Consider the following 72,089-nt stretch of genomic DNA (forward strand, 5'->3'; position numbering starts at 1 on the left):
CCGTGCTGTAAACATCTATGATTGTATGATTCAGTTGAGAAACAATGATTATTCAAAGTTACAAAGCTATAATCAGCTAGGTAACTTCAGCAAAAAGCAATGTATTTAAAAACCACACACAACTAACAAGGAGAACTGTAAACTGAATGGGTTAAAATCTGAAAAATTTGTAATCTACAAAATGACAAATTCGCCTTCAAGCATGATACAACTAACAGGGGAGTGTGAATGGCAAGACTGGTACAAAAGTACTGCCAAGATAGATTTTTAAAAACGTTTTAACAGCCTCAAGAAAACATTTACTACCTGCAGGAACCCTCACTGTTCCCTTTCTGGGCCTCCAAGGATGGGTGTCATGTCAGGACCATAAATCATGTCATTAACAGGATCCTTACAATGTGAGTTAGCAGCCCTAAATGGCTGCGGTGAGATTAATTTGCATTAACAGAATACATCCAGCAATTACATGACATACAATTAAGTTCAATGGGGAGGCTCACGGAGAGGTTGCAATTTTTCGCTTTTGTCAATGGTGGAGCGGCGTAAATCGGCCAGCAATCAGTGGAGAGTGGGAACTTGTGGTATATCTGTGTTTCATCACAAGTCACTAGATTTTTTACAAACTAAACTTGCCGTTATTTTTCCCACAATTTCTGAGCCCACTATATTGGATTCTGTTGACTTTAGTTCCCTCAACTCCGAGGGACCGCCTAAGAAGAAAAAGAGTTTCTGGGGCTCAGTATGTGTTAGTGGAAATAAGGTAACTTTTTTTTCCTTTCTGCATTGCATGGTTGTTTTCTTCTACTGACAGAAGTGCACAATCTATGGAAATAAAATGCAAGATACTTGGCAGAGTAATCATTGACGTCTGCCTGAAAAGGGGACAGAAAACAAATCAAGTCAGGTCAAATTGCTTTTCTTTTGACGCAATAAGGATCAACCATGTGAAAGGTTAAGGTAGGACTGAAAACACTGAATCAGTCATCTTGACTTACTCATAAGTGATGCTAGAATTCTAAATATATATATATATATATATATATATAAAGTTTTGCAAACATGTCTTCATTTTTATTAATGAGAGCTAAATTATAATTATGACGTTATTATCTTTTGAGTTCCAGAAAGCAAACTAAATTCTCTTTTGGATGGAAGAAACTAAGTTAGAAGTGAACTGAGTCAGTAAATTAGCAAAATAATAGCAAACTTGCCAGCAAGCCTACACTTGGAGACCCAGCGTATAACTCAGATATTCCTATTGCAAATTTCCTTACTTAGTATGAATGAAGATAAGATTCGAGGCTGATGTAACAGATATAGACTCCCGGCGGGCAGCCTTGTCCACCTAAGTGCATGTTGGGAAATTGCACTGTGCTGACATGATTTCCGGTCCTTTAACATTAATTGGCTTGGTTATTACAACTGCTGTACCAGTGGAGGTTAAACTCTTTATTATCAATTCAAATCATACACTCATCATATGTAATCAATATAAGTCATTCACATTTACTGACAGATTACAAAAAGTTGCTTATGAAAAAAAAAGCTTTTGTCCTGTGTCAAATAGGGAAATAAAACTTCTGTATTTTACTTAAATCAATAATGAAACAACTAGAGTTACAGTGGAAGCTGATATTCTTTGAGCAAACTTCAAGATGACGAGAATGCAACTGCCTATGAGAATGGAAGAAATTATTTGATGAGCCATAGTGCAGTTGCTTGGTTCTAGATGCTAATCAAATAATTGTTTTCTTCAAAGACTAACTTACAAGGCATCTTAGCATGTGCTAAAAAAAAAAGATCCTTGGGTGCTGTTTCTTTAGATAAAGTCCAGAAGTCACCACAACCACTGGCCATTATTTCTGCCGCAGGTTTCAAGGCCAGCAGGGCCAGCTTCGGGGGATGGTTCTGTACCTGTGCAATATCAAGCAATGTGATCTGAACCTGGAAATCCAGATGGGTTCAGGTGGATTCCACTTCAGGTGTAGTCCATCCAACTTACATCCAGGTAGGGTGGGGGAATCAAAGTTCACAAGTCTGAAGAGTTACTCTAACACTCTGCAGACAAAGCCACATTTGGAATATTAGGGAATAAGTGCCACTCCTGTGTGCCAGTGGTGAATATGAGTGACAAGCATGAGGGGAGTAGAGAGTAGAGGACATTGGTGAAAGAGATTATACACTAGTGGCATGCTGCCCTATATATTTTTAATGGGCAACACTAGGAGAGCAAGAGGCTACTGTTGCATCAATGCACAGGCCTCATTAGAGGTCAATGACAGAGCCCAGTATTTAGCTTTTGGTTGTGTCTATAGCATGACATCTTTGATGTGTGTCTGTGAGAAACAACACAGAAGAATCAGAGCCAGGAGAAATATGTTCATGGTCTTCTCCAAGCTTTGTGTCCAGTTGTTTGGGAAGTGCTTCTTTTACCTTTTTTTTGCTTTTCGGTTTCCTTTAACTGCATTTATTCAAGAATATTGGGTGTTTTTCTTTTTGCATTTCAGTTTATTTTAATCTTTTAAACATTTTTTTTCCTTTCACCACTGACCAGGCAGGGATATCTCACTGTGATTTAAAAACAGCCCTCTCTGGAATTTCCCTTGTCTTCTGGGAGCTAGAGATTAAGGTGGATTTGCAGAGGTGGGTAGAAGCTGGTTGTCAGGCCATGCTGGAGCCCCTTGGGCAGGTCAGAAGGGATGTGCCTTTGTCACTGATGCTCAACATGGAATGCTTTCACCAGGTTGGGATTGAACCATCGAGGTGCCATCCTGCTGTTGCTTTGGAGAAGGTGGCAGCACATTAGGGATGCACAATCTGCATGCCAAAGTGGGAATCTGTAATAGAAGTATGCATCATGCTGCTGGGTTGGCAGTGTGGCAAGATGTTCAATTGGAAGTTGCATCTCAAATGTAGAAGATATTTGTATTAAATATTTCTAGGAACATCTTACATATCAGCTAACTTGTTAAAAAAAAATGGAAGGTGTATAGAAATTCGTCTCGGGCAATGGTGCAAAGCGGCCAATATCGGATCAGCTGCCCATTATACACAGAGCCTGATATTTAATTCCATTGACTGAAATGGTACATAGCATCAGACGCCACATGTAAAGGGCAACCAATCCGATACCGCCCGATTTGCACCACCCTCCCGAGACAAATTTCTATCCCGGGATGCTTTTACTCTAAGATCTGACTGGATCAAATAATTGTCCGCTGTTTATATCTCCGTCACTGCCATTGTGTTGCAAAGGTACAATAAATCTGAATTTCCACTGCAGGTATAAACTGGTTATACAACACTATTTCTGAGGTGTTAAGATTTCAAAGCAGATTGTTAAAATAGCACATGTTGGAAATTCTATATGGGCACATGAACCGATGTGCTAAAAATGAAAAATGGGCATGTGAAGCCCAAAGAAAATATTTGAGAAGACTTATTTAGGGAAACCAAAAATTTCTATACAGGACCAGATTTCTGGGAGAGAAGAGGGGGAGAAAGGACCAAGGAGAACATAGAGGTGTGTAATCCTTCCTGGTATAAAGCACTTGGATTTCCCAAGTAACAAAATCCAATTAAGACCCAGTACTCATATATATCTATTGATCAAAACCACTGGTAGATGTTCAACTCAAGTAAATATGAAGGTGGACTTTAAAGAGTGAATCTAATTGAGGATTTAGATGGCATACTACAACATCAGGATGATGCTTTAGCAATATTCATGTCAGCTAGAGATTGGATAACTGTAATAGTCTGATAATCTCGATTATATGAGTTGTTAAAGATTTGTTTCATGATAGTCCTTTTGATATTGTGGGCTACTGTTGAGGTATGTAGGATTGTACAGGATGGGAGACTGTGATGCAAGATGTCATAAGGTCTCAGTTTATGATATAAAACAAGACTGCAAAGAAAGATGGTTGTGGTTGTTGGAGGTCAACCATCACAGCCCCAGGAGTTCCTCAGGGCAATGTCCTAGGTCCAACTATCTTCAGCTGCTTCATCAATTACCTTCCATTCACAACTCCCAAGATAATGAAGCAGTCCATGGCCGCAGCAAGACCTGGACATCATTCAGACTTGGGTTGATAATGGCAAGTTACATTCGCGTCACACAAGTGCCAGGCAAAGACTATCTCCAACAAGAGAACGTCGAGGAGGCGGGAGCTCGGAGCAGCGCGAGTCCGGGGTCGGCGAGAGGCCTATAAAGGCCAGCGGGAGTCGAGCAGTTCGAGCAGTCAGTCGAGGAGGCGGGAGCTCGGAGCAGCGCGAGTCCGGGGTCGGCGAGAGGCGTACCGGTGCAGCTACAGGGAGAAGGCAAAGATACAAAGGTGACGTCACAGCCTAGGGGGTAAGTGATTGGCTGGTGATTGGTGAGTAGTTTTTCTTTTTCTTCTTATATTGGTCAGTAACTTTTAACATTGTTATTACCAGTTTAAGTGTATCTAAGGGTTAAGACATGGCAGGAGAGCTCGGTCGGGTGTTATGCTCCTCCTGTACCATGTGGGAACTCAGGGACGCTTCCGGTGTCCCTGACGACTACATGTGCGGGAAGTGTGTCCACCTCCAGCTCCTGACGGCCCGCGTTGCGGAGTTGGAGCTGAAAGTGGATTCACTCTGGAGCATCCACGATGCTGAGAATGACGTGAGTATCACGTGTAGTGAGTTGGTCTTACCGCAGGGAAAGGGTCCACAGCCAGATAGGGAATGGAAGACCAGCAGGAAGAGTAGTGCAAGGAAGGTAGTGCAGGGGTCCCCTGTGGTCATCCCCCTGCAAAACAGATACACCGCTTTGGGTACTGTTGAGGGGAATGACTCATCAGGGGAGGGCAGCAGCAGCCAAGTTCATGGCACCGTGGCTGGCTCTGCTGCACAGGAGGGCAAGAAAAAGAGTGGGAGAGCAATAGTGATAGGGGATTCAATTGTGAGGGGAATAGATAGGCGTTTCTGCGGCCGCAACCGAGACTCCAGGATGGTATGTTGCCTCCCTGGTGCAAGGGTCAAGGATGTCTCGGAGCGGGTGCAGGACATTCTGAAATGGGAGGGAGAACAGCCAGTTGTCGTGGTGCACATTGGTACCAACGACATAGGCAAAAAAAGGGATGAGGTCCTACGAAACGAATTTAAGGAGCTAGGAGCTAAATTAAAAAGTAGGACCTCAAAAGTAGTAATCTCGGGATTGCTACCAGTGCCACGTGATAGTCAGAGTAGGAATCGCAGGATAGCGCAGATGAATACGTGGCTTGAGCAGTGGTGCAGCAGGGAGGGATTCAAATTCCTGGGGCATTGGGACCGGTTCTGGGGGAGGTGGGACCAGTACAAACCGGACGGTCTGCACCTGGGCAGGACTGGAACCAATGTCCTAGGGGGAGTGTTTGCTAGTGCTGTTGGGGAGGATTTAAACTAATATGGCAGGGGGATGGGAACCAATGCAGGGAGACAGAGGGAAACAAAAAGGAGACAAAAGCAAAAGACAGAAAGGAGATGAGGAAAAGTGGAGGGCAGAGAAACCCAAGGCAAAAAACAAAAAGGGCCACTGTACAGCAAAATTCTAAAAGGACAAAGGGTGTTAATAAAACAAGCCTGAAGGCTTTGTGTCTTAATGCAAGGAGTATCCGCAATAAGGTGGATGAATTAATTGTGCAAATAGATGTTAACAAATATGATGTGATTGGGATTACGGAGACGTGGCTCCAGGATGATCAGGGCTGGGAACTCAACATTCAGGGGTATTCAACATTCAGGAAGGATAGAATAAAAGGAAAAGGAGGTGGGGTAGCATTGCTGGTTAAAGAGGAGATTAATGCAATAGTTAGGAAAGACATTAGCTTGGATGATGTGGAATCTATATGGGTAGAGCTGCAGAACACCAAAGGGCAAAAAACGTTAGTAGGAGTTGTGTACAGACCTCCAAACAGTAATAGGGATGTTGGGGAGGGCATTAAACAGGAAATTAGGGGTGCATGCAATAAAGGTGTAGCAGTTATAATGGGTGACTTTAATATGCACATAGATTGGGCTAGCCAAACTGGAAGCAATACGGTGGAGGAGGATTTCCTGGAGTGCATAAGGGATGGTTTTCTAGACCAATATGTTGAGGAACCAACTAGGGGGGAGGCCATCTTAGACTGGGTGTTGTGTAATGAGAGAGGATTAATTAGCAATCTCATTGTGCGAGGCCCCTTGGGGAAGAGTGACCATAATATGGTGGAATTCTGCATTAGGATGGAGAATGAAACAGTAATTTCAGAGACCATGGTCCAGAACTTAAAGAAGGGTAACTTTGAAGGTATGAGGCGTGAATTGGCTAGGATAGATTGGCGAATGATACTTAGGGGGTTGACTGTGGATGGGCAATGGCAGACATTTAGAGACCGCATGGATGAAGTACAACAATTGTACATTCCTGTCTGGCGTAAAAATAAAAAGGGAAAGGTGGCTCAACCGTGGCTATCTAGGGAAATCAGGGATAGTATTAAAGCCAAGGAAGTGGCATACAAATTGGCCAGAAATAGCAGCGAACCTGGGGACTGGGAGAAATTTAGAACTCAGCAGAGGAGGACAAAGGGTTTGATTAGGACAGGGAAAATGGAGTACGAGAAGAAGCTTGCAGGGAACATTAAGGCGGATTGCAAAATTTTCTATAGGTATGTAAAGAGAAAAAGGTTGGTGAAGACAAACGTAGGTCCACTGCAGTCAGAATCAGGGGAAGTCATAACGGGGAACAAAGAAATGGCGGACCAATTGAACAAGTACTTTGGTTCGGTATTCACTAAGGAGGATACAAACAACCTTCCGGATACAAAAGGGGTCAGAGGGTCTAGTAAGGAGGGGGAACTGAGGGAAATCTTTATTAGTCGGGAAATTGTGTTGGGGAAATTGATGGGATTGAAGGCCGAAAAATCCCCAGGGCCTGATGGATTGCATCCTAGAGTACTTAAGGAGGTGGCCTTGGAAATAGCGGATGCATTGACAGTCATTTTCCAACATTCCATTGACTCTGGATCAGTTCCTATGGAGTGGAGGGTAGCCAATGTAACCCCACTTTTTAAAAAAGGAGGGAGAGAGAAAACAGGGAATTATAGACCGGTCAGCCTGACCTCAGTAGTGGGTAAAATGATGGAATCAATTATTAAGGATGTCATAGCAGTGCATCTGGAAAATGGTGACATGATAGGTCCAAGTCAGCATGGATTTGTGAAAGGGAAATCATGCTTGACAAATCTTCTGGAATTTTTTGAGGATGTTTCCAGTAAAGTGGACAAAGGAGAACCAGTTGATGTGGTATATTTGGACTTTCAGAAGGCTTTCGACAAGGTCCCACACAAGAGATTAATGTGCAAAGTTAAAGCACATGGGATTGGGGGTAGTGTGCTGATGTGGATTGAGAACTGGTTGTCAGACAGGAAGCAAAGAGTAGGAGTAAACGGGTACTTTTCAGAATGGCAGGCAGTGACTAGTGGAGTGCCGCAAGGTTCTGTGCTGGGGCCCCAGCTGTTTACATTGTACATTAATGATTTAGACGAGGGGATTAAATGCAGTATCTCCAAATTTGCAGATGATACTAAGTTGGGTGGCAGTGTGAGCTGCAAGGAGGATGCTATTAGGCTGCAGAGTGACTTGGATAGGTTAGGTGAGTGGGCAAATGCATGGCAGATGAAGTATAATGTGGATAAATGTGAGGTTATCCACTTTGGTGGTAAAAACAGAGAGACAGACTATTATCTGAATGGTGACAGATTAGGAAAAGGGAAGGTGCAACGAGACCTGGGTGTCATGGTACATCAGTCATTGAAGGTTGGCATGCAGATACAGCAGGCGGTTAAGAAAGCAAATGGCATGTTGGCCTTCATAGCGAGGGGATTTGAATACAGGGGCAGGGAGGTGTTGCTACAGTTGTACAGGGCCTTGGTGAGGCCACACCTGGAGTATTGTGTACAGTTTTGGTCTCCTAACTTGAGGAAGGACATTCTTGCTATTGAGGGAGTGCAGCGAAGGTTCACCAGACTGATTCCCGGGATGGCGGGACTGACCTATCAAGAAAGATTGGATCAACTGGGCTTGTATTCACTGGAGTTCAGAAGAATGAGAGGGGATCTCATAGAAACGTTTAAAATTCTGACGGGTTTAGACAGGTTAGATGCAGAAAGAATGTTCCCAATGTTGGGGAAGTCCAGAACCAGGGGTCACAGTCTGAGGATAAGGGGTAAGCCATTTAGGACCGAGATGAGGAGAAACTTCTTCACCCAGAGAGTGGTGAACCTGTGGAATTCTCTACCACAGAAAGTAGTTGAGGCCAATTCACTAAATATATTCAAAAGGGAGTTAGATGAAGTCCTTACTACTCGGGGGATCAAGGGGTATGGCGAGAAAGCAGGAAGGGGGTACTGAAGTTTCATGTTCAGCCATGAACTCATTGAATGGCGGTGCAGGCTAGAAGGGCCGAATGGCCTACTCCTGCACCTATTTTCTATGTTTCTATGTTTCTAACCACTACCCCTTGATATTCAACGGCATTACCATCAGTGAATCCTCCACCATCAACATTCTGGGGGTCACCATTGACCATAAACTCAACTGGACCAACCACATAAATACTGTGGCTACAAGAGCAGTCAGAGGCTGGGTATTCTGCAGCGAGTGTCTCATCTCATGACTGCCCAAAACCTTTCCGCCATCTACAAGGCACAAGTCAGGAGTGTGATGGAATACTCTCCACTTGCCTGGATGAGTGCAGCTCAAACAACACTCAAGAAGCTCGACACCTTCCAGGACAAAGCAGCCCACTTGATCCCCACCCCATCCACCACCTTAAACATGCATCGTGGCTACAGTGTGTACCATCTACAAGATGCACTACAGCAACTCACCAAGGCTTCTTCAATATCATCTTCCAAACCCTCGACATCTACCATCTCAAAGGACAAGGACAGCAGGCACATGGGAACACCACCACCTCCAAGTTCCCCTCCAAGTTACACACCATCCTGACTTGGAAACGTATCGTCGTTCCTTCATCGTTGCTGGGTCAAATTCCTGGAACTCCCTCCCTAACGGCCCTGTAGGAGCACCTTCACCACAAGGACTGCAGCGGTTCAAGAAGGCAGCTCACCACCACCTTCTCAAGGACAATTAGGGTTGGGCAATAAATGCTGGCCTTGCCCACGATGCCCACATCCCATGAACGATTAAAAACATTTCCTCTCTGCATTATGTGTAACTGGTTTATAAAGCATGAGTTTACAGTCTTGTTACATATAGCGCAGAAGAAATCTTTCCTAGAGGAATATTGGCCTGTGTTGAATGACCTTGCAGAATAATAAGGATCCTGAAATACACAAGAATTCACCACCCTTCATTCAATGTTGCAAACTCCTTTCACCCTCACCAAGTGATTATGGAATGTTACCAGAGAAAGTTCTGCCTACCGACGAGAATTAATTTGCAATGACTGGCAGACAAATTAATAAATTCTCGCTGAGCTATTCTCATTAGTAGTAAAACGTGAGGTGTTGAGACCCCAACCTGCGAGAAACCATCAGCGGCAGGTCGGGGCCATAAAAGGAGCAGCGAGCGGCGGCCATGGGCAGCGTGGAGGCATGCCACTACTAGGTACAGCGCGAGCTGGTGCAGGAGGGCGACGGCTGTGAAGACTGACATCAGCAAGGTCCAGGTCGGTGATTGGAGCGTGGGCAGGTGCAACAGAAGCAGTGAGGTCGGGGCAAAAAAGCTGTGAGAGACTGTGGAGGGATGTGATCGGTGCCATGGGGAGGCGTGAGTTCGGGGCCAGGGGCCCAGGGGCAGCATGGGCCAGCCCACACTGCAATATGTGTGTGTACTAGGTCCGTGCAGCAGAGCAGTCTCCAGTTGTCTTGGGTAATCCTTACCATTGGACCAAGACCTAGCTCTGTCAAGCCCGTGTGGTGGCTGGTGTGAAATGGACACCACACGTGAAAAAAATCCACGCACAGGCATCTTCCACCCTTCAGGATGTAGTTCGGGTTCGTCGTTCGAAACACCTGTGAACGCATCCTTTTTTTGGGCATGGAAGCAAGTCATCTTCCTATGATGATGATGATGATGAAAATGTGATTAATTATAAACTGGTCTTAGTCCACTGTTCACTTGTCAGTTTGACTCAGTAAACAAATAGCAGAGTTTTAGTTAGTGGAATAATACACTGAGCATTTAAAGTATCTGGGGGTCTGGGAATAGGCTGTCAAGAGATAATTTTGTAAAAGGCAGAAATGTTTATGTAACTACAGCATTTATCATGGGCGACTTTAATCTACATATAGATTGGGCTAACCAAACTGGTAGCAATACGTTGGAGGAGGAATTCCTGGAGTGTAAGTGGGATGGTTTTCTGGACCAATATATCAAGGAATCAATCAGAGGGCTGGCCATCCTAGACTGGGTGGTGTGTAACGAGAAAGGACTAATTAGCAATCTTGTTTTACGAGGCCCTTTGGGGAAGATGACCATAATATGGTAGGATTCTTTATTAAGATGGAGAGTGACACAGTTAATTCAGAGACTAGGGTCCTGAACTTGGGTAAAGGTAACTTCGGTGGTATGAGACGTGAATTGGCTAGAATAGACTGGCGAATGATACTTGAAGGGCTGACGGTGGATAGGCAATGGCAGACATTTAAATATCACATGGATGAACTTCAACAATTGTGCATCCCTGTCTGGAGTAAAAATAAAACGGGGAAGGTGGCTCAATCATGGCTAACAAGGGAAATTAGGGATAGTGTTAAATTCAAGGAAAAGGCATATAAATTGGCTCAGAAAAAAGCAGCAAACCTGAGGACTGGGAGAATTTTATAATACAGCAGAGGAGAACAAAGGGTTTAATTAGGAGGGGGGAAATAAAGTATGAGAGGAAGCTTGCTGGGAACATAAAAACTGACTGCCAAAGCTTCTATAGATATGTGAAGGGAAAGAGATTAGTGAAGACAAATGTAGGTCCCTTGCAGTCAGAATCAGGTGAATCTATAATGGGGAACAGAGAAATGGCAGACCAATTGAACAAATACTTTGGTTCTGTCTTCATGAAGGAAGACACGAATAACCTTCTGGAAATACTAGTGGATGGAGGATCTAGCGAGAAGGAGGAACTGAAGGAAATCCTTATTAGTCTGGAAATTGTTTTAGGGAAATTGATGGGATTGCAGGTCGATAAATCCCCAGTGCCTGATAGTCTGCATCCCAGAGTACTTATGGAAGTGGCCCTAGAAATAGTGGATGCATTGAGAGTCATTTTCCAACAGTCTATCAACTCTGGATCAGTTCCTATGGACTGGAGGGTAGCTAATGTAATACTACTTTTTTTAAAAGGAGGGAGAGAGAAAACGGGGAATTATAGACAGGTTAGCCTGAAATCGGTAGTGGGGAAAATGTTGGAATCAATTATTAAAGATGAAATAGCAGCGCATTTGGAAAGCAGTGACAGGATCGTCCAATCAGCATGGATTTATGAAAGGGAAATCATGCTTGACAAATCTTCTAGAATTTTTTGAGGATGTAACTAGTCGAGTGGACAAGGGAGAACCAGTGGATGTGGTGTATTTGGACTTTCAAAAAGCTTTTGACAAGGTCCCACATGAGAGATTCTTGTGCCAAATTAAAGCACATGGTATTGGGGGTAATGTATTGATGTGGATAGAGAACTGGTTGGCAGATTGGGAGCAGAGAGTCTGGATAAATGGGTTGTTTTCAGAATGGCAGGCAGTGACTAATGGGGTGCCACAGGGCTCAATGCTGGGACCCCAGCTATTTACAATATACATCAATGATTTAGACGAAAGAATTGAATGTAATATCTCCAAATTTGCAGACAACACTAAGCTGGGTTGTGGTGTGAGCTGTGAGTAGGAAGCTAAGAGGCTGCAGGGTGATTGGACAGGTTAGGTGAGTGGGCAAATGCATGGCAGATGCAGTATAATGTGGATAAATGTGAGGTTATCCACTTTGGTGGCAAAAACATGAAGGCAGAATATTATCTGAATGGCGGCAGATTAAGAAAAGGGGAGGTGCAACGAGACCTGGGTGTCATGGTACATCAGTCATTGAAAGTTGGCATGCAGGTACAGCAGGCGGTGAAGGCGGCAAATGGCATGTTGGCCTTCATAGCTAGGGGATTTGAGTATAGGAACAGGGAGGTCTTACTGCAGTTGTACAGGGCCTTGGTGAGGCCTCACCTGGAATATTGTGTTCAGTTTTGGTCTCCTAATCTGAGGAAGGATATTCTTGCTATTGAGGGAGTGCAACGAAGGTTCACCAGACTGATTCCCGGGATGGCAGGACTGACATATGAGGAGAGACTGGATCGACTGGGCCTGTATTCACTGGAGTTTAGAAGGATGAGAGGGGATCTCATCGAAACATATAAAATTCTGACGGGACTGGACAGGTTAGATGCAGGAAGAATGTTCCTGATGTTGGGGAAGTCCAGAACCAGGGGTCACAGTCTAAGGATAAGGGGTAAGCCATTTAGGACCAAGATGAGGAGAAACTTCTTCACTCAGCGAATTGTGAACCTGTGGAAATCTCTACCGCAGAGAGTTGTTGATGCAGTTCGTTAGATATATTCAAGAGGGAGTTAGATGTGGCTCTTACGGCTAAAGGGGTCAAGGGGTATGGAGAGGAAGCAGGAAAGGGGTACTGAGGCCATGATCTTATTGAATGGTGGTGCAGGCTCGAGAGGCCGAGTGGCCTGCTCCTGCACCTATTTTCTATGTTTCTATGTTTCTACTTATCTGATTGACATTCTAACAATTAGGTTTAATTAACCAAAGACTGGGCCAAAAAATTGAAGCCTCATGACATTGAGGGGGTGAAATTGCCCTGTGCCCCCATTGGGGGCGCTAAACTTCGGGGCCGCTAAACTTTGGGGCCAGGACTTTTAACGACCGGCGCGGAAATCCTGCCCCGCCGCTGAAATGGGCTTACCGCCCCGCAAAGGAAGCGTGCGCTATCTCCACCATTCCACTTCCTTTGGGGGCGAGTCCCGGGGCATTACTGGGGCCGAGAGTCAGCCGACAAAAAAAGATGGTGGTCTGAGGCGCTTGCACCTTCGGGAGCGGATGTCCGACAGCTTCATGACCCGCGAAGCTGATGTTGACATCCGCCCATGCCAGCCTCGCGACCCACAGGGCAGTTTCCCACGCGGGGCGTTAAGGGGTCGATGTGACAGCTCGGGGTGCTGACCACGTCGTGCGGCGCAGCCGTACCATCGCCTCTGCCTTCTCCAGTGAAATTTCCCAGGAGGCAGTAGTGCCCCCCTCCCCATGGCGAAAACCATCTTGCTCCCTGTTAACGCCCACAGAGGTGCTAACAGGGTTATATAAAGGGGTAATTTTGCCCCCTGATTCTTTTGGCTTTTAAAATTTAGATGTGATTATTTATATTAATATTGATTTTGAAGTTGTGATCGACAATACAAAGAAATGAAGATTAAGAATCCCTTTTTTGCAGGAATGGCAAACTTTGAGCAGGCTAGTTGCACCCCTCTCAAATACTGTATGGTCAGGAATATTTTTTATTATTATAGCTTTTTCATTGTAAATCCATTAAAACTGCATATTTTGAAGCAGGGTCCACATCCACAATATTAATTGATCTGTGCTCGCCACAGATGCTGTGTGTTTCCACTTGAAACATGAGTTCTGAACATCAGTGATGTGGTCCCTTCGATCATACCTCAAAATGTTTAAGGATTTCCCATGATATCTGGTGATAGGAAGCAGACTCCATTTTCTGTTTAATAGGATGACATTATGAAAATGTTATACCACTTATAATGGGCAAAATGGAGGGGGAGTCTATTGCTGAGACTTGGGTTCAAAGAAAGATTATCTGGATAGACCTATTTAGGAAAATTAGAGATATCTGTGGAGAACTAGATTTCGTGGGAGAGAAGATTAAGAGAGGGAGAGAGGACTGAGAGGGAGATAAAGGAATGTAATAAAGAGTATTGTCCTTCACTGATTTGATGGTATGTCCTTCCTGGTTGATTAGCTCTTGGATTTCCACAGTGTTAATCTACCCCGCACTCACATATATCTATTGATCAAAACTACTAGTTGGTGTCCAACTGAAATCATCACAACGTTTCTTTCAGTATGCTTTGATTGCAATGTGCATATTTCTATCTAAATTCTTTTATCTTTTGATGAGTATTTAACCTCTCAAAACTGATTTTATTGACCCATTTGTTTTGAGTGTGTACAATGTGCAAGGAAGTCATGAAGAACCAGGATATATGTTAGATAAACAGATCCCTTCCTTAGTTGACATAGACTGCTGTTCAAGACCAGTACACCCAGCAACTCTCCTACATACTTGACTATTTCTTTTAGAACTTCACGTAGTTGTGTAAAAGAGTTACTGTATTCTGTAATTCATTTTAGGTAGTCCCTCGGAATCGAGGAAGACTTGCTTCCACTCTAAAAATGAATCCTTAGGTGGTTGAACAGTCCCTGTCACAGGTGGGACAGATAGTGGTTGAAGGAAAAGGTGGGTGGGACTGGTTTGCCGCATGCTCTTTCCGCTGCCTGCGCTTGATTTCTGCATGCTCTTGGCAACGAGGCTCGAGGTGCTCAGCGCCCTCCCGGATGAACTTCCTCGGTCTTTGCCCAGGGACTCTCAGGTGTCAGCGGTGATGTTGCACTTTATCAGGGAGGCTTTGAGGGTGTCCTTATAACGTTTCCTCTACCCACCTTTGGCTCATTTGCCATGAAGGAGTTCTGAGTAGAGCGCTTGCTTTGGGAGTCTCATGTCTGGCATGTGAACAATATGGCCTGCCCAGCGGAGCTGATCAAGTGTGGTCAGAACTTCAATGCTGGGGTTGATGGCCTGGACGAGGACGCTAACATTGGTGCATCTGTCCTCCCAGCGAATTAGCAGGATCTTGCGGAGAAATCATTGGTGATATTTCTCCAGCGACTTGAGGTGTCTACTGTACATGGTTCATGTTTCTGAGCCATACAGGAGGGCGGGTATTACTACAGCCCTGTAGACCATGAGCTTGGTGGCAGATTTGATGACCTGGTCTTCGAACGCTCTTTTCCTCAGGTGGCCGAAGGCTGCACTGTCACACTGGAGGTGGTGTTGAATATCGTCGTCAATGTCTGCTCTTGTTGATAAGAGGTTCCCGAGGTATGGGAAATGGTCCACGTTGTCCAGGACCACGCCGTGGATCTTGACTGGGGGGCAGTGCTGTGTGGTGGGGACAGGTTGGTGGAGGATCTTTGTTTTATGGACGTTTAGCGTAAGACCTATGCTTTCGTACGCCTCAGTAAATACGTTGTCTATGACGTGGAGTTCAGCCTCTGTATGTGTGCGCAGACGCAGGCATCGTCTGCGTACTGTAGCTCGGTGACAGAGGTTGGGGTGGTCTTGGACCTGGCCTGGAGACGACGAAGGTTGAACAGGTTCTCACTGGTTCTGTAGTTTAATTCCACTCTAGTGGGGAGCTTGTTGACTGTGAGGTGGAACATAGCAGCGAGCAAGATTGAGAAGAGGGTCATTATAAGATGCCTGGTACCGGGGGTGACTTTCCAGGAGGGGGTATCTGATTTTCTTCCAATTATCTGCTGTAACTTCGATGGGAAAGACATGGAATAATCGGGGGAGGGAAAGTCATAAACACGAATAATCAAGACAACCCCCAACTATTCCACTTAAACAGATAGTATCGTCAAATGTTCTACATAAATTGAACTTTAGTGCTGAACGAGCAGAACAATACAAAATATTACTCTGTTTTTCATTTGTCAGGAAGTCAGTGGCCTTTCAATAAAAAGGATGACATCTGCGATTATCTTGAATAGCCTGTCAAATTTCATTCTGAAATTCGGCTGACCTTTTTAAAGAAACCACATAGATCATCTGGCAAAAGGCTGCCAATCTGTATTTAATGATATTAAACTGGAGATTCATCAAAAAAAAACTCACATTTTTTAATCGATTTTGGGGGGGGGGGATGAGTGGGGGAGGGACCATGGATTGGAACTGAAACAGCTTCTAGAGAATCCTTTTTAATTGTTAAAATGTTTATAGTTGGTAATTTTTTTAAGCACTCCAGTATGATCATACCTCCCCACTGCCCTCCTTTGATAGGATCATTTCCGACATTAGACAGTGCCAGTGAAACAGATAGCAGTAAAAGTTTAAAGTCAGAAGGGTCAGTATTAAAGAATATTATGCTGGGCTCCAAGTACGGATGTGAATGAATCCCATTCAACACACTGCAGGTTCATTGATCTGATAAGAGTGGCTTGAAGAATATTTACACAGTTCTCAACATTATGTTTTGGGAATGCCGAGGAGGGATTCTGGATTATTTCATATTAAGCTGTTGCTGGTAAGTTAAAATCCACTCACAAGAGGTTCAATCCACAGAAGACTTCTTAGAATTGCAGAGTTTTTCACTCAAAGATTTTGGGGGAAATATTCTGTTAATATTATTTGGTTAATTAAGAACACTGAGTATCAAAACATTTATTTATGTTCCTTATTGGTCTTGTTTTACATATTGCTAAGTTGCGGTTTGTATTGTATTGCATGCTAATTCAATTTATTGTTGTCTGTTTACCAGAACTGTACCAATATTATTACCATTTGCTTTTCCTGTCAGAAATGATTTACATCTCCAGTCCATGACCATTTCTTATACTACACAAAGGTTTGGCATTTCCTCCCGTACCATTATCAGCTTATTTTTATGGGCAATTAGAATAACTAATGCAAAAATGCCACAGAAATATGCTTCTAATAATTAACTTTTAAGAAGCATCTGGAAACATGAAGTTTTGTGATTTCAGAACATTTCATTATGATGCGTAACATTATTAGCATCTAGTACCCAAGTGATCTCAAATTATACCAACTCCTTAAGATTTGTGCCAAAACCTATAATAACAACATGTATTTACATAGCATGTTTAATGTAGGAGCTTTATTAAACCAAACTTGAAATCGAGCCACATAAGGAAATATTAGGGCAGAAAAGAGGTAGGTTTCAAGGAACATCTTGAAGGAGAAAGAAGAGATTCATGGTGGAAATTCCAGAGTTTAGGACCTTGGTAGCCAATGATGGAGCAAATAAAAATGGAGATGCTCAAGAGGCAGAATTGGAGGAGCGCAGATATAAGAACATAAGAACGTAAGAACATCAGAAATAGGAGCAGGAGTAGGCCATTTGGCCCCTCGAGCCTACTCCACCATTCAATAAGATCATGGCTGATCTGATCTTGGTCTCAACTCCATTTTCCTGCCTGCTCCCCATAACCATTGACTCCCCTATAGTTCAAAGATCTGTCTATCTCAACCTTAAATATATTCAATGACCCAGCCTCCACAGCTCTTTGCAGTAGAGAATTCCAAAATTACTGACCCTCTGAGAGAAGAAATTCCTCCTCATCTCAGTTTTAAGCGGGCGACCCCTTATTCTGAAACTATGCCCCCAGTTCTGGATTCCCCCATGAAGGGAAACATCCTCTTTGCATCATCCTTGCAAGCCCCCTCAGAATCTTATATGTTTCAATAAGATCATCTCTCATTCTTCTAAACTCCAATGAGTATAGGCCCAACCTGCTCAATCTTTTTTCATATGACAACCCCTTCATCTCAGGAATCAACAGAGTGAACGTTCTCTGAACTGCCTCCAATGCAAGTATATCCTTCCTTTAATAAGGAGACCAAAACTGTATGCAGTACCCCAGGTGTGGTCTCACCAATGCCCTGTAGAGTTGTAGAAAGATTTCCCTACTTTTATACTCCGTCCCCCTTGCAATAAAGGCCAACATTCGATTTTCCTTCCTAATTAATTGCTGTACTTCCATGCTCACTTTTTGTGTTTCATGTACAAGGACCCCCAGATCCCTCCAAAACACAGCATTTTGTAGTTTCTCGCCATTTAAATAATAATTGGCATTTTTATTCTTCCTACCAAAGTGGATAACCTCACATTTCCCACATTATACTCCATCTGCCAAATTTTTGCCCACTCACTTAAACTATCAATATCCCTTTGTAGATTTTTTGTGTCCTCCTCACAACTTGCTTTCCCACCCATCTTTGTATCATCTGCAAACATGGGTACATTACAATCGGTCCCTTCATCCAAGTCATTAATATAGATTTTAAATAGTTGAGGCCCCAGCACTGATCTCTGTGGCACCCCACTAGTTACAGTTTGCCAACCTGAAAATTATCCATTTATCCCAACTCTAATTTTCTGTTAGTGAGCCAATCCTCTATCCTCAATCTCTATATCACCCCCAACCCCTTGAGCTGCTTTCTTGAGCAGTGACCTTTTATGTGGCACCTTATCAAATACATTCTGGAAATCCAAATACACTATATCTACAGGTCCCCCTTTATCTACCCTGCTCGATTTCCCTTTTCCATGATTTCCCTTTCATAAAAGCATGCTGATTCTGTTTGATTGTATTATGATTTTCTAAATGTCCTGCCATTACTTCCTTAATAATGGACTCCAGTATTTTCCCATTGACAGATGTTAAGCTACCCGGTCTATAGTTTCCGGCTTTCTGTCTCCCTCCCTTCTTGAATAGGGGCATTACATTTGCAGTTTTTGAATCCACTGGGACCTCTCCAGAATCCAGGGAATTTTGGTAGATTATAACTAATGCATCCACTGTCTCTACAGCCACTTCTTTTAAGACGCTAGGATGCAGGCCATCAGGTAGAAACATAGAAACATAGATAATAGATGCAAGAGTAGGCCATTCGGCCCTTAGAGCCTGCACCACCACTCAATAAGATCGTGGCTCATCATTCACCTCAGTACCCCTTTCCTGCTTTATCTCTATACCCCTTAATCCCTTTAGCCGTAAGGGCCAGGGGACTTGTCCGCCTTTAGTCCCATTAGTTTGCCTAGTACTTTTTCTCTAGTGATAGTGATTGTTCCTGCCTCCCTATAGTCCCTTGATTATCTATTATTATTGGGATGTTTTAATGTCTTCTTCCATGAACACTGATTACAAAATATTTGTTCAAAGTTTCTGCCATTTCCTTGTTTCCCATTAAAAGTTCCCCAGTCTCATCCTCCAAGGGACTAATGCTTACTTTAGCTACTTTCTTCCTTTTTATAGTTAATGCAATAGTTAGGAAAGACATTAGCTTGGATGATGTGGAATCTATATGGGTAGAGCTGCAGAACACTAAAGGGCAAAAAACGTTAGTGGGAGTTGTGTACAGACCTCCAAACAGTAGTAGTGATGTTGGGGAGGGCATCAAACAGGAAATTAGGAGTGCATGCAATAAAGGTGCAGCAGTTATAATGGGTGACTTTAATATGCACATAGATTGGGCTAGCCAAACTGGAAGCAATACGGTGGAGGAGGATTTCCTGGAGTGCATAAGGGATGGTTTTCTAGACCAATATGTCGAGGAACCAACTAGGGGGGAGGCCATCTTAGACTGGGTGTTGTGTAATGAGAGAGGATTAATTAACAATCTCATTGTGCGAGGCCCCTTGGGGAAGAGTGACCATAATATGGTGGAATTCTGCATTAGGATGGAGAATGAAACAGTTAATTCAGAGACCATGGTCCAGAACTTAAAGAAGGGTAACTTTGAAGGTATGAGGCGTGAATTGGCTAAGATAGATTGGCGAATGATACTTAAGGGGTTGACTGTGGATGGGCAATGGCAGACATTTAGAGACCGCATGGATGAATTACAACAATTGTACATTCCTGTCTGGCGTAAAAATAAAAAAGGGAAGGTGGCTCAACCGTGGCTATCAAGGGAAATCAGGGATAGTATTAAAGCCAAGGAAGTGGCATACAAATTGGCCAGAAATAGCAGCGAACCTGGGGACTGGGAGAAATTTAGAACTCAGCAGAGGAGGACAAAGGGTTTGATTAGGGCAGGGAAAATGGAGTACGAGAAGAAGCTTGCAGGGAACATTAAGGCGGATTGCAAAAGTTTCTATAGATATGTAAAGAGAAAAAGGTTAGTAAAGACAAACGTAGGTCCCCTGCAGTCAGAATCAGGGGAAGTCATAACGGGGAACAAAGAAATGGCAGACCAATTGAACAAGTACTTTGGTTCAGTATTCACTAAGGAGGACACAAACAACCTTCTGGATATAAAAGGGGTCAGAGGGTCTAGTAAGGAGGAGGAACTGAGGGAAATCTTTATTAGTCAGGAAATTGTGTTGGGGAAATTGATGGGATTGAAGGCCGATAAATCCCCAGGGCCTGATGGACTGCATCCCAGAGTACTTAAGGAGGTGGCCTTGGAAATAGCGGATGCATTGACAGTCATTTTCCAACATTCTATTGACTCTGGATCAGTTCCTATGGAGTGGAGGGTAGCCAATGTAACCCCACTTTTTAAAAAAGGAGGGAGAGAGAAAGCAAGGAATTATAGACCGGTCAGCCTGACCTCAGTAGTGGGTAAAATGATGGAATCAATTATTAAGGATGTCATAGCAGCGCATTTGGAAAATGGCGACATGATAGGTCCAAGTCAGCATGGATTTGTGAAAGGGAGATCATGCTTGACAAATCTTCTGGAATTTTTTGAGGATGTTTCCAGTAAAGTGGACAAAGGAGAACCAGTTGATGTGGTATATTTGGACTTTCAGAAGGCTTTCGACAAGGTCCCACACAGGAGATTAATGTGCAAAGTTAAAGCACATGGGATTGGGGGTAGTGTGCTGACGTGGATTGAGAACTGGTTGTCAGACAGGAAGCAAAGAGTAGGAGTAAATGGGTACTTTTCAGAATGGCAGGCAGTGACTAGTGGGGTACCGCAAGGTTCTGTGCTGGGGCCCCAGCTGTTTACATTGTACATTAATGATTTAGACGAGGGGATTAAATGTAGTATCTCCAAATTTGCGGATGACACTAAGTTGGGTGGCAGTGTGAGCTGCGAGGAGGATGCTATGAGGCTGCAGAGCGACTTGGATAGGTTAGGTGAGTGGGCAAATGCGTGGCAGATGAAGTATAATGTGGATAAATGTGAGGTTATCCACTTTGGTGGTAAAAACAGAGAGACAGACTATTATCTGAATGGTGACAGATTAGGAAGGGGGAAGGTGCAGCGAGACCTGGGTGTCATGGTACATCAGTCATTGAAGGTTGGCATGCAGGTACAGCAGGCGGTTAAGAAAGCAAATGGCATGTTGGCCTTCATAGCGAGGGGATTTGAGTACAGGGGCAGGGAGGTGTTGCTACTGTTGTACAGGGCCTTGGTGAGGCCACACCTGGAGTATTGTGTACAGTTTTGGTCTCCTAACTTGAGGAAGGACGTTCTTGCTATTGAGGGAGTGCAGCGAAGATTCACCAGACTGATTCCCGGGATGGTGGGACTGACCTATCAAGAAAGACTGGATCAACTGGGCTTGTATTCACTGGAGTTCAGAAGAGTGAGAGGGGACCTCATAGAAACGTTTAAAATTCTGACGGGTTTGGACAGGTTGGATGCAGGAAGAATGTTCCCAATATTGGGGAAGTCCAGAACCAGGGGTCACAGTCTAAGGATAAGGGGTAAGCCATTTAGGACCGAGATGAGGAGAAACTTCTTCACCCAGAGAGTGGTGAACCTGTGGAATTCTCTACCACAGAAAGTAGTTGAGGCCAATTCACTAAATATATTCAAAAGGGAGTTAGATGAAGTCCTTACTACTCGGGGGATCAAGGGGTATGGCGAGAAAGCAGGAAGGGGGTACTGAAGTTTCATGTTCAGCCATGAACTCATTGAATGGCGGTGCAGGCTAGAAGGGCTGAATGGCCTGCTCCTGCACCTATTTTCTATGTTTCTATGTTTCTATATGCCTGCAGAAGCTCTTACTGTTTTTATATTTCTTGCTAGTTTACTCTCATAATGTATCTTCTACCTCTTTAATATTTTTTTCGTCGTCATTTGCTGGTTTCTAAAAATGTCCCGATCCTCTGGCCTACCACTAATCTTTGCAACATTGTATTCCTTTGTTTTCGATTTGATACCATCCTTAACTTGCTTAGTTAGCCATGGATGGTTCATCCTTCTCATACAGTCTTGTTTTCTCACTGGAATATATCTTTGCTTCGAGTTATGAAATATCTCCTTAAATGTCTGCCACTGCTTATCAGCCTTCTGAGCCTTTAATCTATTTTCCCAGTCCACTCTAACCAACTCCGTCTCCATACCGTTATAATTGCCTTTACTTAAGTGTGAGACCCAAGATCCTCACGCTCAAACTGAAGTTGAAATTCTAACATGCTACGATCACTCTTCCCAAGAGGATCCTTTACTATGAGATCATTAATTAATCCTATCTCATTCTACATTACCAGATCGAAAATAGCCTGCTCCTTTGTTAGTTCCACAACATATTATTTGAAAAAACCATCCCAAATACACTCTATGAACTCATCCTCAAGGCTACCTTTGCCAATTTGATTTATCCAATCTACATGAAGATAAAATCACCCATGATTATTGCAATACCTTTCTTACAAGCCTCCATTATTTCTTGATATATACTCTGTCCTACAGTGTAGCTATTGTTTGAGGGCCTATAGACTCCTTCCACCAGTGACTTATTTCCCTTATTATTTCTTATCTCCACCCAAACTGATTCTACATCTTGATCTTCTAAGACAATATCATTTCTCACTACTGCACTGATCTCATCCTTTATTAACAGAGCTACCCCTCCTCCTTTTATTTTCTGCCTATCCTTCCGAAATGTCAAATACCCTAAAATATTCAGTTCCCAGCCTTGCTCACCTTGCAACCACGTCTCTGTAATGATTATCAGATCCTATCCATTTATTTCTATTTGTGCCGTCAACTCATCTATCTTGTTACGAATGCTGTATGCATTCAGATAAAGAGCTTTTAATGTCGTTTTACCATTTTTTCCTACTCTAACTCTATTTTCTGGTGCACTCTTATCTTTATGCGCTCTGTCTCTTCCTGTCAGTGCCCCATGAATTGAAACCCATTCTCCCACACCAATCTTTAAGCCACACGTTCATCTCTCTGATCTTATTTACCTTATGCCAAATTGCTTGTGGCTCAGGTAGTAATCCAGAGATTATTACCTTTGTGGTTCTGCTTTTAAATTTAGCCCCTAATTGCTCATATGCCCTAAGCAGAATCTCTTTCTTTGTTCTATCTATGTTGTTGGTACCTATGTGGACCATGACAACTGGATCTTTCCCCTCCCACTCCAGCCCAAAGGAGATGTCCTTAACCCTGGCACAGGGCAGGCAACACAGTCTTATGCACTCACATTCTCAGCTGCAGAGAACAGTATCTATCCCGCTAACTATACTGTCCCGTACCACTACCATATTTATTTTTACTCCCCCAACTTGAACGGCCACCTGTACCATGTGCGGTGGTCAGTTTGCTCAACCTCCCTGCAGTCCGTGCTCTCATCCACATGGGCGCAAGAATCTCGTACCTGCCGGACAAGTGCAAGGGCTGAGGCTCCTCCATACTTCTTGGGTCTCCATACCTGCCTCGTCATAGTCACACTCTCCTGTCCTTGACCACGGACCAAATTTGAAGTATTTAACCTAAGGAGTATGACTGCCTCCTGGAACATAGTATCCAGGTAACTCTCCCCCTCCCTGATGTATTGCAGTTTCTGAAGTTCAGATTCCAGCTCATCAACTCTGAGCCGACGTTCCTTGAGCCACCAACACTTACTGCAGATGTGGTCGCTGTGGATCACACTGGTGTCATCCAGCGCCCACATGCTACAGCTGCAACACATCTCTATTGTATTTTATTTAACGAATTAGGTTTTCAAGTTTTGAAATATCAATTATCTATGTATAGTTTTTAATCTGTAATCATGGCTCTTAATTTAAATCATTGCCTAAGTTTTTTTTAAAAAAGAGAGAAATACTCACCAACCAATCACTTACCTGCTTTTCCTGTGACATCACACTTTGATTTTTTTTCGCCTCTCCCAGGTCCGTTCACGCTGCTCCCTTTTATTCCCGCCATCTCTGCTCTGCCCCCGCTCTCGGTGCTGGTATTGGGCTTCAGTCGCTGCTTCCTTTTATCCCCGCCATCTCTGCTCTGCTCCCACTCTTGGCACCAATCTCAAGGTGAAGAATGTCAGCCATCCACTTAATATCAGACCATTTCACTTCATTGTCCAGTGAGAGCACTGGCATTTATTTGAAAACAAATGTCTTGAAATCAGACAATTTCTGAAAGAATGCAATACACATTAACAACACCTTGGGGGAGAAATTCGGCTGCTTTGCACCTCTCATTAGCGCCCATGGGGGGCGGTAACAGGGCGTTGAGGGGTTACCGACCGGGCGCAGTGAATTTACTGACACCCGTGAACTTCCCTGGTGGTTTTGCACTGGCGCTAACGCTTACCGCCTTGCTCTCTTGCCCCCTGTAGATCGTGACATCATCTGTTGCGCAGCGCCCCATTATCAGCCCGGATGTGATATTCGCTCCCCAACCCCTGCAGCTTCACCAGACATCAATAACGGCAGCTGCAGGAGGTGTTGTCACCTCAGCTGGCCGCTTGGGGAGCGATATTTAAACGCAATGTTGGTCAGGTAGGGCAAACTTTATTACTGGCAGCAGTCTGGTACCTGCTGATTAATTTTGACTGTTGGGGCTGTAATGCACGTAACACAGGTCCCACATTGCTCAGTGCTCTGTCGCTACCGCTCCTTTCACATACGTTCATCTTCATAGGCAGTCCCTCGGAATCGAAGAAGACTTGCTTCCACTCTTAACATGAGTCCTGAGATGGCTGTACAGTCCAATATGAGAACCACAGTCTCTGTCACAGGTGGGACAGATAGTGGTTGAAGGAAAGGTGGTTGGGACTGGTGTGCCGCACTCTTCTTCCGCTGCCTGTGCTTGATTTCTGCATGCTCTCAGCATTGAGACTCGAGGTGCTCAGCGCCCTCCCGGATGCACTTCCTCCACTTCGGGAGGTCTTTGGCCAGGGACTCCCAGGTGTCAGTGGGGATGTTGCACTTTATCAGGGAGGCTTTGAGGGTGTCCTTGTAACGTTTCCTCTGCTCACCTTTGGTTCATTTGCCATGAAGGAATTCCAAGTAGAGCACTTGCTTTGGGAGTCTCGTGTCTGGCATTGCGAACTATGTGGCCTGCCCAGCGGAGCTGATCAAGTGTGGTCAGTGTTTCAATGCTGGGGATGTTGGCCTGGTCGAGGACGCTAATGTTGATGCATCTGTCCTCCCAGGGAATTTGTAGGATCTTGCGGAGACATCGTTGGTGGTATTTCTCCAGCGACTTGAGGTGTCTACTGTACATGGTCCATGTTTCTGAGCCATACAGGAGGGCGGGTATTACTACAGCCCTGTAGACTATGAGCTTGGTTGCAGTTTTGAGGGCCTGGTCTTCAAACACTCTTTTCCTCAGGAGGCCGAAGGCTGCACTGATGCACTGGAGGTGCTGTTGAATCTCAATACGTGTTCTTGTTGATAGTAGGCTCCCGAGTTAAGGGAAGTGATCCACGTTGTCCAGGACCAGGCCTTGGATCTTGATGACTGGGGGGCAGTGCTGTGTGGCGAGGAAAGGCTGGTGGAGGACCTTTGTCTTACTGATGTTTAGCGTAAGGCCCATGCTTTTGTACACCTCAGTAAATACGTCAACTATGTCATGGAGTTCAGCCTCTGTATGTGCGCAAACGCAGGTGTCATCCGCGTACTGTAGCTCGACAAAAGAGGTTGGGGTGGTCTTGGAGCTGGCCTGGAGACGGCGAAGGTGGAACAGGTTCCCACTGATTCTGTAGTTTTGTTCCACTCCAACGAGGAGCTTGTTGACTGTGAGGCGGAGCATGGCAGTGAGGCACATACTTTAGCGCTCTAAGGGAAGTGGTAGCACTTGATTTAGCACTCCATTTCCCTCTTGGAGCGCTAAAGCTGCAGTTCCTGGGAGCAGCAAATCATTTTCGCCTGGCAATACTTTTGCGATTATTCAGAAGTTATTGCCCCAAACAGGGCGCTACGCAATTTCTAACCCCTTATCTTTAGGGGTACAGTAGCAGAGTCATTAATTTACTGGACCACTAATCCATGTGCCTGGACTAATAAGATGTGAGTTCAAATCCCACCACAGCATCTGGGAAATTTAAATTCAATTAATTAAATAAATCTGAAATTAAAAAGCTAGTATCAATAATAGTGATAACCGGATTGTCATAAAACCCCAACTGGTTTACTTATGTCCTTTAGGGAAGGAAACCTGCCATCCTTAACCAGTCTGGCCTATGTGTGGCTCCAAACCTACAGCAATGTAGCTGACACTTAACTGCCCTCTGAAATGGCCTAGCAAGTCATTCAGTACCAAACCACTATGACAAAGTCACCACACAGACTGCAGCAGTTCAAGAAGGCAGCTCACCATCACCTTTTCAAGGGCAATTAGGGATGGGCAATAAATGCAGGCCTTGCTAGCAATGCCCACATCCTGTAAACAAATAACAAATAAAATAAGTCTACTTTCTCCTCAGATTTACTTGAATTCAATAGAGAGGCATTGCGCAAAATAGCCTGAGCTGATTGTCCATAGAACATGTCCGCTTTCCTTCCCTTTAGTTTTGAGTGAAGATCTCCCATGACACATGTACAGTTGGAATAATTGCACTCTAGCTTTGTGAGTGCTTCATAAAATACTCCCATCAGGTTGTGTAAGAAATAAATATAGCAAGGTGGAAGAGATTCCCAATCATCCTGACATTTTCTTCAATTCGTTTATGGGATATTGTATCGCTGGCAAGACCAGAATTTATTGTCCCTTTATTGCCCTTGAGAAGGTGGTGGTGAGCTGCCTTCTTGAACCGCTGCAGTCCTTGTGGTGAAGGTACTCCCATAGTGCTGTGAGGGAGGGTGTTTCAGGATTCTGACTCAGCAACGATGAAGGAACGGTGAAATAGTTCCAAGTCAGGTTGGTGTGTAAATTGGAGTGCAATGTAAAAGTTTTAAAACATATAAAAATAACATTTAAATACACATTTTTATAGTAAAAACCCTGCTCACTAAGGTAAGTTTATTTTTAACCCTATTAAAACACATTATTTTTAAATTCCCCAAATATATATTTTTTTCTAAAACATTTAATTCACTTTAATTTCAATTAATTTTAAATATGTGTGGTGTTTTTTTGTTTATTATGATGTGTTTGGGTGTTTTAGGGGGTTATTGTCATTGATAGTAATGGGAACTCGTAAAATCGGAGTTCCCATTACTATCAATGAGAATACTGTACCGTGATTGGTGATCCAGGCCCAGCTTCTCTGTCCGTATCTCGAAGAGGTGGATGCACTGCGAAGCGCGTGGAAAAAAGGCCTCCGATCGGGATCCAAGGCGCCTCCGGGACCACCAGGTACATTCGTGGAGAAATTTCGGGTCGGAGGCGTTTGTCCGAAGGAAGCTTCCAACTGGAATTTTAGGGCCATTATATCTTGACATGCCACCACTGAAATCATCCATTTTGAAAAATGTTTCTTTTAAAGTACAAAACGCTGTTATTGCTCATGAGTTATGTTTGGATGGTATGATAAAGTAAGACGGCACTGACTTTATAGTAGCACCATAAGTCAGAGCACCAGGACACCCATCGACGAGCGTTTCAAGGGTCTGATCATCATCAGCCTTCCAGCTCCCACATTGAAGCCACCGGGGGAACACCTATTAAGAGCAGTCTACTCATGTATAGGGTATAACTCACCAAATGTCCCACCTGGGGTGTCGATTTCTGTGTTGCTCCATGAAAAGGATGGAGTGAGCGCTGGTGCTTCTTCGGGAGAATTGACATCTTAAGTCATGTTCTGCAGGCTCCACTTGGCTCGAGAAACAGAGGAAAGGGATAAGGATGAATATGGCACAGAAAGGTTGAGCAGAAGAAGATAGTTGGCAGCACTATGCAGCACCAAGTTTCCCTGCTGGCTGATTGGTTGATCGCTGAGAATGAGAAAAGTTACAAGCAATATGCAGACACCCGTCTGAGCATGGCCACCAGCCTCAGCCACCAATGCGCTTTGATCTGCCTGCTCCAATGATGTCCATGGATTCCCTCGCCATCTGGGTGAGTGTCTGGATGGAGGTTGGCCCTTCCCCGGTTCTAGTGCTCTCCTGGTTGTTGTGAGACAGGTTCTCCTGCGGAAAGAGAGAGCGTTCATGTCAAGGATTGTGCAGGTGTGCGAGACTTCATAGAAACATAGAAATCTACAGCGCAGAAGGAGGCCATTATGGCCCATCGTGTCCGTGCTGGCCGACAAAGAGCCACATGGCCCTCGGTCAGCAGCCCCGAAGGTTACATATAAATCTGTGAACAATGAACAATGGCAGAAAGTTAAAGAGCATCCGGCCCAACCAGTCCGACCCCACACAACCGCGATACACCTTGCACCGAAACACTCCACCCCAACCGGAGCCATGCGATCTCCTGGGAGAGGCATGTAGTGTGCACGCTGAGAGTTTGAAGTGGCAAGTTGTGAGCAGGGTGGGAAGGTGATCATGTGCAAGAAAGTTCCTCCATCGGGAAGTCTGAGTGCAGATAGCAGGATGGTGACGTGCATTCTATTTGTTAACAGGTGAAAGCAGAATGCTGTTAGTGCCCGTTGTGACAGCAGTAGCAGGTAGTGAGTGTGTGAGTGGAATAAGGAGAGTTGGTGCAGTGTCCCCTTGTGATTGGTCGAGAAGCACATGGAGTGGGGGAAATATGTGTTTGGAGTGTTGGGTGGGGGAGGGAGGATAACATGCAGATAAATAGAAATAAGAAGACATCAATCTCGCATTCTGAACTCCTCTTAGGAGAGACTAGAACTAGGGGGCATAATCTTAGAATAAGGGGCCGCCAATTTAAAACTGAGATGAAGAGGAATTTCTTCTCTCAGAGAGTTGTAAATCTGTGGGATTCGCTGCCTCAGAGAGCAGTGGAAGCTAGGTCAGTGAATATCTTTAAGACAGAGATAGGGAATTAAGGGTTATGGGGAGCGGGCGGGTAAGTGGAGCTGAGTCCACGGCCAGATCAGCCATGATCTTGTTGAATGGCAGAGCAGGCTCGAGGGGCTAGATGGCCTACTCCTGTTCCTAATTCTTATGTTCTTATGTTCTTACGTAGACAGTTTCTTAATCGATAAGTGGTTATGGGGAGCGGGCAGGAAAGTGGAGCTGAGTCCATGATCGGATCAGCCATGATCGTATTAAATGGTGGAGCGGGCTCGAGGGGCCATATGGCCTACTCCTGTTCCAATTTCTTATGTTCTTATGTTCTTAATCTCACCATTGCTGACTGGGTCAGGTCATTCAAACGCTTGTGGTACTGAGCCTACATCCTAAGGGTGACATTGTCTCCCACCTGCCTCCAAGTTTGCAGCAGTGTTTACTCGAGCACCTTCCTGTCATCCAAGGGGAACAGGACTTGCCAGCACACCCTCACCTGCTCCACAAGCAGCTCCTGTACCTGAGAATCCAGGTGCCCTTGCCTGAAACATGTTGCTCTCCAGAAACCTCCCAGCAGCAGCAGCACAGATTTCCACAGAATTGAATGACACCAAGCTTTAAGAGATGCATTCACTCTTTAAAAGCGTGACAGGCCTTCAATTGATCACTACTGGAAACGTGCGGGCAGCCCGCCAATGTAAATGAGGTCCGGCCAGCAAATCGAAGTGGACCACAGACTAAGGACAAAAGGCGGGTGGGTGGCTTAACCATCCCACCCACCGTCCACCCGAAAACAGTCGGTTCATTTCATATGTGCAGAATGAAACAGACCAAAAAGTATTCGGATACTCCAGTGATGCTCATGCGTGTCACCTTTCTCTGACTTGAGCACAATTCAGATTGTTTGTGTTTAAGAAGTTGGTTTACAGCTCACCTTCGATTTTGTAGCTGAACTAAGTGGTTTTGAATCCAAAGATATATTTGCTCACCGGATAGTCCCGTCACAGCTTGTAATTGAGACATTACGATTGTTTAGTTTTGTGTACGGTGATGGACACTTTGATTGGATTGTTTAATAGCAGGTCATATGGAGAGAGCTAAAGTTACACTGCAAATGACCCTGGGCTGTGTTTGTGTAGCCAACAGCTGGCTCCAGAACAGTATTAGGAGAGGTCTGAGAAAGGGCTGCCTGCCCTCCTTCAGTTACACTCAGGGAACGGTGCATAGATTTGGGAGGCGCAAACAGGGGAAAGATTAAACATTACGTTTTCATGTTGAGTCTCATTTTTCAAACTTTACGCATGTGTCATACACTTTGGAACACCGAAGCAAAGATAGGTTTACAAGGTTTATATCTACAGCACAAATCTGATAACGATACGCTCCACTGTCATTTTCACAGGCATGTGAGGTATGTTTAAATAAAACCAGAATGGGAAAAATAGGTCAATAATTACATATTAAGTAATGGATTATCAAGAAGGGGTAGATAAAGTGGGGAGAACATTTATCTTTATGGGACTTACTCTCCTCAGCAGCTAGGCAGACAGGATGGTTGCATTGGTGTGAGTGCTGGAGGGTGAGGATATTATTCTTATACATGGGTCAGCATTTGTGTATCACTGTCGTTAGGTATACAAGAACTCCACAAGGCTGAGTAATGTGAGCTAAACTTAGTGTGACCTTAGTCTTCTTTATCACAACTCCAGAGTGCCTAAACAACATGGCAGCCAACCTTTTATACTTGCTCTGCACGTGTGTGCCAGTGACCATTAGGACTCCAACAGTCGCGTCCTCTGATGGCAAGTATTACATAGTTACATACATAACAACTGTTGTACCTAGATTTTTAAAGTTCATCTCCATCTGTGGAAAAGAGTAGCTTTTGAGATACTGCAGGCAAAGGCGAGGAGAAGGACAATGCACCAATATGGTGAGCTTGTTTTGTAGCCTGAAAGTGGTCTAAATTCATTGATGGCTTTAAAAATGCTGGGGAGTGAGGCAATATTAGAGATATACAGGAAGATGCCATCTCCATAGAGTGATACTCTGCTTCATTTCTCTGACATGTATGGATGGATGGCCTTTAACTTATTGTCACTGCCAGGGTTGCATATTCAGAGAGAACATGTGGGACAGAGAGCAATGCTGTCTAGTCCCTCTTTGACGGAGAAACGCAGAGGAGATGAAGCTGTTGCTGTCCATTTCAGAAGAGGAAAGGTGGGAATAGAATGCATCCCCAAAGATCATTCACTCCAGTGCAGGAAAAAGGAAGGTTCATTCAACCAGCTAAAAACCTTTCTTTGCATCTCGATAGACTGTCAGAACATGTGTGTTGGTGCTGATGTTGAATAGTCACCTGGTGTTACTTCATAAGAGCCATTGTTGTAGCTAGCCAGTCTGGTTGGGTGGACTAAGCTGCTCGGGGGAGCGGATAGCCATCAGGTTCGGTCTAGGCTCCATTTTGACTAGTATTTTATGGTCTCTGTTAAGGTGGGATGTGAATCAATGGGACCAGCAGACAGTCGATCCTTCCCTTTCAGGATTTCTAATAACACATCACCAGGCTCCTCATGAGGGGGAAGGAGGCTAAGAAACATAGAAAACAGGTGCAGGAGTTGGCCATTCAGCCCTTCGAGCCTGCACCACCATTCAATATGATCATGGCTGATCATTCACCTCAGTACCACTTTGCTGCTTTCTCCCCATACCCGTTGATCCCTTTAGCAGTAAGGGCCATATCTAACTCTCTCTTGAATATATCTAACAAACTGGCATCAACAACTCTCTGCGGTAGGGAATTCCACAGCTTAACAACTCTCTGAGTGAAGAAGTTTCTCCTCATCTCAGTCCTAAATGGCTTACCCCTTATCCTTAGACTATGTCCCCTGGTTCTGGACTTCCCCAACATCGGGAACATTCTTCCTGCATCTAACCTGTCCAGTCCCGTCAGAATTTTAAATGTTTCTATGAGATCCCCTCTCATCCTTCTAAACTCCAGTGAATACAGGCCTAGTCGATCCAGTCTCTCCTCATATGTCAGTCCTGCCATCCCGGGAATCAGTCTGATGAACCTTCGCTGCACTCCCTCATTAGCAAGAACGTCCTTCCTCAGATTAGGAGACCAAAACTGAACACAATATTCCAGGTGAGGCCTCACTAAGGCCCTGTATAACTGCAATAAGATCTCCCTGCTCCTATACTCAAATCCCCTAGCTATGAAGGCCAACTTACCATTTGCCTTCTTCAGCGCCTGCTGTACCTGCATGCCAACTTTCAATGACTGATGTACCATGACACCCAGGTCTCGTTGCACATCCCCTTTTCCTAATCTGCTGCCCTTTAGATAATATTCTGTCTTCGTGTTTTTGCCCCCAAAGTGGATAACCTCACATTTATCCAAATTATACTGCATCTGCCACTCGTTTGCCCACTCACCGAACCTGTCCAAGTCACCCTGCAGCCTTTTAACGTCCTCCTCACAGCTCACACCACTACCCAGCTTAGTTTCATCTGCAAACTAGGAGATATTACACTAAAGTCCCTCATCCAAATCATTAATGTATATTGTAAATAGCTGGGGTCCCAGCACTGAGCCCTGCAGCACCCCATTAGTCACTGCCTGCCATTCTGAAAAGGACCCGTTTATCCCGACTCTCTGCTTCCTGTCTGCCAACCAGTTCTCTATCCACGTCAGTACACTACCCCCAATAGCATGTGCTTTAATTTTGCACAACAATCTCTTGTGTGGGACCTTGTCAAAAGCCTTTTTGAAAGTCCAAATACACCACATCCACCAGTTCTCCCTTGTCCACTCTACCAGTTACATTCTCAAAAAATTCCAGAAGATTTGTCAAACAGGTTTCCTTTTCATAAATCCATGCTGACTTGGACCGATCCTGTCACTGCATTCCAAATGTGCTGCTATTTCATCTTTAATAATTGATTCCAACATTTTCCCTACTACTGATGTCAGGTTAACCGGTCTATAATTACCCGCCTATTCTCTCCCTCCCTTCCTCAAAAATGGTGTTACATTAGCAACCCTCCATTCCATAGGAACCGATCCAGAGTCGATAGACTGTTGGAAAATGATCACCAATGCATCCACTATTTCTAGGGCTACTTCCATATCTATTCTGGGATGCAGACTATCAGACCCCAGGGATTTATCGGCTTTCAATCCCATCAATCTCCCTAACACAATTTCCTGCCTAATAAGGATTTCTTTCAGTTCCTCCTTCTCACTAGACCCTAGGCCCCTTAGTATTTCCAGAAGGTTATTTGTGTCTTCCTTCGTGAAGACAGAATCAAAGTATTTGTTTAACTGGTCCGCCATTTCTTTGTTCCCCATTATAAATTCACCTGAATCTGACCGCAAGGGACCTATGTTTGTCTTCACTAATCTTTTTCTCTTCACATATCTATAGAAACTTTTGCAGTTAGTTTTTATGTTCCCAGCAAGCTTCCTCTCATACTCTATTTTCCCCCTCCTAATTAAATGCTTTGTCCTCCTCTGCTGAATTATAAATTTCTCCCAGTCCTCAGGTTTGCTGCTTTTTCTGGCCAATTTATATGCCTCCTCCTTGGATTTAACACTATCCTTAATTTCCCTTGTAAGCCACGGTTGAGCCACCTTCCCTGTTTTATTTTTACTCCAGACAGGGATGTACAATTGTTGAAGTTCATCCATGTGATCTTTAAATGTTTGCCATTACCTATCCACCATCAACCCTTTAGGTATCACTCGCCAGTCTATTCTAGCCAATTCACGTCTCATACCATCGAAGTTACCTTTCCTTAAGTTCAGGACCCTAGTCTCTAAATTAACTGTGTCACTCTCCATCTTAATAAAGAATTCTACCATATTATGGTCACTCTTCCCCAAAGGGCCTTGCACAACAAGTTTGCTCATTAGTCCTTTCTCATTACACATCACCCAGTCTAGGATGGCCAGCCCTCTAATTGGTTCCTTGATATATTGGTCTAGAAAACCATCCCTCATACACTCCAGGAAATCCTCCACCACCGCATTGTTACCAGTTTGGTTAGCCCAATGTGACTCCATTGGCTCCAAGTTCCCAAGTAGGAGGGTAGACTAAGTCTTCCTATCTTTAAATATTTTGTGTTATGTCCAGATCCACCTTTATCTTCAAGAACCGTCATATTTCCCTATATGCAGGGAACTCTGTTAAAACTATCCCTCATTAGAAAATGTGGACGCATCTCTCCATCTCACACTGTTGTCCACAACAAAAAAGTATAAGGAAGGTGGTTAGCTCTTGTGAGTGAGACCTAGGCCACCAACTAACAAGAGAAGTAAAGCAGAAGGAATGGAGGATAACTTCACATACCTCAACCTGCAACAAAAGGAGAGGGGAGCAGTTCAGAATACTGCATTTCAGAATACTATATTTCCATGTAAATGACCTGAACCCAGAAATACCGATGGGTTCAGGTCACTGCAGGTGGAATGCACTTCAGACACATTTCCTCCCATGACAGGCAAGTTCTAATAGAACTAAAGTGCAATGGTTTGGAATCTTTTGACTATTTCTGCATAAAAACCATTTGAAAAAAAACGTTACTTTAAAAGTTATAGGGGAGAAATTGGCCTCCTTGACACCTCCCATTAATGCCTCTGGGGGACAATAACGTGGTGCTACCTGCTCTGTGACTGGGAGCGGCGAGAGCACTGATGCCCACGAACTTGCCGTGGAGGTTTACAGCGGCAGTAACTCTAGCCCCAAGATCTCCTTCACTCCGGAGATCGTGTTGTCACCCGACTGCGCAGCGCCCCGGTAACGCCCCGGATGCGAACTTTGGTTCTGCCCCCTTCGCCGGGCCTCAACACCGGTCGCTGCAGGAAATGTTGTAAGGGAGGCTGGCCGGTTGTGCAGCGGTATTTAAAGGTAATGCCACTTGGGTGAGTTAAAAATTTGTTTTGAGCACTTTAGGTAATTTTTTTCCCATTTTGTTCTGCCGCGATTGATCAGCCCTGCACTCTGTTAAGAGTGCTTGGGGCTTTTCGTCATGGATTGCAGCTGCCATTGGCGAGAATGGAAATGATTGTAATGCAGAGCCTGCACTTTAATGGAGGGAAGGAGCCTCTGATCCCCTCAGCGCTGCACTGGACATTGGGCAGTGCTCTGCCGCTACCGCTCCTCTTGCTGGCTTTAGTACTCCAAAGGAAGTGGTAGCGCTTGATTTAGCGCTCCACTCCATTCCTGAAGCTTTAAACTGGAAGTTCGCGTTGGCTTCACTTGCATAGTGCCTGGCGATACCTCTGTGCTACCGCAAAAGTTATCGCCCCAAACGGGTCGCATCACAATTTCTAACCCTCAGTAGTAACAAAGTTAAAAAGGGGGTCTGCAACGACCCGAATGGGTTAGCTTTGATGTTATTTACTGATAGGCTGCAAATAATAAACAATTCAGCAGCTTCTCTCCATAATTGATAAACATCTCACACCCACTGAGTTAGAAGGTTTTTCTTTTTGACTTAACAGACAGGAATAAAGCAGTATTACAGATACCCAAAAGGCAGTCTAACTTTCAGAACAGAGAAGCACCTGAGGCAGCAAGGCAGGCAGGCTCAGAAATCCTGAATGCAGAAGAGTCCATCTCTGAAGTGGGTTAGCATAGCATATTTGTTATTTTTATGTTATTCAGTGGAGTTAAGTTGAACTAAGCGAATCAGATCATAACTGTTGCTTTGTACATTTACTTAGCTGCGCAATAAAGAATCTTAATGATTCAAACTAAAGCCTCACTTCACCTAGTGTTTACTCAGTCTGCCTTCAGAGAGATTGAAGAATTACATGTACGGATGATAAAAGAATCTTATTCAAATAACAAGGGGATGCTATTCTTACAGCCCTGCGCTATACTATTACACAAATAGAAATAGGGCAGTGTGAGACAGCTCACATTAAAGTAAGATGCTCAGACTGTTTAGACAAATACCCGATGCTGCTGAACTTGAGAAGGTAAATACAGTAGGACCAATGTGGTGAAATCTAACGTCGTACAACAATAAATACGGACAAAGGGCGGAATTTTAACCCCCAAGGACAGGTGGTTTGGGGACCAGTGGGAAGGTAAAAATGTAAAAATAATTAAACGCGGTCACATCCCACCTCCAACCCATCCATGTCTAGTTTGAACTCCATTTTTTTTTAACACATGAAGGCCATGATTCCCAGGCCTCAGGAGTCCCAGCAGGTAACAGGAGGCAAGAAGTGCCGGATCCATGAGAGAAGTGCCTTAATTGCTTGTGGGGCATGAGGAGCACAAGTGTTTCCTCCAGGCCCAACAAGCTTACTTCCATGCGATTGGGCCCCTGCGATCAGCCGACTTCCCCTCCATAATGTCCGACCCCCCTCAATGTCTGACACTCCGCCCGATGTTTGACCCTCCAAAGATGTCGGACTCCACACCCCCCCCCACCAACACACACAATGTCCGACCTCCCACCTTGATATTAGACTTACCTGATACCCACAGCCCGGCTCCTTTCTCTGTCAATATGGAGGCTGGTGGTGGGTAACCTGTTGAAAAAATGTAAAAGATGTCCTGCCATTAATTTCTGCAGGACCTTGTTCTTCTCATCCAAAAAACAATCCCCCCCCCCTCGTCATTCTCTTCCCGGCTGCGAGTACATTTCGGAGCCAAATGATCTGTGGAACATTAGCTGATCTGAGCCGTGAGAATGTCATGATATGTGCAGAGAAATCTGCCTATACGAACTATATTCAAGGCCAATCTGAATAGACCATTATAGATTAATGTCTCCAATTAAAAGTTCTAATTTGAAACCTGTTGGACTGTTTTCTTGTTCTTTTTCGTTTTGTTGCTTTAAACAATTACACACACACTCAGTTGTAATAATCCAGGATTCGGTCTTTACTACACAAAACCAGGATGAGAGTTTCTGAGGCACATACTTCACAAAATCAATGTATACTCCTGCTCTTGAAACAGACATGATCCGATTCCAGTGCATACAGCTAAAACAATGCTCACTTATATTTCTCATACTAAATTTTGCTTTTGATCATTCCATGCATACTATCAATAAATCTTTGTACATCAAAGGTTCATACCAATGCTAACAGAATAACAATGTAAACTAAACAACCAGGCACTCAATGCTCATTAATTGCTTTATTGCCCCAAACAACTCTTGCCATGCATTTTATTACTATAACACACAGGTAACCAAATTGATACTTTTGATTATGGCTGAATGACTCTCACATCTTCTAGTATTTTCTTTCCTGTGAGGACATTCTCTGCTTTGATCCCTTACCCAATTTACAACCCATACTCATCAAAAAGCTGTTTGAACTTAGACTGCACATAGCGAACAGCAAGATTTTCAGGTAATGTGGACTTTCGCTCCCACAAAACCTTCCTTTATTATTGGGATTGCTTTTTGGTCATCTTTATAAGTCAGTAGTCTGCCTGTCAAGAATTGTTCTGCAGAAATGTCAGGTAGTGATTTTGTAAGCCGCCAATGTGGCATTCCTGTGAGGGAAGCTACAACCCCACAATGTCAGAAACAATCTATTCCAAAAAGTCAACTCGCATTAATACCAAACAAAATCAATGCCAAACAGCTTGAACTGAGCTAGACGGTAATCAGGGGCTGCCTGTGTAGCTTACTGCACCTCGACCAACTGGCCAGTCATTTGTTTTTTCACAGATAATGTAGAATGTTGTAATATGATTCATTAATTAGTTAGCATATTAAAAACTAAAGCTGCAAGAGGAAAAAAAACATTAGGAGGAACCTACTCTATATTCTTTATAGCTGTAATTTCCTTTCTGTACAAGGCTCAAGAGAATCTTCCGATGAAGGTTACCAGTACAATCGAGAGATTGTCAACAAATTAAAAGCTGGTTCAGCAGCCAGGTAGTTTCCTAATTTTCTGCATTCATTTTGTCTGGAACTGAATTGCTGGAAAATCACTGGCTAGACTGTCAGTGACAAAACCGAGAAATACAAACAGTCTCAACCAACTTAAACAGGTATGAAACTTTTTTGGTTCAGAGCAGAGGTGGCCTTTTAAAACTCAGAGCTTAGAAAAAAAAGTAGTGCCTTTCATTACTTTGTAACTGATGAAGAACTTTTGAAGTGTAGTCACTGTTGTAATGTAGGAAATTTGCGCACAGCAAGGTCCCACAAACAGCAGTGAATAATGACCAGATAATCTGTTTTAGTGATATTGGTTGAGGGATGCATATTGGGCAAGACACCAAGGAAAACTCTCCTGCTCTTCTTTAAAACAGTGCTATAGGATGTTTTATATCCATTTGAGAAGGCAGACAGGGCCTTGCTAGCGATGCCCATATTTTGAAAATGAATTTTTAAAATTCTGAGAGATGCAGAATAAAGGATGTAATCAACGAAACAGCTAACATTCATTCTATTCTGACCTGGGTAATCTATGTATATTGAATTAACTGTACTGTATCAATTATTAACTCCTGGATGTGCATTAAGAACTGGTGACATCCTTAGTCATGTTGCAACACTTTTTCAGCTTTATAAAAAATAAAATTTTTATGATGATTGCATTCTTTCTATATTTCTGAACCCCCACCTGACATGGTAACTATGAGTAAGTAGATTAAAAAAAATATGAATTGCAATACTTTATTTCAAAAATTAGCGCCCATTATTCCAATTTCAGCAAGTTTACATGAGCTGCATGCAGGTCACAGCAAGGTAAACTCTTTGTAAAGTGTTTTTTTTTTAACTGAAACTTTGCTTGGGGCAGAGCTAACAAGGTTTTTTTCAATCATCTCCAATCTATTGTTGTTTAACTTTAATGTTCAGTAACGAGTTTGACGTATGTTCTGCAAACTTTCTTAATCATGAACCTACAACAAGAACAACAACAACTTTGATTTATATAGGGCCTTTAATGTACTAAAACGTGCCAAGGCGCTTCATAGCACTGTTATAAGACAAAACAGATAAATTTAACACCGAGTCACACAAGAAGAAATTAAGGCAGATAACCAAAAACCTTCGTTAAAGAGGTAGGTTTTAAGGAGTGTCTTAAAGGAGGAAAGAGAGGGAGAAAGGCAGAGAGATTTACATAAGAACATAAGAAATAGGAGCAGGAGTACGCAACCTGGCCCCTCGAGTCTGCTCTGCCATTTAATATCATGGCTGATTTGATCATGGACTCAGCTCCACTCCCTGCCTGCTCCCCATAACCCTTTATTCCCTTATCACTCAAAAATCTGTCTATCTCCGCCTTAAATATATTCAATGACTCAGCCCCCACAGCTCTCTGGGGCAGAGAATTCCATAGATTTACAACCCTCTAAGAGAAGAAATTCCTCCTCATCTCAGTTTTAAAAGGGCGGCCTCTTATTCTGAGACTTATGGGCCCAATTTTGGCCATGACTTGCTCCAAATTTTTTGGAGTAAGTTGGTTTTACTGGCGTAAGTTGAAAAAGGCCATTTTCCCCAATAAACTTGCTCCAGAGTAACTTAGTTAGGTCCGATTTTTTTTTAGTTCAGTTTTTTTTCAAAAGGGGTGCGTCCCAGCCAATTACACCAATTTTGGCCATTTATGCCACTTTGGCCAGCTAAAACTTACTCCAAATCAACTTAGGTCAGCGTATGTGGCCAGCTCTGAAAAACATTGCGGACAGTGAAGAAAGCAACACACATTAGTACATCGGCGGACATTAGGGCAAGGATAGAGGAGGGAAGGGAACCGGGTTGTGGGGGTGGGGGGTTGCGAAACAAAGCAGTACATTTGCACCGAGCACAAAAAGTAATAAGCAATTAATTAACAAATAATAAATAGAAGGAACCCTGAACCTAATGCACCGACCAAAGTAATAAGCAATCAATCAATCAATAAATAACAAATAAAAAATAGAAGTCCTACCTTAAGGATCGCAGTGGGCCACCGATGAGGGAGCCCATTCGGCCAGGGCTAGGGACGGTGTGCTTCGGGCCCCTCCCACACAGCCTACAGCGCGCGTTTGCAGAAACAGCCTGCCAGGAGCTACTGCACCTGCGCGCAGACTCTAGCGCACATGTGCAGAGGTCCCGGCACTGTTTTCAGCGCCGAGACCTGGCTCCATCCCCAATCCATTGGGCCACACTGCACCACGACTGAGTAGAGGCTGGGGAGCGGCCAGAATATGGACGTCTTTTTTCAGCGCGCTTGGAGGCGGACAAGAGTGGCGCATCTCGGGTGAGGGCACCAGAAAAAGGGGTTGGGGAAATTTAAGCCCTATGTCCCCTAGTTTTATTTTCCCCCATGAGTGGAAATATCCTCTCTGTATCCACCTTGTCGAGCCCCCTCATTGGCCTAGAAATCCTGACCTCCCGGGTCCGTACTGAGTGTGTACGGACCCAGGAAGGCATCGCAAAAGCCGGTTTTTAGCACACTATGCGCATGCGCTGAAAACCGGCTTTTCCGATCTGTCAAGCCAGGACATTCACATGGGCAAGATGTGTTATTTACACATATCTTGGCCAGCGGATGTCCTGAAAATTCTTGCGCTTAGTAAAAGCAGGCACATACAGGCATAACAGTTTTAAAACATACAAAAACGTTGTAAAATAAAGTTTAAAAACACATTTTAATGTTAAAAACCCTGCCTACTAAGGTAAGTTTATTTTAAACAATAATAAAAAGAACTTTTAAAAAATCAGAAATGTATTTGTTTTTATGACATTAATAACTTTAATTTAATTTAATCTCAAATATGTAGTATATTTTTTCTATCTTTTATTTGTGTTTTGGTGTTTGGGGGCTGTTTCTCAATCATAATAATGGGAACTCCTACTTACGGAGTTCCCATTATTAGGAATGAGAAAATACTGTACCTGGATTGGCTGCCCAGAGCCATGTGACTCCAACTCCAACTTACGTCCGTCCGATGCACAATGAGTGGAGGCCTCAGAACCGGGATCTGTGGTGGGTGCAGTAGGAACAGGTGGGTGCACATCTTTTCTACCATTTTCTGTCGATCGACCAGGATTTCGAGGCCATTATCTTATATGTTTCAATAAGATCACCTCTCATTCTTCTGAACGCCAATGAGTATAGGCCCAACCTACTCAACCTATCTTCATAAGTCAACCCCCTCATCTCCAGAATCAACCTTGTAATCCTTCTCTGAACCGCCTCCAATGTAAGTATATCCTTTCGTAAATAAGGAGACCAAAACTGTACGCAGTACTCTAAGTGTGGTCCTGCTACAACCTTGTACAGTTGTAGCAGGACTTCCCTGCTTTTATACTCTATCCCCCTTGCAATAAAGGCCAACATTCCATTTGCCTTCCTGATTACCTGCTGGACCTGCATACTAATGTTTTCTGTTTCATGCACAAGGACACCCAGGTCCCTCTATACTGCAGCACTTTGCAATTTTTCTCCATTTAAATTATAATTTGCTTTTCTATTTTTTCTGCCAAAGTGGATAACCACACATTTTCCTACATTATATTCCATCTGCCAAATTTCTGCCCACTCACTTAGCCTGTCTATATCCCTTTGCAGATTATTTGTGTCCTCCTCACAATTTGCTTTCCCACCCATCTTTGTATCATCAACAAACTTGGCTACATTACACTCAGTCCCTTCATCCAAGTCATTAATATAGATTGTTGAAGACCCAGCACCGATCCCTGTGGCACCCCACTAGTTACTGTTTGCCAAATGACCCATTTATCTTGAATCTCTGTTTTCTGTTAGTTAGTCAATCCTCTATCCATGCTAATATATTAATCCCAACTCTGAGAACATTTTTCTTGTGCAGTAACCTCTTATGTGGCACCTTACCGAATGCCTTCTGAAAATCGAAATGCACCACATCCACTGGTTCCCCCTTATCCACCCTGCTCGTTACATCCTCATAGGACACCAGCAAATTTGTCAAACATGATTTGCCTTTCATAAAACCATGCTGACTCTGCTTGATTGAATTATGCTTTTCCAAATGTCCCGCTTCTACTTCCGTAATAATGGACTCCAGCATTTTCCCAACGACAGATGTTTAGCTAACTGGAAAGATATAATGAGCATGGTGGATAGAGGTGTACCGATGGATGTGGTGTATTTAGATTTCCAAAAGGCATTCGATAAGGTGCCACACAAAATGTTACTGCAGAAGATAGAGGTACGTGGAGTCAGAGGAAATGTATTAGCATGGATAGAGAATTGGCTGGCGAACAGAAAGCAGAGAGTCGGGATAAATAGATCCTTTTCGGGTTGGAAATCGGTGGTTAGTGGTGTGCCACAGGGATCGGTGCTGGGACCACAACTGTTTACAATATACATAGATGACCTGGAAGAGGGGACAGAGTGTAGTGTAACAAAATTTGCAGATGACACAAAGATTAGTGGGAAAGCGGGTTGTGTAGAGGACACAGAGAGGCTGCAAAGAGATTTGGATAGGTTAAGCGAATGGGCTAAGGTTTGGCAGATGGAATACAATGTCAGAAAGTGTGAGGTTATCCACCTTGGGAAAAAAAACAGTAAAAGGGAATATTATTTGAATGGGGAAAAATTACAACATGCTGAGGTGCAGAGGGACCTGGGGGTCCTTGTGCATGAATCCCAAAAAGTTAGTTTGCAGGTGCAGCAGGTAATCAGGAAGGCGAATGGAATGTTGGCCTTCATTGCGGGAGGGATGGAGTACAAAAGCAGGGAGGTCCTGCAGCAACTGTACAGGGTATTGGTGAGGCCGCACCTGGAGTAGTGCGTGCAGTTTTGGTCACCTTACTTAAGGAAGGATATATTGGCTTTGGAGGGGGTACAGAGACGATTCACTAGGCTGATTCCGGAGATGAGGGGGTTACCTTATGATGATAGATTGAGTAGACTGGGTCTTTACTCGTTGGAGTTCAGAAGGATGAGGGGTGATCTTATAGAAACATTTAAAATAATGAAAGGGATAGACAAGATAGAGGCAGAGAGATTGTTTCCACTGGTAGGGGAGACTAAAACTAGGGGGCACAGCCTCAAAATACGGGGGAGCCAATTTAAAACCGAGTTGAGAAGAAATTTCTTCTCCCAGAGGGTTGTGAATCTGTGGAATTCTCTGCCCAAGGAAGTAGTTGAGGCTAGCTCATTGAATGTATTCAAGTCACAGATAGATAGATTTTTAACCAATAAGGGAATTAAGGGTTACGGGGAGCGGGCGGGTAAGTAGTCTATGCGCCTGCTTTTATCAGGCGCAAGAGTTTTCAGGACATCCGCTGGGGAAGAGATGGGCAAATACCACAATCTTGCTCATGCGAATGTCCTGGCGAATGTCGTGGAGATATGTACGATTGACAGATCAGAAAAAACGGTTTTCAGCACATGTGCATCCTGGGGAGGCTGGGATTTCGAGGCCATTGTCTTTAAACAAAGATCCCATCCTGACCACCAGCCGGCTGCAGCAGCGCCAGGATATGGCCAAAGAGAACTACCCCATTTAGTCAGACATACATTGGCCCTGAAATTTCAGTCGGAGGCTTCTTTCAAACGAATGCCTCCGACCGGGGAATTTTTACGAATTTACCTGGTGGTCCCGGAGGTGCCTGGGATTCTGGTGGGGAGGCCTTCTCTTCCTGCGCTGCGGAGCGTGCTCCCATCCTCCAGGCTCCAACGGAGACGGTGCAACCAATCAGGTACAGTATTCCACAGCATTCTCATCAAATCAGACAGTCACCAGCCAAGATCTGCAAAAATCCGCTACAGCAGCAATCTTCTTCCCTGCCTCATTCCCCTCTTCTTCCTGCAGCGCACAACTCATTCACTGTGCCATTCAGTAGTGCCCGGTCACTCCGCACCAGCTCGCTTTCCAACACTGATTGGAGATATTTTTTGCGGACCCCCTGGAAGGTATATACGGACCCCTGGGGGTCCAGGGAGCCCAGTTTGAAAACCACTGATCTATAGGATGCACTATAGCAACTGACCAAGGACACTTTGACAGCATCTCCCTGCCCTGTGACATCTTACCACTGAGGAGGACGAGTAGCAAAGGGAGCATTATCACCTGCTCCTTCTTCATGGCTGTGTCAATATGCTGAAATTCCCGACCTAACACCACGGTGGGAGCATAATCACCACAAGGACTGGAGCACATAAAGAAGAAAGCACACTGTCACCTTCTTAGGGCAACTAGGAATGGGCAATAAATACGGCCTTGTCAACCTCATCCCCATTCAGAGAACAAATAAACAAAATCATACCTTGATACTGTGATGTTCTGAATAACTCCACAAGACTGTATATTGTAAGCTCAAACTGTTGTGACCTTGGTCTCTTTAATGTAACTCCAGAGAGTGAGGAGGCAGCATGGTGGACTGACTTTTATACCTGCTTGCCCAGGGTGTGCAGATGACCCTTGGGTTTCCCACAGATGCGCCCCCTGGTGGCAAGTCTTACACATTGGTAATGTTTACATACATAAGATCATTCCCCCCCAAAGTCTTAGATACAAGTTATTTACAAGTTGAGGCGACCCAGGGCTCTGCGTTCCCGGGTCGATCACCTGAGTTAAAGTCCTGGCATGGGTGAATCAGTCGGATCATTGCTGCACTGCGGTGTGGCTGGTCTGATCAGACTGTCGGGCATGGTGGGTTCATCCTCGTGGTTGACCGTGAGGTTGATTGCTGGATGGTTGTGTGTGGGTGGATCAATGATGGTAATGTCCTCTTCAAACTGTTCTTGGTTGTCAGTGAATCGCAGTTTGGTCTGATCCAAGTGCTTTCTGCACATTTGTCCATTCAAAAGTTTGACAACAAACACTCTATTCCCCTCCTTGGCTAACACAGTGCCAGCAACCCATTTGGGACCATGACCGTAATTAAGAACAAACACAGGGTCATTAACCTCAATGTCACGTGATACAGCCGCGCGATCATGGTACACGTTATGCCGGTGACTCCGGGTTTCTACATGATCATTGAGATCCGGGTGGACTAAGGAGAGCCTGGTTTTGAGTGATCTCTTCATTAGCAATCCTGCAGGGGGAACCCCGGTAAGCGAGTGGGGTCACATGCGGTAGCTGAGCAGAATCCGAGATAACCGGGTCTGCAGGGAGCCGTCCGTCATGCATTTCAAGCTCTGCTAGATGGTTTGCACTGCCTGCTCTGCTTGACCATTGGATGCGGGCTTAAACGGAGCAGACCTGACATGCTTGATGCCATTGCGGGTCATGAATTCGTTGAATTCCAAGCTGGTGAAACATGGTCCATTGTCACTAACAAGGACGTTGGGCAAACCATGGGTGACGAACATGGCCCGGAGGCTTTCATTGGTGGCAGTGGATGTACGTGACGACATTATTATACATTCAATCCATTTAGAGTAAGTGTCCATTGCTACTAGGACTATCTTTTCTAGAAAGGGGCCAGCGAAATCTACGTGGACCCTGGACCACAGTTTGGAGAGCCATGACCACAGACTCAGTGGGGCCTCCCTCGGTGCATTGCTCAACTGTGAGCAAGTGTTACATTGGTGTGTGCATGACTCCAAATCCGAGTCAATGCCGGGCCACCAAACGTGCGACCTGGCGATAGCCTTCATCGTGACGATGCCTGGGTGGGTACTGTAAAGGTCACGTATAAACGTTTCCCCGCCTTTTATTGGCAACACTACACGATTCCCCCATAGGAGACAGTCCGAATGGATGGACATTTCATCGTTGCGTCGGTGGAACGGCTTAATTTGGTCTTGCATTTCCCCGGGAACCGCCAATCAGCTCCCATTGATAGCACAGGGTCCTGGCTAGTCCAGGTCCTGATCTGGCGAGCCATGACGGGTGACCCCTCACTCTCAAAAGCATCCATTACAAGAAGCAAGTCTGCAGGTTGTGCCATTTCCACCCCGGTGGTGGTCAATGGTAGCCGACTGAGGGCATCAGCGCAGTTCTCAGTGCCTGGTCTGTGGCGGATTACACAGTCATACACACATAACGTTTGTGCCCATCTATGGATGCAGGAGGAAGCATTGGTGTTCATACCTTTGCTTTCTGAGAACAGCGAAATGAGCGGCTTGTGGTCAGTTTTGAGCTCAAACCGGAGTCCAAATAGGTATTGGTGCATTTTCTTAACCCCGTATACGCATGCTAATGCTTCTTTTTCAACCATACTGTAGGCTCTTTTAGCCTTAGATAAACATCTGGACGCATATGCAACTGGTTGCAGTTTGCCTGACACATTGGCTTGCTGCAACACACAACCGATCCCGTACCGAGATGCATCACAAGCTAGTACTAAACGTTTACACGGGTCATACAATACAAGTAACTTGTTGGAACATAGCAGGTTTCTGGCCTTGTTAAAGGCTGTTGCTTGAGAGTTACCCTAAGTTCAGTTGTCACCCTTGCGTAGCACTAAATGCAAAGGTTCCAGCAAAGTGCTCAACCCCGGTAGAAAGTTACCAAAATAGTTGAGGAGTCCCAGGAACGAACGCAACTCCGTCACATTCTGTGGTCTGGGTGCATTCTTGATGGCCTCCGTCTTGGAGTCTGTGGGTCTGATGCCGTCCTTCGCAATCTTTCTCCCCAGAAATTCGACCTCAGGCACCAGGAAAACACACTTGGAGCGTTTCAGCCTGAGTCCCACTCTGTCCAGTCGCTTTAGAACCTTTTCCACATTGTGCAAGTGTTTGGTGGTGTTGCGACCTGTGATCAGGATGTTGCATTGAAACACCACGGTGCACGGAAGCGATTTCAGCAGACTTTCCGTGTTCCTCTGGAATATGGCCGCAGACGAGCGAATCCCAAAGGGGCATCTGTGATATATGAACAGTCCTTTGTGGGTATTGATGCACGTCAATTTTTTCGAAGGTTCAGCCAGCTCCTGTGTCATGTAAGCAGAGGTTAGATCCAGCTTGGTGTACGACTCCCCCCTCGCCCCGCTAGCATTGCGAACAGGTCATCCGCTTTGGGTAGTGGGTACTGGTCCTGTAACAAGACTGAGTTGATCGTTACCTTGTAGTCCCCACAGATTCTGACCGTCCCATCGCTTTTCAACATCAGAACCATTGGACTGGTCCACTCATTGAACTCGACTGCTGATATAATTCCCTCTCATTGAAGTCTGTCCAGCTTATCTTGACTTTCTCCCGCTTCATATTTGGAATTGCTCGAGCCTTGAGTTGAATGGGTCATGCATCAGGGACTAGATGGATCTGCACTTTGGCACCTGTGAAGTTGCCGATACCTAGCTCGAATAACGATGGGAATTTGTTTAGCACTTGGGCGCATGAGGCGTAATCCACCGAAGACAGTGCTTTGATGTCGTCCCAGTTCCATCGGATCTTTCCTAGCCAGCTTCTGCCAAACAGCGTTGGGCCATTGCCTGGTACAATCCATAGTGGTAAATCATGCACAGCTCCATCGTACGATACCTTCACTGCTGCACTGCCAATGACTGGTATGAGCTCTTTGGTGTAAATGCGCAGCTTGGTGTGGATCGGGCTTAGCGTTGGCCTTTGTGCCTTGTTGCCCCACAGTTTCTCAAAAGCCTTCTGGCTCATAATTGACTGACTCGCCCCCGTGTGAATTCCATGAAAACTGGAATGCCGTTTAATTTGACTTTTAACATTATCGGAGGGCTTTTGGTGGTGAAGGTGTGTACCCATACACTTCCTCTTCAGCCTCGGGTTGAGTTGCCTCTCTTACTCGTTCAGCGTGATCCGCGCCGGATCAGTCATCTTCTGCCGACTCTGCCACGTGGTGAGTCGCAGCACGTCTGCACATTCACTGGAGGTGCCCCATTGTTCCACAGCCCTTGCACACGTAGTGCTTGAATTGACATTGATGGGCTCGATGATTAACCCTGCAGCACCAACATGGTGTTAATGGATTCGCATTCACGCCCCATGGTGGACTCTGAGTCATCCTAGGTCTGGCCTCTGCAGGCATGTAGGCCCTGCCATGTACAGTTCTCCCTGCTGAAGGCATTATTTTATGCACAGTACTTGCCGGTGAGCTTCGATGCTGCAATGATATCTGTTTAGTGTTATCGTTCGTGGACATGAAAGCCTGGGCTATCATGATGGCCTTGCTCAGATCTAGGGATTCGGCAGACAGCAGTTTGCGAAGAATGACCTCGTGGCCGATTCCAAGCACGAAAAAGTTCCGCAACACTTCCCCCAAAAATCCAGCAAATACGCACGGTCCCGCAAGGCGTCTTAGGTTGGCGACATAGCTCGCCACATCCTGGCCCTCAGAGCGATGGTGCGTATAAAAGCGATACCTTGCCATTAAGATGCTCTCCTTCGGTTTGAGGTGTTCCTGAACCAGCGTGCACAACTCTTCATATGTCTTCTCTGTTGGTTTCGTCGGTGCTAGCAGATTTTTGATGAGGCCATATATCATGGACCCGCAAATGGTGAGGAGAATCGCCCTGCACTTGACCGCAGTTTCTTCCGTATCCAGCTCGTTGGCCACAAAGTACTAGTCAAGGCGCTCAACATAAGAACATAAGAACATAAGAATTAGGAACAGGAGTAGGCCATCTAGCCCCTCGAGCCTGCTCCGCCATTCAATAAGATCATGGCTGATCTGGCCGTGGACTCAGCTCCACTTACCCACCCTCTCCCCGTAACCCTTAATTCCCTTATTGGTTAAAAATCTATCTATCTGTGACTTGAATACATTCAATGAGCTAGCCTCAACTGCTTCCTTGGGCAGAGAATTCCACAGATTCACAACCCTCTGGGAGAAGAAATTCCTTCTCAACTCGGTTTTAAATTGGCTCAACCATGAGGCTGTGCCCCCTAGTTCTAGCCTCCCCTACCAGTGGAAACAACCTCGCTGCCTCTATCTTGTCTATCCCTTTCATGATTTTAAATGTTTCTATAAGATCACCCCTCATCCTTCTGAACTCCAACGAGTAAAGACCCAGTCTACTCAATCTATCATCATAAGGTAACCCCCTCATCTCCGGAATCAGCCGAGTGAATCGTCTCTGTACCCCCTCCAAAGCCAGTATATCCTTCCTTAAGAAAGGTGACCAAAACTGCACGCAGTACTCCAGGTGCGGCCTTACCAATACCCTATACAGTTGTAGCAGGACCTCCCTGCTTTTGTACTCCATCCCTCTCACAATGAAGGCCAGCATTCCATTCGCCTTCCTGATTACCTGCTGCACCTGCAAACTAACTTTTTGGGATTCATGCACAAGGACCCCCAGGTCCCTCTGCATCACAGTGTGTTGTAATTTCTCCCCATTCAAATAATATTCCCTTTTACTGTTTTTTTTTCCAAGGTGGATGACCTCACACTTTCCAACATTGTATTCCATCTGCCAAACCTTCGGCCATTCGCTTAACCTATCCAAATCTCTTTGCAGCCTCTCTGTGTCCTCTACACAACCTGCTTTCCCACTAATCTTAGTGCCATCTGCAAATGTTGTTACACTACCCTCTGTCTCCTCTTCCAGGTCATCTATGTATATTGTAAACAGTTGTGGTCCCAGCACCGATCCCTGTGACAAACCACTAATCACCGATTTCCAACCCGAAATGGATCCATTTATCTCGACTCTCTGCTTTCTGTTCGCCAGCCAATTCTCGATCCATGCTAATACATTTCCTCTGACTCTGCGTACCTTTATCTTCTGCAGTAACCTTTTGTGTGGCACCTTATCAAATGCCTTTTGGAAATCTAAATACACCACATCCATCGGTACACCTCTATCCACCATGCTCGTTATATCCTCAAAGAATTCTAGTAAATTAGTTAAACATGATTTCCCCTTTATGAATCCATGCTGCGTCTGCTTGATTGCACTATTCCTATCGATGTCCCGCTATTTCTTCCTTAATGATAGTTTCAAGCATTTTCCCCACTACAGATGTTAAACTAACTGGCCTATAGTTACCTGCCTTTTGTCTGCCCCCTTTTTTAAGCAGAGGCGTTACATTGGCTGCTTTCCAATTTGCTGGTACCTCCCCAGAGTCCAGAGAATTTTGGTAGATTATAACGAATGCATCTGCTATAACTTCCGCCATCTCTTTTAATACCCTGGGATGCATTTCATCAGGACCAGGGGACTTGTCTACCTTGAGTCTCATTAGCCTGTCCAGCACTAACCCCCTAGTGATAGTGATTGACTCAAGGTCCTCCCTTCCCACATTCCGTGACCAGCAATTTTTGGCATGGTTTTTGTGTCTTCCACTGCGAAGACCGAAGCAAAATAATTGTTTAAGTTCTCAGCCATTTCCACATTCCCATTATTAAATCCCCCTTCTCATCTTCTAAGGGACCAACATTTACTTTAGTCACTCTTTTCCGTTTTATATATCTGTAAAAGCTTTTACTATCTGTTTTTATGTTTTGCGCAAGCTTACCTTCAAAATCTATCTTTCCTTTCTTTATTGCTTTTTTAGTCATTCTTTGCTGTTGTTTAAAATGTTCCCAATCCTCTAGTTTCCCACTAACCTTGGCCACCTTATACACATTGGTCTTTGATTTGATACTCTCCTTTATTTCCTTGGTTATCCACGGCTGGTTATCCCTTCTCTTACCGCCCTTCTTTTTCACTGGAATATATTTTTGTTGCGCACTATGAAAGAGCTCCTTAAAAGTCCTCCACTGTTCCTCAATTGTGCCACTGTTTAGTCTGTGTTTCCAGTCTACTTTAGCCAACTCTGCCCTCATCCCATTGTAGTTCCCTTTGTTTAAGCATAGTACGTTCGTTTCTGACACAACTTCCTCACCCTCAATCTGTATTACAAATTCAACCATACTGTGATCACTCATTCCGAGAGGATCTTTTACTAGGAGATCGTTTATTTTTCCTGTCTCATTACACAGGACCAGATCTAAGATAACTTGCTCCCTTGTAGGTTCTGTTACATACTGTTCTAAGAAACAATCCCGTATGCATTCTATGAATTCCTCCTCCAGGCTACCCCGTGCGATTTGAGTTGACCAATCGATATGTAGGTTCGATACAAAGGCTTCCCAATCATCACCCTCAACAAATCTCTCAAGAATACTAGCGGCAGCCATAACCGTGTGAAAGTTCGTGATCTGTGACTCGTCATCAATTGTTATGTTCTGAATAACTCCCCAAGACTGTATATTGTAAGCTCAAACTGTTGTGACTTTGGTCTCTTGAATGAAACTCCAGAGTGGGGAAACTCCAGAGTGGGGAAGCCTTTTATACCTGCTTGCTCGAGGTGTGCAGGTGACCCTTGGGTCTCCCACAGGTGTGCCCCCTGGTGGCAAGTCTTATACATTTGTAATGTTTACATACATAACAGGAACCACATACTCAGGCAAAGCACTGGGGATTGTCCTCTTACCTCAATTTAGTGGTGATAATAGAGTGACATGGATAATAGGGTTCTCCCACAAGTCTCTCGCAACTTTGGTGGAAAAGCCAATGAGACTTCAGAAAAAACAATGTAAACACGTTTATAAGAACATGAGAACATAAGAAATAGGAACAGGAGTAGGCCACATGGCACCTCGAGCCTGCTCCGCCATTCAATACGATCATGGTTGATCTGATCACGGACTCAGCTCCACTTCCCTGCCCGCTCCCCATAACCCCTTATTCCCTTATCGTTTAAGAAACTGTCTATTTCTGACTTAAATTTGTTCAATATCCCAGCTTCCACAGCTCTCTGAGGCAGCGACTTCCACAGATTTACAACCCTCTGAGAGAAGAAATTTCTCCTCATCTCCGTCTTAAATGGACGGCCCCTTATTCTATGATCATGCCCTCTAGTTCTAGTAACCCCATCGGTGGAAACATCCTCTCTGCATCCACCTTGTCAAGCCCCCTCATAATCTTATACATTTCGATAAGATCACCTCTCATTCTTCTGAATTCCAATGAGTAGAGGCCCAACTTACTCAATCTTTCCTCATAAGTTAACCCCCTCATCCCCGGAATCAACCTAATGAACCTCTCTGAACTGCCTCCAAAGCAAGTATATCCTTGCGTAAATATGGAAACCAAAACTGCACGCAGTATTCCAGGTGTGGCCTTACCAATACCCTGTATTGCTGTAGCAAGACTTCCCTGCTTTTATACTCTATCCCCTTTGCAATAAAGGCCAAGGTACTATGGCTCTTTTGCCAAAGTTACAGCGGATGAGCAGAAGAATCTCCAAGGAACTTCATTCCCGATTTCATATTCCTGGCTAGTATCTGATTAGATATTACTTCGAAGGAAATTGGTCTTTGTTCTCAAGGTCACAAAAGAGATATGGGTGAGCAAGGCCAATGAACCCGTCCTTGTGCCTCCATCCAGAACAAGCCTGGATTCTTCCCCCACAGCATCCATGTTCACATAGAAGTACATAGGATATATAACATTGAAACAGGCTATTCGGCCCCACCAGTTCTTGCCGACATTTAAGCTCCACTCAAGCCTCCTCCCGTCTTTCCTCATCTAAATCTATCAGCACAACCCTCGATTCCCTTCTCCCTCATATGCTTATCTAGCCTCCCCTTAAATGCATTGATACTTTTCACTTCAACCATTCCCTGTGGTAACGAGTTCCACATTCTCACCACTCTTTGGGTAAAGAAATTTCTTCTGAATTCCCTATTGGATTTCTTGGTGACGATCTTATACTGATGGCCTCTAGTTATGCTCTTCCCCACAAGTGGAAACATTCTCTCTGTATCCAATCTATTAAACCTTTCATAATTTTAAAGACCTCTACAAGGAAACCCCCCAGCCTTCTTTTTTCAAGAGAAAAGAGAGCCAGCCAGTTTATCCTTTCATCAATGTATGCCATCGCATTTCTGGTACCATCTTGTAAATCTTTTCTGCACCCTCTCCAGTGCCTCTATATCCTTTTTATAATATGGTGACCAGAACTGTACGTAGTAAACATAGAAACATAGAAACATAGAAAATAGGTGAAGGAGTAGGCCATTCGGCCCTTTGAGCCTGCACCACTCTTCAATAAGATCATGGCTGATCATTCACCTCAGTACCCCTTTCCTGCTTTCTCTCCATACCCCTTGATCCCTTTAGCAGTAAGGGCTATATCTAACTACCTCTTGAATTTATCCAACGAACTGGCATCAACATCTCTCTGCGGCAGAGAATACCACAGGTTAACAACTCTCTGAATGAAGAAGTTTCTCCTCATCTCGGTCCTAAATGGCTTACCCCTTATCCTTAGACTATGTCCCCTGGTTCTGGACTTCTCCAACATCGGGAACATTCTTCCTGCATCTAACCTGTCCAGTCCCGTCAGTATTTTATATGTTTCTATGAGATCCCCTCTCATTCTTCTAAACTCCAGTGAATACAGGCACAGTCGATCCAGTCTCTCCTCATATGTCAGTCCTGCCATCCCGGGAATCAGTCTGGTGAACCTTCGCTGCACTCCCTCAATAGCAAGAATGTCCTTCCTCAGATTAGGAGACCAAAACTGAACACAATATTCCAAGTGAGGCCTTACCAAGGCCCTGTACAACTGCAGTAAGACCTTCCTGCTCCTATACTCAAATCCCCTAGCTATGAAGGCCAACATGCCATTTGCCTTCTTCACCACCTGCTGTACCAGCATGGCAACTTTCAATGACTGATGTATCATGACACCCAGGTCTGGTTGCACCTCCCCTTTTCCTAATCTGCCGCTATTCAGATAATATTCTGCCCTCGTGTTTTTGCCACCAAAGTGGATAACCTCACATTTATCCACATTATACTACATCTGCCAAGCATTTGCCCTCTCACCTAACCTGTCCATGTCACCCTGCAGCCTCTTAGCATCCTCCTCGCAGCTCACACCGCCACCCAGCCTAATGTCATCTGCAAACTTGGAGATATTACACTCAATTCTTTCATCTAAATCATTGATGTATATTGTAAATAGCTGGGGTCCCAGCACTGAGCCCTTCGTCACCCCACTAGTCACTGCCTGCTATTCTGAAAAGGACCTGTTTATCCCAACTCTCTGCTTCCTATCTGCCAACCAGTTCTCTATCCACGTCAATACATTACCGCCAATAGCATTTTGCACACCAATCTCTTGTGTGGGACCTTTGAAAGTCCAAATACACCACATCCACTGATTCTCCCCTGTTCAATCTACCAGTTACATCCTCAAAAAATTCTAGAAGATTTCATGAATCCATGCTGACTTGGACCGATCCTGTCACTGCTTTCCAAATGCTCTGCTATTTCACCTTTAATAATTGATTCCAACATTTTCTCCACAACTGATGTCAGGCTAACCGCTCTACAATTCCACGTTTTCTCTCTCCCTCCTTTCTTAAAAAGTGGTGTTACATTAGCTACCCTCCAGTTCATAGGAACTGATCCAGAGTAGATAGACTGCTGGAAAATGATCACCAATGCATCCACTATTTCCAGGGCCACTTCCTGGAGTACTCTGGGATGCAGACTACTATCAGGCCCTGGGGATTTATTGGTCTTCAATCCCATCAATCTCCCTAACACAATTTCCTGACTAATAAGGATTTCCTTCAGTTCCTCCTTCTCACTAGACCCTCTGTCCCCTAGTATTTCCAGAAGGTTATTTGTGTCTTCCTTCGTGAAGACAGAACCAAAGTATTTGTTCAATTGGTCTGCTATTTCTTTGTTCCCCATTATAAATTCATCTGATTCTGACTGCAAGGGACCTACGTTTGTCTTCACTAATCGTTTTCTCTTCACATGTCTATAGAAGCTTTTGCAGTCAATTTTTATGTTCCCAGCAAGCTTCCTCTCATACTCTATTTCCCCCCCTCCTAATTAAACCCTTTGTCCTCCTCTGCTGAATTCTAAATTTCTCCCAGTCCTCAGGTTTACTGCTTTTTCAGGCGAATTTCTATGCCTCTTTCTTGAATTTAACACTATCCTTAATTTCACTTTGTTAGCCACAGTTGAGCCACTTTCCCGTTTTAGGTTTACTCCAGACCGGGACATACAATTGTTGAAGTTCATCCATGTGATCTTTAAATGTTTGCCATTGCCTATCCACCGTTGACCCTTTAAGTATCATTCACCAGTCTATTCTAGCCAGTTCATGTCTCATACCATCGAAGTTACCTTTCCCTAAGTTCAGGACCCTAGTCTCTGAATTAACTGTGACACTCTCCATCTTAATAAAGAATTCTACCATATTATGATCACTCTTTCCCAAGGGGCCTCGCACAACAAGATTGCTAATTAGTCTTTTCTCTTGCACATCACCCAGTCTAGGATGGCCAGCCCTTTAGTTGGTTCCTCGACATATTGGTCTAGAAAACCATCCTTAATGCATTCCAGGAAATCCTCCTCCACCGTATTGCTATCAATTTGGTTAGCCCAATCTATATGTAGATTAAAGTCGCCCATGATAACTGCTGTTCCCTTATTGCATGCATCCCTATTTTCTTGTTTAATGCAGTCCCCAATCTCACTACTACTGTTTGGTGGTCTGTACACAACTCCCACTAACGTTTTCTGCCCTTTGGTATTCCGCAGCTCTACCCATACAGATTCCACATCATCCAAGCTAATGTCCTTCCTTACTATTGCATTCATTTCCTCTTTAACCAGAAATGCTACCCCACCTCCTTTTCCTTTCTGTCTATCCTTCCTGAATGTTGAATACCCCTGGATGTTGAGTTCCCAGCCTTGGTTACCCTGGAACCATGTTTCTGTGATGCCAATTATATCTATTTATTAACTGCTATCTGCGCAATTAATTCGTCCACCTTATTACGAATACTCCTCGCATTGAGGCACAGAGCCTTCAGGCTTGTCTTTTTAACACACTTTGCCGCTTTAGAATTTTGCTGTGAAGTGACCCTTTTTGATTTTTGACTTGGATTTCTCTGCCCCACACTTTTACTTTTTTTCTTTCTTTCTTTTGCTTCTGCCCCCATTCTACTTCCCTCTGTCTCCCTGCATAGGTTCCCATCCTCCTGACATATTAGTTTAACACCTCCCCAAACAGCACTAGCAAACACTCCCCCTAGGACATTGGTTCCGATCCTGCCCAGGTGCAGACCATCTGGTTTGTACTGGTCCCACCTTCCCCAGAACTGGTTCCAATGTCCCAGGAATTTTAATCCCTCCCCCTTGCACCATTCCTCAAGCCACGTATTCATCTGAGCTATCCTGCAATTCCTACTCTGACTAGCACGTGGCACTGGTAGCAATCCTGAGATTACTACCTTTGAAGTCCTACTTTTTAATTTAACTCCTAGCTTCCTAAATTCAGCTTGTAGGACCTCATCCCATTTTTTTACCTATATCATTGGTACCTATATGCACCACGACAACTGGCTGTTCACCCTCCCCCTCCAAAATGTCCTGCAGCCGCTCCGAGACATCCTTGACCCTTGCACCAGGGAGGCAAATACCATCCTGGAGTCTCGATTGAGGCCACATAAACGTCTATCTATTCCCCTTACAATAGAATCCCCCACCACGATAGTTCTCCCACTCTTTTTCCTGCCCTCCTGTGCAGCAGAGCCACGCACGGTGCCATGAACTTGGCTGCTGCTGCCCTCCCCTGGTGAGTCATCCCCCCGAACTGCACCCAAAGCAGTGTATCTGTTTTGGAGGGGGATGACTGCAGGGGACCCCTGCTCGACCTTCCTTCCACTGCTCCTCCTGATGGTCACTCATTTCCTATCTACCTGAGTAACCTTTAGATGCAGTGTGACCAACTCACTAAACGTGCTATTCACGATATCCTTAGCATCGCGGATGCTCCACAGTGAATCCATGTGCAGCTCCAGTGCCGCAATGCTGTCTGTCAGGTACTGCAGCAGGATACACTTCCTGCACATATAGTTGTCATGGACACATAGTTCCCACATAGCACAGGAGGAGCATGTCATGGGTCTGGGCTCTCCTGCCAGGACTTAACCCTTAACTTAACTTAATTTGGAAACAATGCCAAAGATTACCTACTGATAAAGGAAAAGAAAAAGAAGAAAAACTACTCACCAATCACCAGCCAATCACTTACCCCCTTGGCTGTGACATCACCCTTCGATTTCTTTTTGCTTCTTTTATGCCTTCTCTCTCTGCACCAGTTGGCCTCCTCGATCTCCCGCTGCCTTCCGACTATTGGGCCTTTATAGGCCTCCCCGGACTCCCACACTGCCTCCTCGACGACTCACTGCTGCCCTCCGACTGTTGGGCCTTTATAGGCCTCCCCGGACTCCCACACTGCCTCCTCGACAACTCACTGCTGCCCTCCGACTGTTGGGCCTTTATAGGCCTCCCCGGACTCCCGCACTGCCTCCTCGACGACTCACTGCTGCCTTCCGACTATTGGGCCTTTATAGGCTTCCCCGGACTCCTGCGCCGCATCCTCGATCTCCTGCTGCCTTCCGACTATTGGGCCTTTATAGGCCTCCCCGGATTCCTGCACCGCATCCTCGATCTCCTGCTGCCCTTCGACTGTTGGGCCTTTATAGGCCTCCCCGGACTCCCGCACTGCCTCCTTCAGGACTCACTGCTGCCCTCCGACTGTTGGGCCTTTATAGGCCTCCCCGGACTCCCGCACTGCCTCCTCGACGACTCACTACTGCCCTCCGACTGTTGGGCCTTTATAGGCCTCCCCGGACTCCCGCACTGCCTCCTCGACGACTCACTGCTGCCCTCCGACTGTTGGGCCTTTATAGGCCTCCCCAGACTCCTGTGCCGCTTCCTCGATCTCCCGCTGCCCTCCGACTGTTGGGCCTCTAAGTGTGGTCTAACTAAGGTTCGATAAAGGTTTAGCATAACTTCCATACCTTTAAATTCTATAACTCTAGAAATAAACTCTTGTGCTTGGTATAATGTATGCACCTGTGAGTGTGCTCACAGATTTATGGAGTTGTTGAGTTGTGAGTGGCTTAGTCAGTCACGTGATGTTCACAAGACTGAATAAAACCCTAGCCAGTTGCGTTCAGGAGATCCACAATGAGGCAAATTGTTGTGAGCCTGGTGGGTGAACAGAGAATGTGTAGTGTGATTGTTAAACCTTTGCTAATAAACCAAGTAGTTTTTAATAGCAACGTATTGCTATGAATTCTTAAGCAAAGAACCCACAAAGGAACTGCATTACATTTGGGTTTTTTTATGGCCTTACTAACCTGTTTCACAACTTTTAGTGATTTGTGCATTTGTACTCCGAGATCCCTTTATTCCTCTACCCCACCTAGACTCGCATCCTCCAAGTAATAAGTGACCTCTCTATTCTTCTTAACAAAATGTAATACCTGACATTTATCTGTGTTGAAATTAATTTGCCAATTATATGCCCATTCTGCAAGTTTATTACTGTCCTCATTTAATTTGTTGCAGTCCTCCTCGGTATTGACTATCCCCCTCACTTTGGATGGATCATGTGTGGATCCCTTTCGTGTGATGAACTATCTGATGCCAATGCTAAGGTGGTCTCTTTTCAGTTTGAACCTTCACCACTTGTCCTGCTGATGTGACTTAATTTGAAGCAGAATTTTTATTTTATCTAATTATTTTCTACCGTATAAATTTCTACAGGGCTCCCCTCCAAGTCACCTCCTTTTAAGTCTAAAATATTTATGTTTTCCTGTTATTGCTCTTTCTGATGCTGGGTATTATTTTTTTACTCCTCTCCACATTGCTTCCAGGGATTAAGTACTTCCCTTGTGTCTGAGTGATCAGAAATAGACATAGTACTCAAATATATGATCTGACCAGAGCACTGGACAGTTTAAGTATAAAATCTTTTCATTTATACTCAACTGGTTTTGCGATATAGTACCATTGGCTTTGTTGATTGTTACTTCAAAGTAACTTTGTGCTGCCTGATAATTTTACATGATTGCAGCATTGAGGTAGCACCAAATGCGCAGTTCAGTGGATGCAAACACAGCTGGGGGCCCTAGTTCCTGTGAGGCTAGCACCACTTAAAGCTAGCCTGCACTACTTAAAGCCACCCTGCACCACTTAAAGGGGAGGTGTATTCTGACTGGAGCAGATGCTAAAAGTGGCTCTGGAAGAGAGTCTGACCTTCAAGAACAGCGAATTATGGCGCAACAAGAGAGAGAGCATACTTCAAGATTCTCAGATGCTGTACTGGAGATCTTGAGGGAAGAGGTGGAGAGGAGGAGAGTGGTCCTCTATCCATAGGCCCTCCAGAAAAACTTCGCAAAGGCATTGGGAGCAGCTTGCCATGGCGGTCAATGCCAGGAGTGAAGCCCTGAGGACCTGGATGCAGTGCCGCAAAAAGATCAATTACCTCCCACGAGTGATCAAGGTGAGTGAATTGATCTTCAAATGCCATATCCCACCAACTGCACCACTAGCTTCACACACTGCTCAATACACCACACCCCCATCACTCATCTACCAACAATCTCTATCAATCAAGACTCAAACCTAATATTCATAGATTCACCTCACCCTCACACACTTAGCACTGCTGCAAGCCTCACATCCACACCTCACAGCTTGCACACACTGTCAGCTATTCAACCATAACAGACAGGTCACCCAATCACATTGCACCACACTCACTCACACAATACCCTCTCTCTTGCAGGACAAGGTAGCACAAAACTGGAGGCAGCAGGGTGCCTGTGTGACTTAACCCCCATGAAAGAGATGCTGCTACACATAATTGGAGCTGAGCCCGTGGCCAGCCTCAGGGCTGAAACAATTGAAGATGATGATATCCTCATACCTAATCCTCCTTCTCACACCCCACTTCCCAATCAACACACAATCTTTTTTTATTTACAAGCTGCCAGAGGTGTAAGCATGCACCTCTTGCTTCCCCACTACCTTCCTCACCTCAACCATAACCTTGTACTTTTCTCCTTTCAGATAGCCAAGAAATGCAACCTGGCCAGGCAGAGGTGCCTGAGCAAGAACTGGAAGAGGAAGAATGCAATGATGCTGAATACACAGTCCAGAAACAGGGGTTACAGTCTCAGAATAAGGGGTTGGCCATTTAGAACTGAGATGAGGAGAAATTCCTTCACTCAGAGGATGGCAAATCTTTGGAATTCTCTACCCAGAGGACTGTGCTCAGTCTTTGAGTATATTCAACACAGAGATCGATAGATTTTTGAATATTAAGGAATCAAGGGATATGGGGAGAGTGTAGGAAAGTGGAGTTGAGGTAAAAGATCAGTCATGATCAAGGGGCCGAATGTCCTACTCCTGCTCCTAATTCTTATGTTCTTATGTTCTTATGTATCTGTGCAGAATCCTTGAAATTGGCATCAAGTCCTTCAGCACCTGCCACACCACTTCCTCTGGACTTTAGCAACTTGAAAGAACTGTACAAAGCACCAAAGGCCTTTACAAACTCAGCAACAGCCAGTAGAAATCAATCAGGAACTAATCTGTAATTATTTAATGATCTCTTTAAATAGCACTGGTGGGGGGTTCTTCCTGCTGCTGAACGCATGCTCAGCTGTATGAGCTTAAGAGAGGGCATTGAGTGTTTAGCTCCAAAATGACAACGCTTGTGTCAAATTAGCGATTGCTGATCAGCACGCTGATTGGCGTCATGATCTGCCTACTCTGCACACTTCCCTTGCACGCTCCCCGCGCCCGTGCTAATACCCTACCCAAGATGGTGTCCAGTGCGGCCCCCACCAGAAGTTTGCGCGCACGCCACGGATGTCATTTTGGACCAAAATCGGCACCTGTAACACCCAAACAATGGGCTCTACGGAGCCGAATTTTACGACCTAACTCCTTTCTGCCCTCTACAAATGCTGCCTGACCTGCTGAGTATTTATGGCCTTTTCTGTTTATATTTCATTTTGTAGATCCCTAGCTGACTCCTCACATTCAACCGTTTCCCCCACCCACCCCCCCAGTTTGCAATCACCTATGATTTTGAACAGGTTTGCATTGAGTTGCTGAATCCAAGAAACTAACATCAATTAGAAACAGTGTTCCCTGGGACTCTCCACTCAGTACTTCCGGCCCGTACCCCTATTTCAATCCTTTATCAATTATCTGCTTCTTTCTATTTTTCAATAGATTTTTTAACCATTCTCAGAACTTGCACTGAATTCCCACCAGTTGCATCTAAAGTTCCAGCATTTTGTGCCGAACTATGTCAAAGTCTTTTTATTTTGGAAGCCTCAGTATATCATGTTATAGGACATGCACAATCCACTTGGAATTGATTATGATTTCAGCTTTGTTTGGATACTTTTGTGCCCCATGCAAAGGACTACCTCCACAGGCAGACCAGTGCAAGCCATGAATTACATGCAAAGACATCGGGAGGTAGAATGTTTGAGCTGAAAAATAAACTCCTTATACCGTTGATGAGTTTTCTGCAAGTCACCTCACACTCTCTGATTCCCTTTGATAGATGGACAAATACCACTGGCAGACGTTATAGGGCCAAACTTCCTCTCCTGGGGCAGTCTGAAGCATATTCCCCCAGAACCCAGAACTCAGCGCCCAAACTCACTCTTAGGTCTAATTAAAATAAAGGTGGCACCAATTAGGGATGCAATATTAGCCATAGCCACGGATACAGGAGGAAGTCTGGATGTTTTCTGGCACTTAAAGGAACCAGCATCATTAAAGAACACTGCACATGAACTCCTTTTTAAGGCTTTGACAGTAAAAGCGTATTTGATTTCTCACCAGTACTTTAAATGTATCTCAAAAATAATAAATGGCCCTGAATTTGTAGCCCTTACGAGTGTCTACAATATGCGCATATGCCCGTCAGGGCCCTACAAGTTTCGGGTTTAGGCATGCGAAACGCATGCATCTAAACACGGACCTTGTGATCTGTCAAGAATCTCCGCCCGCAAAGAGCCTCCGCGGGCAGAGAGTTAGGCTATTTGCCCAACTTCTGCCCAGTGAGGGCCTGTGAAATTCTTATGACTGATAAAGGCAGGCATAAGACCTGGTTTTATCAGCATATGACTTTAAAAGACAGAAAAATACATTTTTTTCAATAATTTTAACATGTAAAATCCTATTAAATAGGGTAAATATATTTTTAGACTCTTTAAAATATGTACATTTATTTTTCAATAAATTACTCATTAATTAAATTCCATTTTGATTTAATTTAAATATGTGAATTAAAAATATATATACTTTAAGTGCCTGTGTGTTTTTGGGGATCTGTACAAACAGAACTCACATAAGTATAAATGGGGATCCCCCGACTTGGATTGGCTGGGCCTGCCCACATGATCCTCGGGATGCGTATGAAGTGCCTCCATGCCAGAAATTTGTGGGTCTCAACGCAGGAACTGGAACCACCAGGTAAATTTGTAGAAATTTTTCGGGTCGTAATTTCTGGACAATAGTTTTGAAACTGGAATAATTCTACTAAGTAGGAACAAGATCTGTGAGGAAAAGTTTGTATATGAAATCAGATATTCATGGACAATAGATTCCACCAGCTCCACTTCAACTGAGCAGAGATTCACTAAAGGAACTAGTAATGGGCAACTCACTGCTTTGCCCTGAATCTCAAACTGAGACAAAAGGAATATCAATAGGTATTTTTCTTTTCTTTATCAGTAAGTAACCTTTAGCATTATTGTTGCCAAATTAAGATAATCTAGGGGTTAAGTCATGGCAGGAGAGTTCGGACACGTGTTATGCTCCTCCTGTACTATGTGGGAAGTCAGGGACATTTCCAGTGTCCCTGACGATTACATATGCGGGAAGTGCATCTGGCTGCAGCCCCTGGCAGACCGCATTGCAGCACTGGAGCTGCACATGGATTCACTCTGGAGCATCCACGATGCTGAGAATGATATGAATAGCACGTTTAGTAAGTTCATCTTACCGCAGGTAAAGGTTACACACACAGGCCAATAGGGAATGGGTGACCAACAGGAAGAACAGTGTAAGGAAGGTAGTGTCTCCGTGATGCCAATTACATCATATCTGTTAACTGCTATCTGCGCAGTTAATTCGTCCATCTTATTGCGAATACTCCTCGCATTGAGGAGTATTCGCAAAGGGTCCCCTGCGGTCATCACCCTGCAAAACAGATACACCGCTAAGGGTACTGTTGAGGGGGATGACTCATCAGGGGAGAGCAGCAGCAGCCAAGTTCATGGCACCGTGGGTGGTTCTGGTGCACAGGAGGGCAGGAAAAAGAGTGGCCGAGCTGTAGTGATAGGGAATTCTATTGTAAGGGGAATAGATAGACATTTCTGCAGCCGCAACTGAGACTCCAGGATGGTATGTTGCCTCTCTGGTGCAAGGGTCAAGGATGTCTCGGAGCGGGTGCAGGGCATTTTGAAGGGGGAGGGTTGTCGTGGTGCATATAGGTACCAACGATATAGGTAAAAAACAGGATGAGGTCCTACAAGGCGAATTTAGGGAGCTCGGAGCTAAATTAAAAAGTAGAACCTCAAAAGTAGTAATCTCAGGATTGCTACCAGTGCCACGTCAGAATAGGAATCGCAGGATAGCTCAGATGAATACGTGGCTTGAACAGTGGTGCAGAAAGGAGGGATTCAAATTCCTGGGACATTGGAACCGGTTCTGGAGGAGGTGGGACCAGTACAAACCAGATGGTCTGCACCTGGGCAGGACCGGAACCAATGTCCTCGGGGGAGTATTTGCTAGTGCTGTTGGGGAGAGGTTAAACTAATATGGCAGGGGGATGGAAACCTATGCAGGAAGACAGAGGGAAGTAGAATGGGGGCAGAAGCAAAAGATAGAAAGAAGAAAATTAAAAGTGGAGGGCAGAAAAACCCAAGGCAAAAAGCAAAAAGGGCCACATTACAGTAAAATTCTAAAGGGGCAAAGGGTATTAAAATGCGAGGAGTATTCGCAATAAGATGGACGAATTAACTGCGCAGATAGCAGTTAACAGATGTAATGTAATTGGCATCATGGAGACATGGCTCCAGGGTGACCAAGGCTGGGAACTCAACATCCAGGGGTATTCAACTTTTAGGAAGGATCGACAGAAAGGAAAAGGAGGTGGAGTGGCATTGCTGGTTAAAGAGGAAATGAATGCAATAGTAAGGAAGGACATTAGCTTGGATGATGTGGAATCGGTATGGGCGGAACTACGGAATACCAAAGGGCAGAAAACGCTAGTGGGAGTTGTGTACAGACCACCAAACAGTAGTAGTGAGGTTGGGAACAGCATCAAACAAGAAATTAGGGATGCGTGCAATAAAGGTAAAGCAGTTATCATGGGCGACTTTAATCTACATATTGATTGGGCTAACCAAACTGGTAGCAATGTGGTAGAGGAGGATTTCCTGGAGTATATTAGGGATGGTTTTCCAGATCAATATGTCGAGGAACCAACTCGAGGGCTGGCCATCCAAGACTGGGTGATGTGTAATGAGAAGGGACTAATTAGCAATCTTGTTGTGCGAGGCCCCTTGGGGAAGAGTGACCATAATATGGTAGAATTCTTTATTTAGGTGGAGAGTGACACAGTTAATTCAGAGACTAGGGTCCTGAACTTAAGGAAAGGTAACTTCGATGGTATGAGACATGAATTGGCGAGAATAAACTGGCGAGTGATACTTAAAGGGTTAACGGTGGATAGGCAATGGCAAACATTTAAAGATCACATGGATGAACTTCAACAATTGTACATCCCTGTCTAGAGTAACAATAAAATGGGGAAGGTGGCTCAATCGTGGCTAATAAGGGAAATTAAGGATAGTGTTAAATCCAAGGAAGAGGCATATAAATTGGTCAGAAAAAGCAGCAAACCTGAAGACTGGGAGAATTTTATAATACAGCAGAGGAGGACAAAGGGTTTAATTAGGAGGGGGAAAATAGAGTATGAGAGGAAGCTTGCAGGGAACATAAAAACTGACTGCAAATGCTTTTATAGATCTGCGAAGAGAAAAAGATTAGTGAAGACAAACGTAGGTCCCTTGCTGTTGGATTCAGGTGAATTTATAATGGGGAACAAAGAAATGGCGGACCAGTTAAACAAATACTTTGGTTCTGTCTTCACGAAGGAAGACACAAATAAACTTCTGGAAATATTAAGGGACCGAGGGTCTAGTGAGAAGGAAGAACTGAAGGAAATCCTTATTAGGCAGGAAATTGTGTTCGGAAAATTGATGGGATTGAAGGCTGATAAATCCCCAGGGTCTAATGGTCTGCATCCCAGAGAACACGTAAGTTCAGTACCCCATTCCTGCTTTCTCGCCATATCCCTTGATCTCCCTAGTAGTAAGGACTACATCTAACTCCTTTTTGAATATATTTAGTGAATTGGCCTCAACAACTTTCTGTGGTAGAGAATTCCACAGGTTCACCACTCTCTGGGTGAAGAAGTTTCTCCTCATCTCGGTCCTAAATGGCTTACCCCTTATCCTTAGACTGTGACTCCTGGTTATGGAATTCCCCAACATTGGGAACATTCTTCCTGCATCTAACCTGTCTAAACTCATCAGAATTTTAAACGTTTCTATGAGATCCCCTCTCATTCTTCTGAACTCCAGTGAATACAAGTCCAGTTCATCCAGTCTTTCTTGATATGTCAGTCCCGCCATCCCGGGAATCAGTCTGGTGAACCCTCGCTGCACTCCCTCAATAGCAAGAATGTCCTTCCTCAAGTTAGGAGACCAAAACTGTACATAATACTCCAGGTGTGGCCTCACCAAGGCCCTGTACAACAGTAGGAACACCTCCCTGCCCCTGTACTCAAATCCCCTAGCTATGAAGGCCAACATGCCATTTGCTTTCTTAACCGCCTGCTGTACCTGCATGCCAATCTTCACTGACTGATGTACCATGACACCCAGGTCTCGTTGCACCTCCCCTTTTCCTAATCTGTCACCATTCAGATAATAGGCTGTCTCTCTGTTTTTACAACCAAAGTGGATAACCTTACATTTATCCACATTATACTTCATCTGCCATGCATTTGCCCACTCACCTAACCTATCCAAGTCACTCTGCAGCCTCATAGCATCCTCCTCGCAGCTCACACTGCCACCCAACTTAGTGTCATCCGCAAATTTGGAGATTCTACATTTAATCCCCTCGTCTAAATCATTAATGTACAATGTAAACAGCTGGGGCCCCAGCACAGAACCTTGCGGTACCCAACTAGTCACTGCCTGCCATTCTGAAAAGTATCCATTTACTCCTACTCTTTGTTTCCTGTCTGCCAACCAGTTCTCAATCCACGTCAGCACACTACCCCCAATCCCATGTGCTTTAACTTTGCACATTAATCTCTTGTGTGGGACCTTGTCAAAAGCCTTCTGAAAGTCCAAATACATCACATCAACTGGTTCTCCCTTGTCCACTCTACTGGAAACATCCTCAAAAAATTCAAGAAGATTTGTCAAGCATGATTTCCCTTTCACAGATCCATGCTGACTTGGACCTATATGTCACCTCTTTCCAAATGCGCTGCTATGACATCCTTAATAATTGATTCCATCATTTTACCCACTACTGATGTCAGGCTGACCGGTCTATAATTCCCTGTTTTCTCTCTCCCTCCTTTTTTAAAAAGTGGGGTTACATTGGCTACCCTCCAATCCATAGGAACTGATCCAGAATCTATGGAATGTTGGAAAATGACTGTCAATGCATCCTCTATTTCCAAGGCCACCTCCTTAAGTACTCTGGGATGCAGTCCATCAGGCCCTGGGGATTTATCGGCCTTCAATCTCATCAATTTCCCCAACACAATTTCCCGACTAATAAGGATTTCCCTCAGTTCCTCCTTCTTACTAGACCCTCCAACCACTTTTATATCCGGAAGGTTGTTTGTGTCCTCCTTAGTGAATACCGAACCAAAGTACTTGTTCAATTGGTCTGCCATTTCTTTGTTCCCCGTTATGACTTCCCCTGATTCTGACTGCAGGGGACCTACGTTTGTCTTTACTAACCTTTTTCTCTTTATATATCAATGGAAACTTTTGCAGTCCGTCTTAATGTTCCCTGCAAGCTTCCTCTCATACTCTATTCTCCCTGCCCTAATCAAACCCTTTGTCCTCCTCTGCTGAGTTCTAAATTTCTCCCAGTCCCCGGGTTCACTGCTATTTCTGGCCAATTTGTATGCCACTTCCTTGGCTTTAATACTATCCCTGATTTCCCTTGATAACCACGGTTGAGCCACCTTCCCTTTTTTATTTTTACGCCAGACAGGGATGTACAATTGTTGTAGTTCATCCATGTGGTCTCTAAATGTCTGCCATTGCCCATCCATTGTCAACCCCTTAAGCATCATTCACCAATCTATCCTAGCCAATTCACGCCTCATACCTTCAAAATTGCCCTTCTTTAAGTTCTGGACCATGGTCTCTGAATTAACTGTTTCATTCTCCATCCTAATGTAGAATTCCACCATATTATGATCACTCTTTCCCAAGGGGCCTCGCACAACGAGATTGCTAATTAATCCTCTCTCATTACACAACACCCAGTCTAAGATGGCCTCCCCCCTAGTTGGTTCCTCGACATATTGGTCCAGAAAACCATCTCATCTGCACTCCAGGAAATCCTCCTCCACCATATTGCTTCCAGTTTGGTTAGTCCAATCTATATCCATCGGTTCCTATGGACTGGAGGGTAGCTAATGTAACACCACATTTTAAGAAGGGAGGGAGAGAGAAGGCGGGTAATTATAGACTGGTTAGCCTGACATCAGTAGTGGGGGAAATGTTAGAATCAATTATTAAGGATGAAATAGCAGCACATTTGGAAAGCAATGATGGGATTGGCCCAAGTCAGCATGGATTTATGAAAGGGAAATCCTGCTTGACAAATCTTCTCGAATTTTTTGAGGATGTAACTGGTAGAGTGGACAAGGGAGAACAGGTGGATGTGGTGTATTTGGACTTTCAAAAGGCTTTTGACAAGGTCCCACACAAGAGATTGTTGTGCAAAATTGAAGCACATGCTATTCGGGGTACTGTACTGACATGGATCGAGAGCTGGTTGGCAGACAAGAAGCAGAGAGTCGGGATAAACTGGTCCTTTTCAGAATGGCAGGCAGTGACTAGTGGGGTGCCGCAGGGCTCAGTGGCTGGGACCCCAGCTATTTAAAATATACATTAATGATTTGGATGAGAGAATTTAGTGTAATATCACCAAGTTTGCAGATGATACCAAGCTGGGTGGACGCTAAAAGGCTGCAGGGTGACTTGGACCGGTTAGGTGAGTGGGTAAACGAGTTTCAGATGCAGTATAATGTGGATAAATGTGAGGTTTTCCACTTTGGTGGCAAAAACACGAAGGCAGAATATTATCTGAATAGCGGCAGCTTAGGAAAAGGGGAGGTTCAACGAGACCTGGGTGTCATGGTACATCAGTCATTGAAAGTTGGCATGCAGCTACAGCAGGCGGTGAAGAAGGCAAATGGCATGTTGGCCTTCATAGCTAGGGGATTTGAGTATAGGAGCAGGGAGATCTTACTGCAGTTGTACAGGGCCTTAGTGAGGCCTCACCTGGAATATTGTGTTTAGTTTTGTTCTCCTAATCTGAGGAAGGACGTTCTTGCTATTGAGGGAGTACAGAAAGGTTCACCAGACTGATTCCCGGGATGGCAGGACTGACATATAAGGAGAGACTGGATCGACTGGGCCTGTATTCACTGGAGTTTAGAAGGATGAGAGGGGATCTCATCGAAACATATAACATTCTGACGGGACTGGACAGGTTAGATGCAGGAAGAATGCTCCCGATGTTGGGAATGTCCAGAACTAGGGGTCACAGTCTAAGAATAAGGGGTAAGCCATTTAGGACTGAGATGAGGAGAAACTTCTTCAGTCAGAGAGTTGTTAACCTGTAGAATTCCCTACCGCAGAGAGTTGTTGATGCCAGTTCATTGGATATATTCAAGAGGGTGTTAGATATGGCCTTTACGGCTAAAGGGATCAAGCGGCATGGAGAGAAAACAGGAAAGGGGTACTGAGGTGAATGATCTCCATGATCTTATTGAATGGTGGTGCAGGCTCGAAGGGCCGAATGGCCTACTCCTGCACCTATTTTCTATGTTTCTATGTTTCATAATTATAAGAACATAAGATCATAAGAACATAAGAAAAAGGAGCAGGAGTAGGCCATTTTGCCTCTCGAGCCTGCTCCGCCATTTAATAAGATCATGGCTGATCTGATCATGGACTCAGCTTCACTTCCCTGCCTGCACCCCATAACCCTTTATTCCCTTATCGCTCAAAATCTGTCTATCTTTTCCTTAAATATATTCAATGATGCAGCTTCCACAGCTTTCTCAGGCAGAGAATTCCACAGGATTTACAATGCTCTTAGAAAATAAATTCCTACTCATCGTAGTTTTAAATAGCCGGCCCCTTATTCTAAGACTATGTCCCCTAGTTTTAGTTTTCCCTATGAGTGGAAATATCCTCTCTGCATCCACCTTGTCGAGCCCCCTCATTATCTTATATGTTTCGATAAGATCACCTCTCATTCTTCTGAACTCCAATGAGTATAGGCCCAACCTACTCAACCTTTCCTCATAAGTCAACCCCCTCATCTCCGAATCAACCTAGTGAACCTTCTCTGAACAGCCTCCAATGCGTATATCCTTCCTTAAATACAGAGACCAAAACTGTAGGCTGTACTCCAGGTGTGGCCTCACCAATACCCTGTACAGTTGTCGCAGGACTTCTTTGCTTTTAAACTCTATCCCCCTTGTAATAAAGGCCGACATTCCATTTGCCTTCCTGATTACTTGCTGTACCTGCATACTAACTTTTTGTGTTTCATGCACAAAGATCGGCAGGTCTCTCTGTGCTGCAGCACTTTGCAATTTTTCTCCATTTAAACTATAATTTGCTTTTCTATTATTTCTTCCACAGTTGTTAACCACACAGTTTCCCACATTATACTCCATCTACCAAATTTTTTCCCACTCACTTAACCTGTCTATGTCCCTTTGCAGATTTTTTGTGACCTCCTCACAATTTGCTTTCCCACCCATCTTTGTAGCATCAACAAATTTGGCTACATTACACTCGGTCCCTTCATCCAAGTCATTAATATGGATTGCAAATAATTGAGGACCCAGCACCAATCCCTGCGGCACCCCACTATTCACTGTCTGTCAACGGGAAAATGACTCCTTTATCCCGAGTCTCTGTTTTCTGTTAGTGAGCCAATCCTCTATCCATGCTAATATATTACCCCCAACCCCGTGAGCTCTAATCTTGTGCAGTAACCACTTATGTGACACCTTATCGAATGCCTTCTGGAAATCCAAATACACCACATCCACTGGTTCCCCCTTATCCACCCTGCTCATTACATCCTCAAAGACCACCAGCAAATTTGTAAAACGTGATTGCTCTTTCATAAAACATGATGACTCTGCTTGATTTAATTATGCTTTTCCAAATGTCCCACTTCTGATTCCTTGATAAAGGACTCCAGCATTTTCCCAATGATAGATGTTAGGCTAACTGGTGGAAAGTTTCCTGCTTTTAGATATGTGAAGAGAAAAAGATTAGTGAAGACAAATGTAGGTCCCTTGCAGTCAGATTCAGGTGAATTTATAATGGGGAACAAAGAAATGGCAGAGCAGTTGAACAAATACTTTGGTTCTGTCTTCACGAAAGAAGACACAAATAACCTTCCGGAGGAACTAGGGACCGAGGATCTAGTGAGAAGGAGGAACTGAAGGATATCCTTATTAGGTGGGAAATTGTGTTAGGGAAATTGATGGGATTGAAGGCTGATAACTCCTCGGGGCCTGATAATCTGTATTCCAGAGTACTTAAGAAGCGGCCCTAGAAATAGTGGCTGCATTGGTGATCATTTTCCAACAGTCTATCGACTCTGGATCAGTTTCTATGGACTGGAGGGTAGTTAATGTAACACCATTTTTAAAAAACGGAGCAAGAGAGAAAACGGGTAATTCTAGACCATTAGCCTGACATCAGTAGTGGGGAAAATGTTGGAATCAATTATTAAAGATGAAATAACAGCACATTTAGAAAGCAGTGACAGGATTGGTCCAAGTCAACATGGATTTATGAAAGGGAAATCATGCTTGACAAATCTTCTAGAATTTTATGAGGATGTAACTAGTAGAGTGGACAAGGGAAAATCAGTGGATGTGATGTATTTGGACTTTCAAAACGCTTTTGACAAGGTCCCACACAGGAGATTGTGTGCAAAATTAAAGCACATGGTATTGGGGGTAATGTACTGACGTGGACAGAGAACTGGTTGGCAGACAGGAAATAGAGAGTCTGGATAAACGGGTCCTTTTCAGAATGGCAGGCAGTGACTAATGGGGTGCCGCAGGGCTCAGTGCTGGGACCCCAGCTATTTACAATATACATTAATGATTTAGATGAAGGAATTGAGTGTAATATCTCCAAGTTTGCAGATGACACTAACTGGGTGGCGACGTGAGCTGTGAGAAGAATGCTAAGAGGCTGCAGGGTGACTTGGACAGGTTAGGTGAGTGGGAAAATGCATGGCAGATGCAGTATAATGTGGATAAATGTGAGGTTATCCACTTTGGGGGCAAAAACACGAAGGCAGAATATTATCTGAATGGTGACAGATTAGGAAAAGGGGAGGTGCAACGAGACCTGGGTGTCATGGTACATCAGTCATTGAAAGTTGGCATGCAGGTACAGCAGGTGGTAAAGAAGTCAAATGGTATGTTGGCCTTCATAGCTCGGGGATTTGTGTATAGGAGCAGGAGGTCTTATTGCAGTTGTACAGGGCCTTGGTGAGGCCTCACCTGGAATATTGTATTCAGTTTTGGTCTCCTAATCTGAGGAAGGATGTTCTTGCTATTGAGGGAGTGCAGCGAAGGTTCACCAGACTGATTCCCCGGATTGCAGGACTGACATATGAGGAGAGACTGGATCGACTGGGCCTTTATTCACTGGAGTTTAGAAGGATGAGAGGGGATCTCATAAAAACATATAAAATTCTGATGGGACTGGACAAGTTAAATGCAGGAAGAATGTTCCTGATGTTGGAGAAGTCCAGAACCAGGGGACACAGTCAAAGGATAAGGGGTAAGCCATTTAGGACTGAGATGATGAGAAACTTCTTCACTCAGAGAGTTGTTAACCTGAGGAATTCCCTATCGCAGAGAGTTGTTGATGGCAGTTCATTGGATATATTCAAGAGGGAGTTAGATATGGCCCTTATGGCTAAAGGGATCAAGGGGTATGGAGATAAAGCAGGAAAGGGATACTGAGGTGAATGATCAGCCATGATCTTTTTGAATTATGGTGCAGGCTCGAAGGGCCTAATGGCCTACTCCTGCACCTATTTTCT

Source organism: Pristiophorus japonicus, chromosome 7 (genome assembly GCF_044704955.1).
Source record: "Pristiophorus japonicus isolate sPriJap1 chromosome 7, sPriJap1.hap1, whole genome shotgun sequence".
Taxonomy (NCBI): Eukaryota; Metazoa; Chordata; class Chondrichthyes; family Pristiophoridae; genus Pristiophorus; species Pristiophorus japonicus.